The 58,447-nt window shown below is 49.5% G+C and overlaps 3 protein-coding genes across 4 annotated transcripts in view; 1 reads left to right on the top strand and 2 right to left on the bottom strand.

Moving 5' to 3' along the window:
• Window positions 1-24,348: 24,348 nt before the first annotated feature.
• On the bottom strand, window positions 24,349-43,590 carry LOC133354950 (deubiquitinase OTUD6B-like). Of its 2 annotated transcripts, none has more exons than XM_061572173.1 (7): window positions 43,033-43,590; window positions 41,464-41,624; window positions 40,990-41,097; window positions 36,710-37,028; window positions 30,689-30,750; window positions 30,108-30,214; window positions 24,349-29,801 (listed from the first exon to the last, which is right to left on the bottom strand). In XM_061572173.1, exons 1-7 carry the CDS (start codon window positions 43,157-43,159, stop codon window positions 29,693-29,695), a joined length of 993 nt encoding a protein of 330 aa, XP_061428157.1. In that variant the 5' UTR covers window positions 43,160-43,590; the 3' UTR covers window positions 24,349-29,692. The 2 variants fall into 2 exon arrangements, with proteins under 2 accessions (XP_061428157.1, XP_061428158.1); XM_061572174.1 differs by lacking the exon at window positions 43,033-43,590 and adding an exon at window positions 41,950-42,991.
• A 4,178-nt stretch (window positions 43,591-47,768) lies between these two features.
• CCNDBP1 (cyclin D1 binding protein 1) lies at window positions 47,769-56,829 on the top strand. The gene is given in 12 exon segments (XM_061572175.1): window positions 47,769-47,784; window positions 47,787-47,833; window positions 47,835-47,913; window positions 49,136-49,198; window positions 49,615-49,694; window positions 50,582-50,663; window positions 51,236-51,332; window positions 54,011-54,062; window positions 54,064-54,085; window positions 54,282-54,358; window positions 55,454-55,558; window positions 56,110-56,829. Coding segments are annotated over 12 exon segments (900 nt in total). The 3' UTR covers window positions 56,290-56,829.
• The window catches only part of LOC133354856 (sodium-dependent neutral amino acid transporter B(0)AT1-like), a 20,338-nt gene continuing 18,459 nt past the window's right edge, over window positions 56,569-58,447 (bottom strand). Inside the window, exon 9 of the mRNA XM_061572009.1 lies at window positions 56,569-56,609. Coding sequence (XP_061427993.1) covers window positions 56,569-56,609 — 41 coding nt within the window. The remainder of the gene's footprint in view (window positions 56,610-58,447) is intronic.

Here is a 58,447-nt window from a genome sequence, read left to right as displayed (position 1 = left end):
AAGTAAGTGTCGTTCTTTTACACTGTTGTTGAAAACAAATCTCATGGTGGTTGTCAAGGGGACTTCAACTCGTAGCTTTGGCCGCGGGGGGAGGGGCATGCCCCCCCCCCCCCCCCGTGCTCCACTGAAGCCCCATGGGGTCACTGCGACCTGGACAGAAGCGCCCGCCAGATTCGCGATCTCCTCCTGCCCGCCAGGTTCGCGATCTCCTCCTGTCCGCCAGGTTCGCGATCTCCTCCTGCCCGCCAGGTTCGCGATCTCCTCCTGTCCGCCAGGTTCGCGATCTCCTCCTGCCCGCCAGGTTCGCGATCTCCTCCTGTCCGCCAGGTTCGCTATCTCCTACTGCCCGCCAGGTTCGCGATCTCCTCCTGCCCGCCAGGTTCGCGATCTCCTCCTGTCCGCCAGGTTCGCGATCTCCTCCTGCCCGCCAGGTTCGCGATCTCCTCCTGCCCGCCAGGTTCGCGATCTCCTCCTGTCCGCCAGGTTCGCTATCTCCTCCTGCCCGCCAGGTTCGCTATCTCCTCCTGCCCGCCAGGTTCGCGATCTCCTCCTGTCGGCCAGGTTCGCTATCTCCTCCTGCCCGCCAGGTTCGCGATCTCTTCCTGCCCGCCAGGTTCGCTATCTCCTCCTGCCCGCCAGGTTCGCGATCTCCTCCTGCCCGCCAGGTTCGCGATCTCCTCCTGCCCGCCAGGTTCGCGATCTCCTCCTGCCCGCCAGGTTCGCGATCTCCTCCTGTCCGCCAGGTTCGTTATCTCCTCCTGCCCGCCAGGTTCGCTATCTCCTCCTGCCCGCCAGGTTCGCGATCTCCTCCTGTCCGCCAGGTTCGCTATCTCCTCCTGCCCGCCAGGTTCGCGATCTCCTCCTGCCCGCCAGGTTCGCGATCTCTTCCTGCCCGCCAGGTTCGCTATCTCCTCCTGTCCGCCAGGTTCGCGATCTCCTCCTGCCCGCCAGGTTCGCGATCTCCTCCTGCCCGCCAGGTTCGCGATCTCCTCCTGTCCGCCAGGTTCGCGATCTCCTCCTGTCCGCCAGGTTCGCGATCTCCTCCTGCCCGCCAGGTTCGCGATCTCCTCCTGCCCGCCAGGTTCGCGATCTCCTCCTGCCCGCCAGGTTCGCGATCTCTTCCTGCCCGCCAGGTTCGCTATCTCCTCCTGTCCGCCAGGTTCGCGATCTCCTCCTGCCCGCCAGGTTCGCGATCTCCTCCTGCCCGCCAGGTTCGCGATCTCCTCCTGCCCGCCAGGTTCGCGATCTCTTCCTGCCCGCCAGGTTCGCTATCTCCTCCTGTCCGCCAGGTTCGCGATCTCCTCCTGCCCGCCAGGTTCGCGATCCCCTCCTGCCCGTGGCTCCTGAGCCGAGGTCCCACGTGATGGCGGGGAATTTCAATTCCCTTCCTACACCCACATACACACACACACACAGATACACACACACACACAGCTACACACACACACACACAGTTACACACATACAGCTACACACACAGCTACACACACACACAGCTACACACACACAGCTACACACACAGCTACACACACACACACAGCTACACACACACACAGCTACACACACAGCTACACACACAGCTACACACACAGCTACACACACACACAGATACACACACAGCTACACACACACACAGATACACACACACAGCTACACACGCACACACACACAGATACACACATACACACAGATACACACACAGCTACACACATACACACAGCTACACACACGCACAGCTACACACACGCACAGCTACACACACGCACAGATACACACAGCTACACACACACACAGCTACACACACACACACAGCTACACACACACAGCTACACACACAGCTACACACACACAGATACACACACAGATACACACACAGCTACACACACAGCTACACACACACACAGAAACACACACACAGCTACACACACACAGCTACATACACACAGCTACACACACGTGTGTGTGTGTGTACGCGACAGACGGAACACGCATGCCGTAGATGCAGCTGCCCATTGCACGCCAAGAGGGTGTACAGTGAGAGAAATAAGTGTTTGACCCCCTCTCAATCGGAAAAATATCTGGCTCCCAGGTGTCTTTTATACAGGTAACGAGCTGAGATTAGGAGCACACTCTTAAAGGGAGTGCTCCTAATCTCAGCTTGTTACCTGTATAAAAGACACCTGTTCACAGAAGCAATCAATCAATCAGATTCCAAACTCTCCACCATGACCAAGACCAAAGATCTCTCCAAGGATGTCAGGGACAAGATTGTAGACCTACACAAGGCTGGAATGGGCTACAAGACCATCGCCAAGCAGCTTGGTGAGAAGGTGACAACAGTTGGTGCGATTATTCGCAAATGGAAAAAACACAAAAGAGCTGTCAATCTCCCTCGGCCTGGGGCTCCATGCAAGATCTCTCCTCGTGGAGTTGCAATGATCATGAGAACGGTGAGGAATCAGCCCAGAACTACACGGGAGGATCTTGTCAATGATCTCAAGGCAGCTGGGACCATAGTCACCAAGAAAACAGTTGGTAACACACTATGCCGTGAAGGACTGAAATCCTGCAGCGCCCGCAAGGTCCCCCTGCTCAAGAAAGCACATATACATGCGCGTCTGAAGTTTGCCAATGAACATCTGAATGATTCAAAGGACAACTGGGTGAAAGTGTTGTGGTTAGATGAGACCAAAATGGAGCTCTTTGGCATCAACTCAACTCGCCGTGTTTGGAGGAGGAGGAGGAATGCTGCCTGTGACCCCAAGAACACCATCCCCACCGTCAAACATGGAGGTGGAAACATTATTCTTTGGGGGTGTTTTTCTGCTAAGGGGACAGGACAACTTCACCGCATCAAAGGGACGATGGACGGGGCCATGTACCGTCAAATCTTGGGTGAGAACCTCCTTCCCTCAGCCAGGGCATTGAAAATGGGTCGTGGATGGGTATTCCAGCATGACAATGACCCAAAACACACGGCCAAGGCAACAAAGGAGTGGCTCAAGAAGAAGCACATTAAGGTCCTGGAGTGGCCTAGCCAGTCTCCAGACCTTAATCCCATAGAAAATCTATGGAGGGAGCTGAAGGTTCGAATTGCCAAACGTCAGCCTCGGAACCTTAATGACTTGGAGAAGATCTGCAAAGAGGAGTGGGACAAAATCCCTCCTGAGATGTGATTGCCAACAAGGGTTTTGCCACCAAGTACTAAGTCATGTTTTGCAGAGGGGTCAAATACATATTTCCCTCATTAAAATGCAAATCAATTTATAACATTTTTGACATGCGTTTTTCTGGATTTTGTTGTTGTTATTCTGTCTCTCACTGTTCAAATAAACCTACCATTAAAATTATAGACTGATCGTTTCTTTGTCAGTGGGCAAACGTACAAAGTCAGCAGGGGATCAAATACTTTTTTCCCTCACTGTATATGCACGTCGTGGTGTGTGCGCCGCACGTGCTGTGCACGACGGTCCCCAAGGGCCGTGCGGCCAGTCGGGTGTCAGGGCCGCTAGCGAGGCGCCAGCGAGGCCGGGCCGCTTTGGCCAACACCTCGCATCTCTTCGACGCCGAGGGACGGCACGAGTGGGAATGTTGCACCGCGCACTCTACTTGCTTCACTGCCGTCATTGACTTTGTCTGCCCCCTGCCCTCCTCGAGGTCTCACCCTGGTCACACAAAACAAACTCGAGACTTGAAAAACGTGAAACGTCGTCTCCCACAGCAGCAGGGATTCGTTTCACGCTCAGTCTACTTACACAGAGGCCGCGTCAGGTCGCCTCTGATGCCACAACGACGCTGCAGGATCGCAGTGCAGTGCGCGCCAACCGCTGCTGCTACCCGCACGCACGCACGCACATTACATCACTTGACTCATGAACTCTAAGGGATTCCATATTCACCGTCAACATTTAGCTTCTCGTTATTGAATCTTAGCACACGCAGAATATTGTCCCCCCCCCTCCCCCAGCACGTCCGATTAGCACGGTTGGCTACGAACGGTGCGAAAGAAATGTTCAACGCACATTCATATGAGGGATGTCATGGCAGAACAACGTGGCAAGAAAGCATCGTGGACGTTGCAATTGGCGATGCGTGTGTGCGGGACGGAGGGGGGCATTGACCCAGAGCGCGCAGTATGTGTGTGTGTATGTTGAACTTCTTTCGCACCGTACGTAGCCAAGCGTGCTAATCGGAGGTGCGAAAGTGTGTCATACGGAGAGCAGCTCCCAAGGGGAAGGCGCACTGCCAGATGGTGAAACATTGCCGAGGTTGGGTATGAAGCCAGGGATGAGGCAGAGTACTGTATACCTGCATGGGCAAAGACAAGTCCCCCGTATAGCCTGCGCAGACTCATGGGGCAAGTGCTGTTTGCGAGCACCTATGAAGGCTGGAATGGCACACGAGGGGCAAATTGGCCAGCGCCCAATGCTGATTTTACACACCGCACCCTAGGTTCCATTTAGGGCTGAGTCGACCTGGGGGAGGCCCCACTTCTGTTAACACTTGCCACTGGTATTTGCCGTGGCTGAGAATCAAATGTCAGCGCACTGCGCTCACCGCTACGCCACCGCTCTCAACATCACTTAGAATAGATAAACAGATGTGTCACATGTATATCACACAACACACAAACACACAAACAGACACGTCACGTGTCTACCACACAGACACATAAACAGATGCGTCACATGACTTGATAAATAGTCACATTCAGAGGTTCATCTTCTTGGTTCTTTCGTAAAGTCACGTAGAAGGGAAATAATACAATAAAAGAAGTACAACATAATGTGAGAATTTCTTTTTATATTATGTTTTATTTTTATCATTTTATTATTTCCCTTCTACGTGACTTTACCGAAAGAACCAAGAAGACGAATCCCTGCAGTCACGAAAGCTTTAAATCGAAAGATTCAGAGGTTAATATTCGATTAGGTTTTTTTTGCGCTACCTTTGTGCTATCTTGTTCATGTTGTCTGTTTCGGTGGAGTCATCGTGTGTGTGGTGTTCTCTGTGTGTGTGTGTGTGGCGTTCTCTGTGTGTGTCTCTGTGTGTGTGTGGGAGTCTCTGTGTGTGTGTCTCTCTGCGTGTGTGTGGTGTTCTCTCTGTGTATGTGGTGTTCTCTGTGTGTGTGTGTGTCTCTGTGTGTGTGAGTGTCTCTGTGTGTGTGGTGTTCTCTCTGTGTGTGTGTGGTGTTCTCTCTGTGTGTGTGTGTGCTGTTCTGTGTGTGTGTGGTGTTCTGTGTGTGTCTGTGGTGTTTTCTGTGTGTGTGGTGTTCTCTGTGTGTGTGTGGTGTTATCTGTGTGTGTGAGTGTCTCTGTGTGTGGGGGGGGGGGTCTCTGTGTGTGTGTGTGTCTCTGTGTGTGTGTGTGGTGTTCTCTCTGTGTATGTGGTGTTCTCTGTGTGTGTGTGTGGTGTTCTGTGTGTGTGGTGTTCTCTGTGTGTGTGTGTCTCTGTGTGTGTGTGGTGTTCTCTGTGTGTGTGTGAGTGTCGCTCTGTGTGTGGTGTTCTGTGTGTGTGGTGTTCCCTGTGTCTGTGTGTGGTGGTCTCTCTGTGTGTGAGTGTCTCTGTGTGTGTGTGTCTCTCTGTGTGTGAGTGTCTCTGTGTGTGTGTGGGGGGGGGGTCTCTCTGTGTGTGTGAGTGACTCTGTGTGTGTGAGTGTCTCTGTGTGTGTGGTATTCTCTCTGTGTGTGTGAGTGACTCTGTGTGTGGGTGTCTCTGTGTGTGTGTCTCTGTGTGTGTGTCTCTGTGTGTGTGTTGTAATTACCAACACGCTCTTCCGGCATCGGCGCATCCACACAACATCATGGATGCATGCCGGGTCCAAGAAAGAACATCTGCTGGACTACATAGTGACGGACCAGCGGATGCGAGCCCATGTCCTTGACACCAGGACCTACCGTGGAGCTGATCTGCCCTCTGACCATCGACTAGTCATCTGTAAGATGCGCCTGCCATTCTTCCACTCCGGTTGTGGGTGTACACCCAGGACCCCATTCCAACCAAAAGTGGCCTGGTCTCAGTTAGCTGATGAAAGTTGCAAGCGAGAATTTCATCATCGCTTGCAGCTGGGGTTGGCATCGTCCCCCACTCCACCTGATGTCGAGGGTAAATGGGCGAGGTTTAAGACTGTGACTCATGCAGCTGCAATGGCTGCTTTGGGTACGCGGTCCAGACCTACCCAGAAACCCTGGCTGACAGAGGAGGTGTTCATGTTAATTGAGAAAAAGCGACAGGCCCACTCTCATCGGCTACAGCATCCCACGTCAGAGAATGAGGAGGTTAACCGCAGCCTTCGCTCGGAGGTTCGGAGAGCCGTAAGGCGCTGCAAGGATGGGTGGTGGTCGCGGGTTGCTGAGGAGATAGAGTCTGCCTCAGTGGCCCGCGATCACAAATCACTATTTAACTCCATCAAAAAAGTAACCTGCAGCGCCACACCTATTACCATCATTAGGGGAAAAAACGGTGATCCAATCTCCGACCCCCAGGAACAGGTTTGCAGATTTGCTGAGCATTTCTGTGAGGTCCTGGGGGAGGGAAAATCTCTCAGCCAGGAAAATATCATGGCACAAAGCGGGGATAACCCTGCTGAGGCTGCGGTGCCTCAAATATTGGAAGAGGTCACCCCCTGTGAGTGGCTGGCTGAGGTGCCATCTGTTGAGGAAGTACTGAAGGCGATCTGAGACCAGGAAAGGCACCGGGCAGAGATGATCTCCCAAGCGAAATGCTGAGGGAGGGTGGCGTTTGTGCACAGACTGCCCTATATGACATCATAACAACAGTCTGGACCGCTGTACGGGTACCGCAGGATTGGAAGGATGCCCTGGTGGTCCCCCTCTTTAAGAAGGGGGACCGCACAGACTGCAAACAACTACAGGGGTATCTCACTCCTCAGTGTGCCGGGAAAGGTCCTGGCAAGGATTATTCAACATCGCCTTGCTAGGCACGCTGAGGAAAGGCTTGCAGAACCCCAATGCGGTTTCAGGAAAGGACGGTCCTGCACAGATGCCATATTTTCTGTTCGTCTGCTACAGCAGAGGTGTAGGGAATTCCAACAAGACCTACATCTCTGCTTTATTGACCTGGTCAAGGCCTATGATACCATCAGTAGGCCTGGGCTCTGGGTTGTTCTTCGTGCTTTCGGAGTCTCTGACCCTCTGCTCACGATCATTAAGGACCTTCATGATGGTGAGCGGGCCCGGGTAAAACTACGTGGCCGGGAGTCGGAGCCTTTCCCTGTACACCTTGGGGTGCGACAGGGATGTCCTCTGGCTCCTACATTATTTAACATCTATTTCGACTGCGTAGTTCGTGAAGCCTTCAATAGCTGTACCGGGGGCATTTCCATTTGGTACAGATATAATGGGAGGCTGATCGACGCCCGGGTGCGATCAAGGGATGGCTCCCTATTGGTCAACCACGTTATGTATGCCGATGATTTGGTAATAGCTGCTCATTCAGAAGAGGAGTTGGAGACGCTGCTGTTGAGACTGGAGCGTGCCACTAGGAGGTGGGGCCTTACCATCAGCCCCACCAAAACTAAGCACCTGCCTGGGTATTTTGTACCATCGGACACTCCACCCCCACAACTCCCAATCGGTGATGGGGCAGTTGTGGAGAGAGTGGAGAGTTTCCCATACCTGGGCAGTGTGCTTATGACCGGCTCCAGTTTATCAGCAGAGGTCTCACTCTGAATCAGTCGAGCGGCAATATCTTTTCATCGGTTGCGTAACGCTGTGTGGAAGCTACCTGGTCTGTCGCTCCACACGAAGCTTCAGGTCTTCTCGGCCACGGTCATTCCCTCCCTTCTCTACGCTTGCGAAACGTGGACCCCCCCTAATGGAGCATCTTCGCCGGTTGGAAACATTTAGGCTGGCCTGCCTACGATCCATCCTGGGTTTAACCAGGCTGGATTGTGTGAGGAGCTCACAAATCCTTGAAAGATCTGGGCAAAGTCCCATCGGTGAGTTCCTCCGGTAGGCAAGGCTGCGTTGGCTGGGTCATGTAGCCTGCATGCCCAGCCACCGCATTCCTAAACAGCTTTGTTCTGCCGGATCGAGGTGGCTAAACGGGCGCGGCACGGGCTAGAGAAGAGATGGAGTGATGTGGTACAGGAGGACGTGGAGCTGAGTGGACTTGCCGATGACTGGTACCAGCGGTGTCAAGATCGGCCTCAGTGGAGGAGGCTCGTGAAGGACGCTACTGGGCAGTTGGAGTCAGTCGCCCTCCAACAACAACGGAGGGCGGAAGAGCGACGCTCACAACAACGAGCGGAGTGCCGGGTGGCTAAAGCACAGCAAGTTGGTACAGTAGGGGGCACAGGTGGTGCATCAGCCAGTCATCTTGGTCATCTCAGTCAGTCGACCCGTGGCACCTGCTGGGTCTGCCCCGTGATCTCCTGCCAGCGGGCGTTCGACACTTCACGTGGCCTCAAGGTGCACTTGGCCTGGCACAAGCGTCGTGGTGACGTCACCGCCACTTAGTGGCGAATGGCGGTAATTGTTGTTGTTGTGTGGTGGTCTCTGTGTGTGTGTGAGTGTCTCTGTGTGTGTGTCTCTGTGTGTGTGTCTCTGTGTGTGTGTATCTGTGTGTGTGTGTCTGTGTGTGTGGTATTCTCTGTGGGTGTGTGTGGTATTCTCTGTGTGTGTGTGTGCCGTCAGCGTTCGGCTCTCTCCACCGTCTCAACATCGGGGGGCCTCTCTCGTTTTGCGCCAACTCGTTGTCCGCCCGGTGTGGCTCCGGTTACTTCCAAGTCCCGTTCGCGAGATGCGTTTTGCAGCTTTGCGCAAATCGATCGATTCTCACGCGCGCACAATTCCACGCGTCCGTTGCGAGTTTTTAAAAATTGCGTTGTTTTAATCGGTGCATGAACAGAATGACGGCTACGTGCCGAATGACGATATTCTGCAGGAGCGTGCAGCGTGAGAAGTCAACCCTGTACATTGTTGCTCGTACAGTGTGTATGTTGAACTTATTTCGCACCGTACGAGCCCGAACCGCGCTAAACGGAGGTGCGGTTAACCACAAAATGGTCAACTGCATTTTGTGCTGTGATGTTGTGCTGTGATGTTGTGCTGTGATGTTGTGCTGTGATGTTGTGCTGTGATGTTGTGCTGTGATGTTGTCAGTGTAAGGAAGCTTCAGCTCGTGGTCGGACTCACATTTCGTGGACGCGACAGAGCCACGGGTCTGTCCAGGCCAGTGACCGGCAAAACACTGCCGCAGCCGGCACACCACATTCAGTATACATTCATTTTTACCAGCCACCTGCCCCACTGCAGTCTATTCGAAACCCCGAAAGTATCCGGTGAGGCATTCAGCGCTGGCCCACCTCGTGGACACGCAGGCCTCGAACGCGTGACCGTGGCGTCGGCAATACCCGGGACCATTGTCCCATCGGCAATAACCGCGACCATTGTCCCATCGGCAATACCCGGGACCATTGTCCCATCGGCAATACCCGGGACCATTGTCCCATCGGCAATACCCGGGACCATTGTCCCATCGGCGTCCACAAGGACCAGGCTCACCGGTGAGCTCGCTTGGGAGGCAACGTCCCGACAGGACTGGCCACGTGCAGTGAAGAGTGAGTGCCCTCGCTGTGCTGGTCTCTCTGTGTGCGTGTAACATCGGGAGTGGGGAGCGGTGGTGTAGTGGTTAGCACTACGCTGCGCTACAAACCCGACGACCCGAGTTAGATTCCCGCTCACGGCCACTGACGATTATCTGAACCGGTCATGGGCCTTTCCTAGGTCGACTCGGCCTCAAATGAGTACCTTGTGCGGTGTGTAAACGTCACCACTGGTGAGACAAAGGCGGCCGGGCGTGGTGCTGGCCACCCACCCCCTCGTGTACCATTCCGGCCTTCACAGATGCTTACTAACAACAATTACCCAACAGTCTGGAACTGCAGTCTTTTGGGTCACACGCTGCACTACGAGTCTACTGATCTGGGTGTGATTCCAGGTCACGCATCTTGTCAGCGCCAATAGATACCTGAACCAAGCAATGCATGTATGGTACGTCTGTTGAATTTCTTCCGCGCCGTACGGAGCCAACCGTGATCATCGGAGGCGCGAAAGTGAGCTCCCCCTGTGCTTACTCAGCCTAAAATGATCGCGAGTGTGACAGCGACCGGCGCGGGTCCCAGCGTGAATGATCGCGATGAAGGAGGCGGCACGTGGAGGTGCCGTCACAGAGAGTTGCGGAACAGAACAACGTTCGTGTCGTCATCCTATCCGACGACGAAATGGTTCACCGCATCCGCCCTGGACGTGTTAGCACGCAGCCAGATCGGCGCGGTATTATAAACACGCCGGCAGGGGATCTTGACAAGACATCGCCACGGCGACTGGGGCGTTCTTCTCCCCACGCGAGACCTTTCCGCTGCCTCTGGCTCCGCACCCCCCACCACCACCACCGCTGACGGAGGCGGCTCTTTGGGAGTCGTATTTCGACACCCGCGTTCATGCCCCTGATTCGTAACGGCGCAGTAACAAAACAACTTAACACGTGGAGCGCCCTGTTCATCTTTGCAGGATTGGACCGAGGTCGATTAAGGTGGCTTGCTTCGGCCGATGACTCTTCCCTCGGGCAGACCTGATGCGAGCCCGGATCATGCCCTTCCCCAGCCTGGTGCCCTTCCCCAGCCTCGAGCCCTTCCCCAGCCTGGTGCCCTTCCCCAGCCTGGTGCCCTTCCCCAGCCTCGCGCCCTTCCCCAGCCTCGCGCCCTTCCCCAGCCTGGTGCCCTTCCCCAGCCTGGTGCCCTTCCCCAGCCTGGTGCCCTTCCCCAGCCTCGCGCCCTTCCCCAGCCTGGTGCCCTTCCCCAGCCTTGCGCCCTTCCCCAGCCTGGTGCCCTTCCCCAGCCTGGTGCCCTTCCCCAGCCTCGAGCCCTTCCCCAGCCTCGCGCCCTTCCCCGCCCTTCCCCAGCCTCGCGCCCTTCCCAGGATCGTGATGCTCTCAGGCCCTTCCCGCGGCTGTGTCCCCACGGTCGTCGCGTCTGGCCCCGTGACGTTACAGGCCACCCGGGACCTGCAGGTCACCTGGGAGCTGCAGGCCACCCGGGAGCTGCAGGCCACCCGGGACCTGCAGGCCACCCGGGACCTGCAGGCCACCCGGGAGCTGCAGGCCACCCGGGAGCTGCAGGCCACCCGGGACCTGCAGGCCACCCGGGACCTGCAGGCCACCCGGGACCTGCAGGCCACCCGGGACCTGCAGGCCACGGGACCTGCAGGCCACCCGGGAGCTGCAGGCCACCCGGGAGCTGCAGGCCACCCGGGACCTGCAGGCCACCCGGGAGCTGCAGGCCACCCGGGAGCTGCAGGCCACCCGGGACCTGCAGGCCACCCGGGAGCTGCAGGCCACCCGGGACCTGCAGGCCACCCGGGACCTGCAGGCCACCCGGGAGCTGCAGGCCACCCGGGACCTGCAGGCCACCCGGGAGCTGCAGGCCACCCGGGAGCTGCAGGCCACGGGACCTGCAGGCCACCCGGGAGCTGCAGGTCAGCCGGGAGCTGCAGGCCACCCGGGAGCTGCAGGCCACGGGACCTGCAGGCCACCCGGGAGCTGCAGGTCAGCCGGGAGCTGCAGGCCACGGGACCTGCAGGCCACCCGGGACCTGCAGGCCACCCGGGAGCTGCAGGCCACGGGACCTGCAGGCCACCCGGGACCTGCAGGCCACCCGGGAGCTGCAGGCCACCCGGGAGCTGCAGGCCACGGGACCTGCAGGCCACTTCGGACCCGCAGGTCAGCCGGGAGCTGCAGGTCAGCCGGGACCTGTAGGCCACCCGGGACCTGCAGGCCAGCCGGGAGCTGCAGGTCAGCCGGGAGCTGCAGGTCAGCCGGGACCTGTAGGCCACCCGGGACCTGCAGGCCACCCGGGACCTGCAGGCCAGCCGGGAGCTGCAGGCCACGGGAGCTTCGCTCGCAGGCCGCGGTGGGGCTGGTTGAGTCACGGGGGGTCACCGTGGCATCGCGCGATGCCTCCGCTGTGATGTCACTCTCCTCGCTCATCCACCTGGGCCGTGGTCGTTTTTGAAACGGCACGGAGATAAGAATCGCGAAACAAGTCGCTGTAAACTAAACACAGCCAGGCCTCAGCTGTGGTCACTCGGAACTTCGCTTCGTCCTTTCTTGGCTATGGACATTCCACCGCTGGGCAAACGTCTTCTCGCTCTTCGTGTTCTCTTGCCTCATCCTCCTCCACCCATCCATTCCGCGCCTCCCAATCTTCTTGTCTCGTCTCGCCATCTCATTTTCTGTCCACCTCTGTTCCGACTTCCCTACCTTCGGCCCCCATTCCACTGTTAATCTCTCGCCCATCTGTCATCTGATGTGGCAGCGAGACGTCCTGCCCGAATCCATCTCACAATGTTAGTGTTGTTCACCTTGTAAATTACATCTGTTATCGCAGTTTTCATTCTGTTTTATGTCTACATTCATCCGACCTCCCTCCATTCAAAATCGCCCCCTTTCAAATCGCTCCTTCTGCAAGCGCCGCATTCCACTGGAGTCGTCAACCTTTAGCTCATCGCCAGCTTTGTGCCCTGGCTAGGAGACTGCTCCTCAGCGTGTCACAACAGTGCCGCTGACGACAACAACGTCTCGGTGCGGCCGAATGAAGACGAACGTCTTCACCTGCGTCCGCACGCTGCGCGTCTCGAGAGCGGCGCCGCGCTGCGGACCCCGCTCGCAGCGCGGCTTGGCCGGAGGCCGCGGCCGCGGCGGCGTTACAGCCGCAGCGGCGGCTGCTGCTGCTGCAGGGCTAGGTCAATGAGGCGCAAAGCGAAGCAGGCGGTGACACCCTGTAAACATCCCAGGGAGAAACCGTGAACGCGATTAGTGATCGCAGTTCACTCGCAGCATTGGCTGAACAATGCTGCGCTCGCCACGCCAGCCTCTATAATCTCCCACAATCTCAACACACTTATATTCAATGTTTCAACTCTCTCCCCTGCAAGACGTGGAGTCAACGCTTCGGCAATATTTAATCAGCTGTGGATGTGTATGAATGACTGGGTGTGTATGAATGAGTGGGTGTGTATCCATGAGTGGGTGTGTGTACATGAGTAGGTGTGTATGAATGAGTGGGTGTGTATCCATGAGTGGGTGTGTGTACATGAGTGGGTGTGTGTACATGAGTGGGGTCTGTATAAATGAGTGGGTGTGTATGAATGAGTGGGTGTGTATCCATGAGTGGGTGTGTGTACATGAGTGGGTGTGTGTATATGAGTGGGGTCTGTATAAATGAGTGGGTGTGTATGAATGAGTGGGTGTGTATGAATAAGTGGGTGTGTATGAATGAGTGGGTGTGTATACATGAGTGGGTGGGTGTGTATAATGCATCACGCCTCTATCGTACACGCATGGTATTTGTGTAAACAGTGATGAGTGACCAGGTTGGGGTCATTGAACACGCTACACGAGGTAATCTATTTTTTATTTCATTTCTTCCCCACCAGATAGGGCCCACTGAGCTATGTAGCTCTTCTTCAGAAGCGACCACAAATGATAGTTCAACGAAGTGGTTTATCGCGTGGAAATGTATAGCAACCAAATACTCTAAACGCGTGATGCTGATTCTAAATGTGACGGGGAAAACCGGAGGACCCGGAGAAAAATCCACGTGACCACGGGGAGACACCGCAAACTCCAGATATACAGCGGCAGGCGTAAGGGTCGGGATCGGACCCACGGACCTCCTGCATACCAGGCGAGGGAGTTAACATCTCCTTGCCACCGCAGCGCCTCGATCTGCTTTTCATCTCAAGGTGGGAGCCTAAATCCCGACGGTGGAACTGACTCACGGCGCTCCAACGTGGCCGCTGGGAGCCGAGGGGGCCGCTGGGAGCCGAGGGGGCTGCTGGGCCACCACCTCTTTCACGTTGCCCACCGAAGGTCGCGAGGCGGGTGGCACCGGCCACAAGCGGGTGCCAAATGTAACGGCACTGAATCCCCTCTTCGCACCCTCCGGGATCCTTTGCGATGTCTTCAAAATGTTTGTGTGAATTCTGGCGATTTCCTGCAAAGAGTCGGAGCAAATTTGCCGCGGTCCTAATGAGGTCAGTTTTTATTTTGAGCTGTGACACAGAGCGCCGCTTTGCACGAACAGCTTCTGCTGGCCGAGGTGTGGACCTTCCAGAAGTAATCTTCAACATTTTTGCAACGTCCCCCAGGAGAGAGACAGTGTGTAACAATAACTTTTTTTTTGTAAATCAACATACCTAAAAATACAAAACTCAAAATAAACAATCCTGCTTGAAGAGATGTCGCTTGTCGAAACCGGTCAAAAGAGTTTGCTTGTCTGGAAGCGATTCCTGCCGAGGTCGAGGCACTCGCAGGGACACCGCGTGGCTGCCGTGCTGCGTGAGAAATCATTTTTATCGTCGACGTGGAGAGACGGACACGTGCAGGAGACGCTGTCCATCATCATGGGACCGCCTTTGCCAGTACCAAAATATGATAATAGGGGTTTCCCCTTTTATCTGGCAACGAAACAGGTGTTAAGATGTTAAAACACCAAACTGAAACCTTTTACAAGGAATCGTGTCTGCATTAACCACAATACTTGTGGTCAGAATGCAAACAAAAAACACACTGATAATATATGCATTGTCCTTGAAACTGATTGGTCCACATCAGAGACAGCTTTCTTTTCAGCCTATTCTCAAACGGTGTTAGACCAGAGGACGCCAAAAGGCATAGACGTTGTCCGCTTATTTAATTCACGAAATGCAGCACTGCACAGCACACAGCACACACACGCGGTATGCGTTATGCCCTGGTCTGTACACATACACCACAACACACACTAATGTTTTCATTGAAACCGCGATAGCCCGGACCTTATTTCGAGAAATGACTTTGTGCGAGAGACGGCTGTGGCTTAGGGGCCAGGTCTTCATCCAGCAGTTGATTGATCATGCTCATCATTTCGCGAGTGCCGTTCCGGACCACCTCACCACCCCCTCGTGACGCGTGTGACGAACATTTCAGTGCATAGCCCTCAATATGATAACACGTTATGCCCCCTTAAAATTGTGTTCATATCTTTTAAGATTGCATAAAAACAAATTATGTACCCGATAGCATTTTTTCCCCCACGAGTCCGTAAGAGCGTGGGTGTGTATGTTTTGTCTGCACGAGCCTTGAGTCACGTAGGGTATTGTTAGTTCTACAGATGCACGATTACATCTAGCAGAGCGACTCTCAGTGGCAGCAAATAGTGACACGCGGATAACCTCGTGACTTGAGACGTATCCACTGTGCACAAGCACGCATTGTGGTGAACCTTTAGCGGTGAAAAAAAATAACCCATTGTATCTCGCTACTGTGCCGGTGGCACCTCCATCCATCGCATGAGCAATCACCTGTTAGTTACTAAACAAATATGAGGTCAATATGTCCTCTTCACAAATCTGTCCCTCCTCATAACAAAAAAATATAAAGGCGTTTTTGTGCACAGCCCAGCAGCCACACGACCTTCTGGAAGTAACACATTTCGCAGCCTTGGTCCAACACAGACGCAGCTCTGGGTCAGAGACTCGCAGCGTCTCGTCCGGCTTGCTGGAACCAACGCTGGTGGACTGCCACACGTGTGTTAGATAAGGGTCCTAGTTTGACCCAATACTACGTAAGCCATTGTATAACATAACTTGGTTACCTATACTCGCCACGACAAGCCCCCTCAGAGGGCCCATCACGGGCGGTGATGCGGCGACGCGGTGGGAGCGCGTTCTCCCATTCTTGCAGAGGTTCACGTTTCGATTCCAGCGGCCGCCCTGGTTAATACTGCGGATGTATTAACCGTAGGCGCGCCGTCTGTTTCAAAGTGGACGTTAGAAATTCCATGAGGTCGCGGTCCAGATTTGGCAAATGAAAAAATACCATAAATTTGCTCAATTGGGACTGTACGAAGCTGTCATCGCCCCCCTACTGCAAGAACTTGGCAGGGACATCCTGAAAAGAGTCTTGGGACCCAGTGAGGCTTTCCCTGGGTCAACAAGTGTAACAACGATAATAAAATCATCTTACCACAACCGCTGGGTTACACTCTACTCTCTCTCTTCAGCCATGCTGCTGAGTGAGACGCTTTGCTCTGTGCCTATCCGCTGAATTAGTCCTCAGGGCGAGGGTTGAGCATATTAAGTGAAACACACGTTTTATTTGTATTTGTGCAACCATCCGGAACTGGACTGTGACCATTACTCACTTTGACCTGACCATGACCACAACTTCTAGATTTGAAGCTTTCGTGACTGCAAGGATTCATACTCTTTGTTTTTTTTTCGGTAAAGTCACGCAGGTAAAACAATTAACAAAATAAAATAAATAAAAACTAAATTAAACCACGGCGTTTCGGAGGCAACACAAGCCTCCCTCATCAGGTGTAAAAGGGCACAGCAAAATTACTATAGCGAGTTAATTAGTTAATTTAGTTGTTTTCATTTTTTTTATTTTGTTGTTTTACCTATGTGACTTTACCGAAAAAACCCAAAGAGTATGACCACAACTGTTGCACATCCACTGCTGGAATAATCTAGATGAATGTCATGGTCAGAGACTGGGAGTCAAGCTCGGGATTTTTGCGGCAGCGCTGGCAAAACGTTCGTTGAAGTAATTTGTGAGTGATGCCTTGAGCCTCAGTCAGGGACTGAGTTCAGGAACCGGAGTGACTTCGTTCGCTCACGAGGCGACCAAGCAGGGGGGGGGGCTGCGTGCCCCCCCCCATCCAAATTCATTCCACCTCAGCGGCGAATCGCCGTTATGGTGGCCCCCCACTCAACAGCCCGACTGCCACCCCCCATACGAGAGGAGCTGGAGCCAGGCCCTGCGACCACATATCAAACACACTATCTGAGTCAGAGAATGTATTTATACTGCAGGAGGAATCCGATGAGCTATGACGCTCTTTTTCACAGATGTCCAGTAGTGGCGGGTAAGAACGCTACAACAACAAACACAAAAACAAAGTATAGGAAAGGAAAGCGAATCACAAAAAATATACAGATAAAACTAAACGTTTTATTTGACCAGGTAAAGCCCACTGAGGTATTATAGCTCTTGTTCAGAAGCGACCTGGCTATCACAAACGATAGCTCATCAACGTGGCTTATCACGTGGACATTTACAGCAGCCGTAACGTTATATAGCAGCGCCGACCTCCAGTTGCAAGTCAACACGGCCACGGCTGGAGAGCGAAGTGCTTCCTTCCGGGGTTCGTGTTGAGCAGCTGCAGCGTCGTCATTGTTGTTTACTGTGGACCCAGTTTGAAAAGTCAACATTTGATTTCCACAGCCGTCTGGCGTTTTACACAGGGAGTTACCAAAGCTTGCCTTCTTCTATAGCGCGAGCGTTATGGCGTCTTCCGTGACGAATGGCAAGTGCCGGCTGGGCTTGCGAGCTCGATCTGGACTCGGCGGGGTTGGCCACCTGACGTTGAGGGCTGCAGCACTGACACCGGACGCGCTTGTTGAAGGTGGCCCCACGGGATCACTCCCACGGGGGCAGCTGGGTGCCGGGCTCCTCTCGCACGATGCCGTCTGGTCAACATGCTAACAACGGAGTCCTTCGCTTCGTTCAACGTCAGGGTCATGTTTTCGTTTAATCCTGCGTGGTTTTGACGATTTTAAGTGATGGATAACCCAACATAAACCGAGCGTATATTAAACATCATCAACTGACGTTGACTCGGTGATCTCAAACAATAACTGGTGCATTTAAACACTTCTGTACACGGGTGGTGGAGGGTTAGTCAACACCACGTGGTCTAACGCAAAACAGCTATTAGGAACCTTTTGGGTTAGATCGCGTAAATGGATGCGTACATTTATACGATCGAACCCAATAAACTTCCATTATGGATAATATTGGTCGCCAAAGCCTACGTGTTTTTCTAACCTTTCGTGAATCTTTGCTCTGCTTGGTGTGGACGTCACCGAGAGGGAGACGTGGGGGGGGGGGGGCTCAGCACCCCGCCCCCCGCTGCTGGTGCCAGAACGGCCCCGCGCCGTCTCCGGGCCACCGAGCCCAGCAGGAGACTCCCGGAGCATCAGCGCCCCCCCCCCCCACCTGTCCCTATAACACCTGCAGAGTCAAAAATATTCAGGTAAGCTATATATATTTATACCAGGTAAGGCTCACTGAGCTAGACAGCTTATTTTCAGAAGCGACCTGGCCACACAAATGATAAACGAATTGGCTTATCGTGTGGACATTTATAGCAGCCAAATTGTCTAAAACGCATGTTTGTAAATGTGTAGGGGAAAACCGGAGGGTCCGGAGAAAAAAACCACGCGTCCACTGGGAGAGAGACACGCAAACTCCAAATATACAGCAGGCGTCAGCGTTGGGATCGAACCGACGACCTCCTGCATAGAAGGCGAGGTAGTTAACATCTCTCCACCGTGGCTCCCAAAAGACGTAATGGATCTCAATGTCTGTCACCTGGTGAAGGACACATGATTGTATGTTGTTCACCTGTCGACTCCAACATGTTGTTGCACAGTGACTGCGCACGCAGAAGAATACTAGTCATGCTGATGCAGCATCTTATTTGGTAGATTGTGGAACACGCCCTGTACAATCACCAAGTATTTAATACAAACAAATACACGTATTGATTCTCTCACCTTCAGGAAAATATTATCGTGGGCAATAGACTCACAGACCAGTCTCTGACAGGGCTTCGAGGCAACAGACTTCCAAACCAGTCTTTGACAGGGTCTTGACAAAAGACTCAGAGACTGATCTGTCCTCACCAACACATCAAAGCAAGACTTGACGTGGAAGGTGCACTACCTTTTAACGTGACTTCGAGTTCATAGGGCGCATTTGAATGCAGGCGCTGCCAAATAACCTTTCATCACCACGTTTATGTGACTGCGCGAAGGAGCGGTGAGCTCACGCAGTGACTCACCCCTTGCCCGCGGCAGGGCAAGGTTCCACGCGCATTTCCTGCAGGAGTTGCGTGGGTGCGTGCCAGCGCGCGTCACGTCTCTCTGTTGTGTCTCTGTGTGTCAGTGTGTGTGTGTCAGTGTGTGTGTCAGTGTGTGTGTGTCAGTGTGTGTGTGTCAGTGTGTGTCAGTGTGTGTGTGTCAGTGTGTGTGTGTCAGTGTGTGTCAGTGTGTGTGTGTCAGTGTGTGTGTCAGTGTGTGTGTGTCAGTGTGTGTCAGTGTGTGTGTGTCAGTGTGTGGGGAGTGGGGAGTGGTGGTGTGTGTCAGTGTGTGTGTGTCAGTGTGTGTGTCAGTGTGTGTGTCAGTGTGTGTGTGTCAGTGTGTGTGTGTCAGTGTGTGGGGAGTGGGGAGTGGTGGGTGTAGTGGTTAGCGCGCTGCGCTACGAACCCGGCCACACGAGTTCGATTCACGCTCAAGGCCAACACCAGTAACGATTATGTGAACCGGTCCTGGGCCTCCCCTAGGTCGACTTAGCCTCAAATGAGTACCTGGTGCGTTGTGTAAAGATCGCCACTAGGCAGACAAAGGCGGCTGGATGTGATGCTGGCCACCCACCCCCTCGTGTACCGTGCCGGCCTTCGTAGGTGCTCGCTAACAGCACTTGTTCCAACAGTCCGTTAAAGTTTAAACGGGGAATCTTTGCCTTTGTATGTATGTTGAACTTCTTTTGCACCGTACGTAGCCAACCATGCTAATCGGAGGTGTGTTTGCTTATGAATATTTGGGAGTGAGCACTGAGGAAGGAAAACGAATGGCCCGGGGAAGTTAATTCCAAACTCCTGGGTTTGAATCCCGGGCTCCCACCCGCATGATCACGTTGACGATGGCGCGTGTTTCCTAACCAACCCACTGCTGAATGAGGGCCTCACCATCTCGTGCGAAACTTGGGGGTTATTTTACTGCAAGTCACCACCACCCTGTTCAGTGTGCGTCGTGAAGGTTGGGTGCACGGCCGTGGCAGCAGAGCAGTGCAGTACAACTGACTTACCTGCAGTGCCCGCTATATAGCCCAGAAGCAGCCTATAGCACCTGGGTTTTCTGCACGGTGGTCGCACATCCAAGCACTATCCAGGCTTTACTCTGCGTAATTTCTGAGTGTTGACACATTCCGGGTAATGTGGTCACAGGCAAATGATTATAGATTATGGATTAATTCCAATGAAAGTCCAACTTAACACTCATTATCAGGAAGGTTCTACCTTGGGGTGGGGGGAGTGTTCTGCCAATGCTGCATTTAAATAATTCAGCATTTAGAAAAACTTATAGATAAATCCAAGGCATACATAGGTGGAGCTGCAAACGACACAAGCAAAGGTCACAGTGGCATCTGCTGGCCGAACTGTTGCTCACAGGTGAACTGGTGAGAGGAGGGAGCAAGTGGTTAGCACACTGCCCCGAGCAAGAGGTTAGCACACTGCCTCGAGCAAGTGGTTAGCACACTGCCCCGAGCAAGACGTTAGCACACTGCCCCGAGCAAGTGGTTAGCACACTGCCCCGAGCAAGTGGTTAGCACACTGCCCCGAGCAAGTGGTTAGCACACTGCCCCGAGCAAGACGTTAGCACACTGCCCCGAGCAAGACGTTAGCACACTGCCCCGAGCAAGTGGTTAGCACACTGCCCCGAGCAAGTGGTTAGCACACTGCCCCGAGCAAGTGGTTAGCACACTGCCCCGAGCAAGTGGTTAGCACACTGCCCCGAGCAAGTGGTTAGCACACTGCCCCGAGCAAGAGGTTAGCACACTGCCCCGAGCAAGAGGTTAGCACACTGCCCCGAGCAAGAGGTTAGCACACTGCCCCGAGCAAGTGGTTAGCACACTGCCCCGAGCAAGTGGTTAGCACACTGCCCCGAGCAAGAGGTTAGCACACTGCCCCGAGCAAGAGGTTAGCACACTGCCCCGAGCAAGAGGTTAGCACACTGCCCCGAGTTTGATTCCCACTCCACGGCTAACGCAACATCACTTGCGACTGACGTTAGCCGTGGATTGGAAATCAAAACCCGTCTTGAACCCCCTCTCCACTTCACCAGCCTGCGCTGACCGACGTGGTGAAGTATGGTTACACAACCCCCTCTCCACTTCACCAGCCTGCGCTGACCGACGTGGTGAAGTATGGTTACACAACCTCTCCACTTCACCAGCCTGCGCTGACCAACGTGGTGAAGTATGGTTATACAACCTCTCCACTTCACCATCCTGCGCTGACCGACGTGGCGAAGTATGGTTACACAACCCCCACGGAGCATGGGGGAGGCCTTCGTCTAGCAGGGGATTCACCGTAGGCTGGAAGGTGGGTAGAGGAAATGCAGTGACAAATTAAACACAGGCATCTCTTTTCTATTCATCAACAAATATAGAGCTGGAATTTAAGGCCTACAAATATTATGTTTTGTCTTTGGTCTAATCTGTTCCTGTTTGCCAAGTGCAAGCATCTACAACCCAAACACTCAAAAGGGATTAGAATTCACAATGTGTGCTCATTTTTCCATTGCACTCATTTCCTGGAAAAGAATGTTGTGGCGAGTCCGTTTGTACCAAATGCCTGTTTGTTATTCACATTTGAGCAGACTATACATGACGGGTCACACAGCACCGTGCTATACTAACCAACGACTACGCAAGCATAGTTTAGAGACAAGTGAATATTTCATACAAAAATAGAGCCCCCTCATGGTACAGGACAAGCCAGAGTCTCCTTGCTTCAAAGGCCAAAACTGCAGTGCTCAACTCTCTTGATAGTTCAGTGCCAGTGACAGAAATTCCCTATCACACTGGCCTACAATGTTTTAGACGTCGTCTGCTTCAGAGATGAAATGTGCTGTTTATTATTGATTTTGATGTGCTGAATTCAAATATGACAATTAAAACAATTGATTGGCTACTGTTCCCAAGATATTAAAGGTTTTTAAAAAAAATATTTTATGTCTATGTATATTGTGTAGATAGTAGAGTTTAACTAATAAATTGTAAACCTAAGTACATAGTTTAGTCCTTATTCAGTGTCTACTCGGCGCTTCTTGGCTTGTCTCTTGTATTCATTAAATGGAGCATCTCTTGTCACTGTCCAGCAATAGTCTGCCCTGATAGAGTTTCTCCATCGTCGCAATGTCCTGGTGAAATCACTCGCCATGCTCGTCGCTCACTGCTCGGCAGTTCGGTGGGAGACAATCTCGATGAAAGTGCAAAAAATGTATCTTTAGTGACATGTTGCAACCAATGCTTTTGAATGCTTTGAGGTTTTCCACCAATTCCCTGTAGTTGTCTGCCTTGTTTCCGAGAAAATTTCTTGCCACTAACTGGAAGGCTTTCCATGCCGTCTTTTCCTTGCCACGCAGTGCACTGTCAAATGCATCATCTCGAAGAAGTTCACGAATCTGAGTACCAACAAAGACACCTTCCTTTATCTTAGCTTCACTTAACCTTGGAAATTTTCCACGGAGGTACTTGAAAGCTGCTTGTGTTTTGTCCATGGCTTTGACAAAGTTCTTCATCAGACCCAGCTTGGTGTGTAAGGGTGGTAACAACATTTTCCTTGATTCAACAAGTAGTGGATGCTGAACACTTTTCCTCACAGGCTGCAATCACTGTCGGAGTGGCCAATCTATCTTGATGTAGTGGGAATCTCTCGCACGACTATCCCATTCGCAGAGAACACAGCAGTAATCTTAATTTTGGAGCTTTCTTGACTGCAGGAATTATTTTTATACGTGACTTTACCGAAAAAACCAAAGAATAACACAGCAGTACTTTGTGTGTCCAGTCTGTATACCAAGCAAGAGAGCAACAACCTTCAAATCGCCACAAAGCTGCCACTCATGTTGGTCATAGTTTATGCACCTCAAAAGTTGTTTCATGTTGTAATAGTTTTCCTTCATATGGACTGCATGACCAACTGGAATTGATGGCAAAACATTGCCATTATGCAGCAAAGCAGCTTTGACTCATCTTCGATGAATCAATGAACAGTCTCCACTCATCTGGATCATGAACGATGTTGAGGGCTGCCATTACACCATGGATGTTGTAGCAGGCTACAAGATTACCTTCCATAATAAAGAATGGGACAAGATCCTTTTGACGGTCACGCAACATGGAAACACTAACATCACCTACCAGGAGATTCCACTGCTACAGTCTGGAGTTTATGACCCTTGGGCAACACCCATCTCAAACCTTTATAACATCCTGCCTCAGCAGCTCTCTCGCTATTTTTTCACCTGATGACGATTGCTTATGTTGCGATCGAAACGTTGTGATATTTCTATTATTTTGTCTATCTACGTGGCTTACCGAAAGACCCAAAGAATATTAATTCCTGCAGTCACGAAAGCTTTAAGTCAAAACTCACTTAACCTCCGCCATTCCCAAGTCAAGGGCCGTATATACTGGCCCAGTAGCATATCTTAAAAACTAGAGCCAATCGACAATTTTAAGCATCATTTTCATTCTCAGTGACCCAGAATTAGTAAAGTTGGACTACATTTATTTCGGAAGCATTTTGGCTGTAGACCAGTTTCATATTGGCAGGGAGCAGTCCATAAGACGACCCTTCTTGACTTATTGCAAACTGGCACCGTTGCCTCGCGTGTTACGCAACGCGACTTTGCAATAGCGCGCTCAACTAACTTGCACTCATTTTTGTTGAAGTAAAGCGCTCCAGCGAGTCGGTCACGGTGTGCGGAACGCGCTGCGAGCTCATCGTTAGTCAGGGCAGCAACGTTCAGTAGCGATGTTCCCTGAGGTGCAGCAGTACTGACAACCACCACAAGCACGGGCAGCAGTAGCAGCAGTAGCAGCAGCAGTAGCAGCAGCAGTAGCAGCAGCAGCAGTAGCAGCAGTAGCAGCAGCAGCAGTAGCAGCAGTAGCAGCAGTAGCAGCAGCAGTAGCAGCAGTAGCAGCAGCAGCAGTAGCAGCAGCAGTAGCAGCAGCAGCAGTAGCAGCAGTAGCAGCAGTAGCAGCAGCAGTAGTAGCAGCAGTAGCAGTAGCAGCAGTAGCAGTAGCAGCAGCAGCAGTAGCAGCAGTAGCAGCAGCAGTAGCAGCAGTAGCAGCAGTAGCAGCAGCAGTAGCAGCAGCAGCAGTAGCAGCAGCAGTAGCAGCAGCAGTAGCAGCAGTAGCAGCAGAAGCAGCAGCAGCAGTAGCAGCAGCAGCAGCAGCATTTCCTTCTTGTGCCACTCTCTCCTCCTCCCTTTCCATCAGCCCGAGTGTGCCACACTCAAGCATCTCACAACCCGTTAAAAATCTGTTTAACTTTTTTTCTTTAAATAGGCTGTTACTACCTTTCATATATGTACGGTAGTATTGTAAATACAATGTATCGTAACCAGTGAAAGATGTGGACGTAAAAATGAAGTTCGACAACATACTCTCACTAACACCAACCATTTCCTTGATTTCTTACAGGAATTTTTTTTATTTACACAATTTTGAGGTACGCGCCGTTTTTCAAGAACACAAACCGAGAGGTAGCTGTACTGATTTTATCAACCCTGGAGAATTTAAAATTGTATCCTTGCAGGTTGCGAGCTGGGCTGAGCGCGGTGAAACCCGACGACTGTGTGGTAGGGAAGTGGGGGTGGGAGGGGAGCTGTTTTGGAAATTCTTACCCAAAACAACTAAAAAGTGATTTGGATTGTAAGAGCCGGATCTCGTATTGTAGTCAACATGGGGAACGTGGCTTGCGGAGAGAGAAAAGTCGGCAGCGTCAGAATACGCGTAGAGCAAATTTCCATTATGTATAAATAAACACTTCACAGCCCTTGTTTATTAAATATTGCAAGAATAGTGTTTATTCAAGCTTCGAATATCATTCAGTTTCACAACTAGAAATCAATATTGGTTAGTTTTGGCATCTTACTCGCGGTGTATTTGCATTATTTAATGTAATCATTCATGCGGCTTAATAGCAGCGGCAGCATGGCAGGGCCCCGGCCAACCATCAAAAGCGCGCGCACCACATCCCAGGGGTTGACTAGATGTTTCCGATTCTGATGATTATTACTACTACTACGCTTGTTTATCCAGGAAAATATCACCGAGTCTCGTGACTTCTCCTTCAGGAGGGTTCTTTCGAGGTCTCGCAGTCGTGGGTGACGGCTGCTTTGTATTTTCTAATTTAGTAATTTGCAGGAAATTAAAAATAAAATTTGGACCGTGACACCAGGCACAGATCGGACTGCTCACTCGAAGGACATCACAGCACCTTTGACGTCCACTGTGAAGCTGACTGTGTGCGTTGGTCTGGCTACTAGACCCGCAGTATTAAAGCAGGGTGGCCGCTGGATTCGAACGGTGAACCTCTGTAAAGAAGCGGGAACACACTACCGCGAGGCTTTATCACCACCCCAAATTACATAATTACCTGTGTTTGGGAAATAATCACGAGTCATCCCAAGGAGAGAGTGGCCGATTCGGACGTTGGCTACGTACGGTGCGAAAGAAGTTCAAAATACAGGGTGTTTCAAATATAGGGACACAATTTCAAAGCAGTATATTTCACGATGGCAACATGTTACAATTACACAAAAAGTTACAAACGGTTTAATGAGTTATCAAGTTTTACTAACCATTTTATAAATGCTCTATGTGCCCTCCACCTGCTGTATGGACAACATCGAGATAATAGTTGAATTCGTCCCAAACGCCTCTCTTACCTTTTCCTCTGAGGTGCATAGTCGCCCTGTGCTCACATACACAGCCTGTTTCCTCAAATTGTCGGTACCAACGATGAATGCTCTTTGACATTGGCGGATCAATGCCAAAACGTCATTGAAACGCACGCTTCACCGCAATTACGGATTGTCTTGCTGAACTGCAGAACGCAAAACGTCCCTTGTGTTGCGGGGCCATCGTCTTGCGAATTACTGAGGCTAGGGGCTGTTTGTGCGCTGGGAGAGGCATCTCGCGGTCATCATTTGAAAGTCTATGCCCCGCGCTCTCTATGCCCCGCCCTTTCAAGTGGTAGGGAGTTTCATTCATGGGCGGTTCGTGGTTGCAGAAATATAGCGATTTCAAATCGGGTCCATCTTTTTAAAACAACCTGTACATACATGAAAAATTGTCAACTCAGTCTCTGATGGGTGCTCCCTTTTGGGTCAACTAACTTCTACGGCAGTTCCTTACTTCAAGAGACTAAACCCTCCACGATCACACACAGTACTCCACTCTGTTGTGTCTATAGTCTCAAGATGTGCGTGTGTGTATAGAATCAGAGGGGTATACATAGACACAAGAGGTGGACGAGACAAAATAAAGTACAAACCAAACAAGTTTGATTCCTGTTTCAGCAAACCACATTTCATACAGAAACACAGGGCAACATCTACATTCAAGAGAGATCAAGATAACTTTTTGACACAGACCATAAACGCCAACATCCAGGGACTTGGATGAGAGATGAGTGTTCTATGTTGAGCAGCAGTCATCTGATTTCATGATTGCCAAAGTTGCCAGTGTCCTGTTTAACACGTAGTAGGCTTTCTCAACCAATATAATCCATAAGAGATTTTTTGGGTTGCGTGAAGAGAAATGTGTTGTTGAACCTGCCACCACCCGACACAGCTAATTAGTAAGATTTGTCACGTAAACAAAACATGCCAGTTCATTAATAGTTCGGCACATCGGTGTGTTGGAGAGTAAACCCAGAACATTTGCAATTCGAGTACCGTGACATTTTGCCGGTAACTACCTTACCAATTGCCTGTGTCGGGTGGTGGTGGGTTTCACGACACATTTATTATGGAGTGTCCTGTTGTAAAGAAGTAGACGCCAATCATGGGGCACGGATATAAAAAAAAACATCCACAGGTGACGGAACCAAGACTACCAAACGTGAGTAGTAGTTTACGCTTTCTATTGGGCGTCGGGGTTTGAACCCAGGTTCTGAGCAATGCTCACCGAGGGATCTTACATGGGCAGCAGCGCCCTGGGACACAGATAGATCGCCTTGATCTCAGTGCAGTCAGTTGGACATGCCCCAGCACACCCACGTGAGCGCTGTATTTCTTTGCAGGACAAAAGAACAAAGAGGCCGTCACATACCAGTCAAGTGCAGCTACACAGAGATCAAGCCGATAAAGGATGCGGGTTTTCAAAGGCTGCATGGGATGCGTGCGTATGCTTGGAATACACACGGCGCGCTATCTTTCGACTTACCACATGAAAAAACATCTATTTGGGTAAAAACTATCAAAAGTTGGTTTGTGACGGGATATCTTTCAGTTCCGATGTGTCGCGAGTTGAGAGCTATGCGTGGAGATATCGGCCGATAGGACACCTTTGTTTGGTTGTGTCCATTCACTTTCTGATGTTCAGAGATTATTTTTTAAACGTTATTATTATGCTTGAAGATCCAAGAAGGCCCCCGAGTCTTGTGACTCTTTCGAATCAAGATCCTGCCAAGTTGTCGCAGTAAGGGATAATGATTGCTATGTAGATTCCAATTGAGTAATTAGAAACATGTGCCAATATCAACGGTTTCAACAGATAAATATACTCTCACAAGATAGTGCCAGTACAGTAAGAGCACTGGGCCACTGAGGAAGTGCATGTTAAGTGTTAGTCATGGCAGCGGTCCCCAACCTTTTCGGCACCAGGGACCAGTTTCGTGGAAGACAATTTTTTCATGGACCCGGGGGGGGGGGGGGGGTTCATCACGGGGTCTTTCCCCCTTTTCAAAGAAGTTCTCCAGCGACGTTTGTTTATTACTCATTGTGGCTACTAGGGGTTAGAGCTTGCGGGCGAACCAAAACTGTGACTGAGACGAGTACGCAGTGCGGGAAAGAGGCGCGGATGGAAGTGGTAAATAATAAAATAATGGGGGCGGGCCCCGCGCGGACTCACCGCTCTCACCTCCTGCTGTGCGGCCCGGTTCCTAACAGGGCACGGAGCGGTTCCTAACAGGTCACGGAGCGGTACCGGTCCGCGGCCCGGGGGTTGGGGACCCCTGAATTATGGCATTCGGCAAATAAATTGCTTAAAATATAGAGATTCCTCCAGTCTAAAAAAAGATTCTGATTCTGAGCTGCGCCTGTCACTGGAATGGCAGGTGTGATGTTGTGACATACCGATGCATGTACAGCAGATGTTTCCATGTGACAGTTTAAATTCCACGTTGGTGTCACGTTTACATTTTACATATAAACGAGTAAGCCGTTTGCATCGGACCCACATATACATATATAGCAGGAGACACAGCACACGAAGAGTCAGACCAAGTCCCCTTCAGGACTTAAAGGGTTCAGTTTTAAAGCCAGAGGCTTGGAGAGCCAGAAGTATGGCAGCCTTGGGATTCTTGGGAGTCACTTTAATGCCGAGACGATTTTAAAAATGGAAATGCCACGGGAACCACCTGGTAGTTAAGAAAGTCGCAATTAAATCCTGACTTTAAGCTTTCGTGACTGCAGGAATTCATATTAATTGGGTCTTTCGGTAAAGTCACGATCGCAACACAAGCCATCGTCATCACCTGATGACGATGGCTTGTGTTGCGATCGAAACGTCGTGATATTTTTGAAAATTTTTCGATCTACGTGGCTTTACCGAAAGACCCAATGAATACATAACGATTGTAAACACAAAATTCTAAGAAATTGCAAAATATTTAATTTTAACTTATGGGGACGTGACAAAGTGCAGATTGTAAACAACGAATTGTACTAAAAATAGTGAAGGGAGAAGTTCAGCGGTTAAATTGAGGAAGGCTCTACGATGATTAGCGCAGGCTTTACGATGCCCCTACCACCCACGATGGGCGCTCTTCCCCATGCAAGCAACGTTATCAACCGAGAACAGCAATGGCTGCATCCACCAACTACATTTGGACATCTGTGACTATTGGACATCTGTGAAAAATAGTTGCATAGCTCATTGGATTGCTCCAGTATAAATAAAGATTCTGATACATCAGTGGTCCTCATTACAAGGCCTGCGGGCCACTGGTGGCCCCTGGTGGCCCCTGGTGGCCTTAAGTGCGGCCCCTGACGTGCGACCCCCGACAATACACAATTGTGAAAACACCCCCCATCAATCATAGTGCTGTCAAACCCCCAATAGTTGGAAATGTGTGACGGTCGGTGCTCACACTGATGTCAAAATTTCCCCCCCCCCCTCTGAAAATTAGTGAAGAACACTGGACTACATTATCAGCAGCACAGGTAGTTTCTGCAGGAATGCCACCATGTAATACTGAAGCCGTTTGCCTCCCATGAACTGCTCAACTCCTGATTTTTGCTACCCTTAACAATGCTGCTCAACCCAGAATGCACTGTGCAAATTTACCGCAATATTTTTCGCGAGAGCGATCCAGTGCAATTTTACAAGAATACATCCTGGTATCGCATTTATTTTACATTTTCAATCTTGCCTTTTGCCAACTAGGCAAAGCAAAGCATGTTATCCCCACAACTGTTAAGAGTCACACATTACAATCTGAACAACTCAATTGACAACATTCCGGTTGAAATTCTCCAATAGTCTATTTTCCACAACCACCACACCTCTGTCTTTAGCTGTGCAAATGCGTGGGTGTTTCATGCCATGCCCATTTGACACATACGCCTTTTGGAGTAAACGCGTCTGAATTCCATGCCAAAGCAAGTTTTTACAACGCCCGTTCTCGTGCATTCACTGGTGACCGAGCTAAGCAGACCACGAACATCACGACACACTTGCAGGATGTAAATCGTAGTGGCCGCTTGGAATTCCAAACGAGGAGTTTGACGGCGCTGGCTCTCTCCTGCCGGGGAGGTTCTCAGCGACCGCTCTCTCCGTCCTCTCCTCCTCCCTCTGCGCCGCCCCCCTCGGGGATGGGTTCCACAGAGTCGTAGTGCTCCCCCAGGCCGTAGGCGTGGCGCATGTAGCTGTGGAGTGGGGGGGTGACAGCGGCAGCATCGGCTCATGTTGGCAAGGGTCATTGCTTCATTTGGAAATATGCAAATGATGAGAAAACCGATTGCAACAGAAACATCAATGCAGCTTGGAGTAAAGGAATTTAACAACACACAAAGGTGTGCTGTGTATGTACAAAAGCTCTCAGCGCTGCTGCCTGTTGGGATGGCCACATCTTCTCAACTCTTTGAGTTAGTGGTCTAAATGACATGTCCACATTATTCAGTTCTATTGTGTGGGTAGCGCTGGCCACGTGGGTGCTGTCGGTGTGAGCCTACATGAGTGTGATGGGCGGAACGTGGTACTCGTCCCCGATGGTGATGGGAGGAGCGCTCGCCTGCACCACCTCCAGGGGCGTCTCCAATGCATGAGACAGGGCCCTTAGCTGGTTGCGCAGCACCACATACACACAAGTGGAACATCATCACTCCTGCACCCGCATATAATGGCTCAATCGTTGAAGGAACCGCACTTTATGGTCCCATAAATACAAAACTCCCCTCTTAGTCGCTTGTATTGTCAGACCAAGGAGCTATTAGTGAGCTATTAGTGAGCAGCCATGCAGGCTTGCCCAAAAATGTTTGGTTTAGCGCAGTAAAACCAAACACACATACCATCACATACCCACACACTCAGATATGTCCATATAAACAAAGACAAAGTTCCCCCTGAAAGTCTGTAACAGACTATTGGGGAAAGTGCTGTTAGCGAGCACCTATGAAGGCCAGCACAGCACACGAGAGGGCGGGTGGCCAGCACCACGCCCGGCCGCCTTTGTCCATACATACCCCAGCACACACACACACGCACGTTGGTGTGTGTGTCACACACACACGTGGTGTGTGTCGCGGCCTCTTACCTCCAGTTGGCCTCCCCATGCTGCAGTCTTCTCCACCTCATCGCAGTATTTGTCAAACTCCTCTGCGACAAATGCAATGACAGCGAGATTGCCGAGGGTGTTATGCACAGTAGTCATTGTGTTTAAGCCTTGCAGTTCAGCGCAGCCATGCTAAACTACAGAATGCATTCAAGAATGGCGAATATGGTAATCGTCTATGCTTGAATGCTAAAACACCCATGCAAATTATCTCGTCGTTACTTTACATATTTTCCCAGGAGAGAGGATATTCTATTAAATTCAGCTCTTATAAATAATGGTTGGGATTGTTTTTCACCAGACTTCCATCGTACAGCTGGAGACAGATCCCACTGGATAACAACGCCATATGTCCTGGTGAAACAAACGCATTACTATAAAATGTCTCACAGTTTGCACAACAAGACTACATCTTTTTTTTCTATTCCTGTTCAAATATAAGCCTCAGAGCTACACCACGATAAATTAAATGTTCCATCGGTATCTATGGGATTTTTTTTCAGTCATTGAATCTCAAAAGAATCCAGTTTAAACTGCAATAGTTTCTATCTATTAGAAGCCAGGACCGCAGTGACGATGGCTCATTGCTCAGACAAAAACATTCACCTTAAATCGCCTAGGCTAAATCAGCACATTTTAAACATTTTGCAAGTGAGATCTGACCATCATTAGATGTGTAGGAAATAATTTAATATCTAAAATTACATTTTTTATGCCCTTTACAACTACGGTTGAAAGCAGTCATACATTAGCTCCTGATTTCGGTCTATCTGCGTGCCTTTAACATGTAGCATTGGGTCACGATAACAACGTACATACCATCTGGTATAAATTAAACGTGAGTGTAAATCATATTTATTTATACTGGAGGAATCTGATGAGCTATAAAGCTCTTTTGCACAGATGTCCAGTAAAAGTTGTTGTTATAAGAAACTTACTGTTCGAAGGGTTACCAAGACTTGGTGACAAAACAACAATCAGCAATGGAAACCCTTCTGAGCCAATGCGATGAAATCAGATGCCATGTATGCCCCCAGAATAACATCATGATATGCGATGTCATCTCGCGACATCACACGTCATGCACTCGCCTCCACTCAGGATACACATAATTACACGCGACATCTCTATTATCACTCTTGCAAGATGGCGACAGCGCCGCAGCTGGCTGCAGTCCCGGATCGCTCTCACAGTTTATCAACGTAACCACACCTCGTACCTTACCCACGTCCTTCTTCACTCACCACCACTCTTCTTACTTTCATCTTCCATTACATTCTTCATATAATTTATTTTGTTTCATTATTTTCATTATTACTTTGGCGTCGCCCGAGTTTTGGGTGGCGGCAGATCCCTGCACCCAACCCTGCCAGCCTCCGTGTTCACTGCACACGCCTCGCGGCGCTACAACTGCCGACAAATGCCGTTTACTGCAGTGCCACACAACTCGCCTTAACTGCCGCATTGCACAGCTGTTGGGCAGTGCGAGTAAACGAGGCCTGTTGCTTCGATTCACGAAGCTGGAGGACGCTGGCTGTATTGTTCATGCGGCGCGGCTTAACATCCGCCCCGGGCACGGTTTCTACCAGCAACGTCCTCACAAGGCACCTCTTCCGGTACCATCAGCGACTGTGAGCTTGGCGTGCCCCAGCATCGCCAGCAAGTGGGGGATCTACGTGCTCCGTCCAACGTTCACCACCATCAGCGAGTGGGAACGCGAAGCAGCCTGTCATCTCCTCAACACGAGAGAGTTGGCTTGCCTACTGCCCAGCACCACCAGTGAACGGGAGCTCTGTGAGGTACGTCCATCCTGCTGCACCACCTGCGAGCTGGAGCACAGAGCGTGGTCAGCTAATCCACTGGACTTCGTGTTCTTCTGGCTGCTCCATTGTACGCCCCGCCTGCGTGGTTCTGTACGCCCGTGTACGCCCTCAACGAGTGTTTACACGGGCGTGTTTGCATCCGCTACGTACGAGGAAGTGCTTGCTGACAGCGTGGAGCTTGGACAACGACACCTCGACTTGCTGCTCAGGGCAGCAGAGCCGCTGATTGGAGTACACCCGAATCCGGGCCCCTTCATCCGCACCATCGTTGCAGCACGGGCTGATATAATAGGGCTACGACATGCACCATCTCTTCATCATCTGCACCTGCAACCCACGCTCCTGAGGACGCTCTCTGTCCTTGGGCTTCTCCGAGGCCAACGTCGGAGACTGCATCGGCACCGTGGTTGCAGAGGTGGTAGGGGCCGCCGTTCACAGGTCGTCCTCGAACCAGCCAACTCCTCTGTTCCCTTGACGCCTCACCTGCACGGATCTTCACATCTACCTTCACATATCCGCCTCGGCCTGCTCAACGCACGCTCCATCACCAATAAATCAGCCCTGATTCACGACACCATCTCGGACCACCACATCGACCTTTTGCTCATCACTGAGACTTGGTGCAGGCAAGACTCCCCGCCAGCTATCTCTCTGGAAGTTGCGCCCCCAGGATACAAGGTTCTACATAAACCTCGCGCAACTAACCAGCGGGGTGGTGGCTTAGCGGTCGTTTACAATGCTCACTTGAAAATTAAAGAGCTCCATCTACCAATGGCTCAGGCCACATCGAGGTCCAGTCTGTATCCCTTACTACTAACAACGAGTGCTTTTCCATCATTTCCATCTATCGCCCTCCAGATGGCAGCATCAACACCTTCGTAAACGAGCTTTCGGAATTCCTATATCTGATTCCTAACCCATCTCACAGGCTCGTGCTTACAGGTGACTTTAATTGCCCCGGCAATATCCCAGCCTCCATCGATAGTCACCTTGAGTCAACTTTGGCCTGCCATAACCTGGTCATCACAAACTCAGGCCCCACTAGAGCTTCATCAACAAACGTTGAGAGCATGCTCGACCTGGTTCTGGAACCTAACCAGCACCGACGCATCACTGCACTGGGAGTTTTCCAAACTGGTTACTCCGACCACCGCCTCATACTTTCTTCCCTCCAATTTCCCAAGCCAATCACCATCAAATTCACCCGCAACTTGCGTAATTTCAAGGGCATCGCATTTCCTGCTTTTCGTCACCTCCTTGCAAACTCGCTTTCAATGTTATCCCCATCATCGGATCCAACCGTCTGCGCTCTCCAACTAGAAGCTGACATGAGGGCGGCGCTGGACAAACTAGCTCCATTAAAATCACGAACCACTAGGCAGTCTTCTCACGACACTCACTGGCTCTCAAGAGATGCCATCATTGCTAAGCGAACCAGGAGGCGCCTTGAACGTATCGCATCCCGCAGTGGTCTACCTGCTGATCGACTTGCTTACAGAGTCGCCTGCAGGAAAACTAACAAACTGATCCTTGTCTCACGTTCCTCCCACATTGAGGAACGCATCAAAAAAGCAACCGGAAACCCGCGCATTCTATGGAAAACCCTCAAAGATCTTCTCCATCCTGGTAGCACTACGGTCCCTCACCTTAGCGATCCCCTTGCCTCACTGAAACTTGCCACCTCTTTTAATACTTACTTCAACAACAAGCTAATCGCCGTCGCAAACTCGTGCACGTCTACTGACACATTGCACCATTGTACCCCGCTCATGGTACCTAAAATTGTAAGCACTAACCCAGACACTCGTCTAACTATGCTAAAGCCTGTGTCTACAAAAGACGTTTTCGCTTTAATTGAATCACTTCATTTGAAGTCATCTCCACTCGACGTGCTCCCAGGTTCCTTGTTCAAGCAATGTGCTCCGGAACTCGCCATCATGATCAGGAACATCGCAAATGCCTCCTTCTCTTCGGGGTGTTTTCCGTCCAACCTCAAATCTGGCCTGGTTTCTCCCTTGTTAAAGAAACCAAATCTAGATCCGGATGACCTATCTAGTTATCGTCCCATCACTAACCTCTCGAACCTCTCTAAACTCCTTGAACGACTAGCCCTCGCCCAGCTACAACCACACGTCACCTTCTCCGCAAACTACTGCTACTTCCAGTCAGCTTACCGTCAAAACTATTCCACAGAAACAGCACTCACTAGAGTGCTTGATGACATTTTAACGATCATTGATTCCGGCTCAACTGTTGCACTTGTAAGTCTGGACATTTCGTCAGCCTTCGACACCATCAACCATTCGCTCCTTACTTCCCTCCTGAAATCCGACTTCGGCATATGCGGCTCAGCACTCAAGTGGTTAGCTTCGTACCTTTCTGACCGGCAATCCTCAGTCAGGGTGGGCATGTCCACATCGCCTGAAACAACAGCATTATGCAGGGTTCCCCAGGGCTCTGTTCTAGGTCCCCTGCTCTTCACAGCCTACACTTCCCCGATCGGCCGGCTCATTGCAAGCTTCGGTGTTCAGCATCACTCATACGCGGATGACACGATTCTATTCACCGCCATCGATTCTAGCAATGCATCTGGATTCGAGAGGCTTTCGGAATGTACCACCGCCGTGCAACAATGGTTCACTGCACACAACCGAGCCCTTAATCCGAAAAAGTCAGTGGCCATCATGTTAGGTACCAAGCAACGTCTCAATTCAGCAGCACTCCCCACACACATACACATCTTCGGTCACAGCATCAAGTTCACCGACCACTTCAGCTACCTCGGTGTCATCCTAGATTCAACTTTATCCTTCGACCATCAAACCAACCATATCATCAGCTCATGTAACTTTCACCTGAAGGCTCTTAGACACATACGTCCTCTCATCTCTACTGAAATTGCCAACACTTTGGCATGTTGCATAGTTGGGTCTCGCCTTGACTATTGTAACTCCGTCCTTGTCCGGACCTCCGCTGGCAACCTAAAGAAACTTCAAAGACTACAAAATAACCTAGCACGCGTCGTCATTGCCCACACTCATCCCCGCCTCGACTCACTAGCTCGTCTCCGCGCTCTCAACTGGCTCCCCATCACCAGTAGGGTCACATACAAGACCGCCTGCCTCTGCCACAATGCCTTCATATCCGCCTGCCCGCCGTATCTTTCTTCATTATTGACAACTTGCAGCTCAGCACACGGCAGATGCCTGCGCAGCGCGACTCACGACCTCCTCTCGATACCAAGATCCAGGATGGTCATGTCTACACGCCGCTTCTCGGTGGCAGCCCCAACAGTCTGGAACGATATCCCTCTGCACATTCGCAGCATCACCTCAATCGCCTCCTTCAAGAGACACTTAAAAACTCAACTCTACAATCATGCTTTTGAGCGACTCTGAGCTTGGCTCCGCGCCTCTGAGTTGCGGCCACTACGTCTGCAAATTTGCGCGCGTTACAAATTGTACTATTATTATTATTATTACTCATTAAATACGACCGTGGTGGTGATTTCACTACGGCGCTTGTGCCATGTTAGGTGCACTTTGAGGCCACATGAAGAGTTGAAGGCCCGCTGGCAGAAGGTCACGGAGCAGACCCAGGTGCCATGGGTTGAGTGAATGAGATGACTCGCAGATGCACCAACTGTGTTTCCCACTCTGTGAACTTTCTCCATTTTAGCCGCCTGGCGCTCTGCTCGTTGTTGTGAGCGTCGTTCTTCTGCCCTCCATTATTGCTGGAGGGTGACTGCCTCCAACTCCCCAGCAGTAACCTTTATGAATCTCCTTGACAGAAGCCGCTCTTGACACTGCTGATACCAGTCATCAGGAAGTCTAATCAGCTCCACATCCTTCTGTATCATATCAGTCCATCTCTTCTCGAGCCCGTGTCATGCCCGTTTAGCCCCATATATCCGGCCAAACAGAAGCTGTTTAGGCATGCGGTGGCTGGGCATGCGGGCTACATGACCCAGCCAGCGCAGCCTTGCTTGCCAGAGGAGCTCACGGATGGGATTGTGTCTAGATCTTTCAAGGAGTTGTGAGCTCCTCATACAATCCAGGGCAAAACTTTGGCCGAGAAGACCCGGAGCTTTGTGTGGAATGAAAGACCAGGTAGCTTCCGCAAAGCATGACGCACCTTATGAATATATAATGCCGCTCGACAGACACACGCACACACGTACCATCTGTGTACGCCTCGCCCGTGCCAGCCTGAGTGAGGAATGGTGCAAATTCGTCGCGGTGCTGCCGTATGTAGCTCGCGGCACACGCCCTCAACTCGGCGACGGACAGCGCGGGGCCCGCCCGTGCCTCCAGCTGGTGCCGCACGGCTGCGTACATGCAGTGGCCATCGGGCGGCACGGGCCGGGCGTGCAGGCCACGGGCGGCCAGCAAGTCGGCCACACGGCGGCCCTCGAGGTGACGCGCGCCGTGAGTCAGCTCGTTCAACTCGGCCGTCGCGATACGAGCCTCGCGCTCCCTCTCGCTCGCAGCCTTCTTGTCCTGAGCGGGGGGCGGCAGGGACACGAAAGAAGCGATGGCATCAGCCATAATAACCTACCCGCAGTGCTTTTGTAAAATACATGGACTCTTCGGGCCCTGATCAAGACTGATTTGCTGGGCATTTAACACTCTTTACAGGGCATGCGAGTGTGTCATCTCGTGTGGATAAGAGGCCTATTGAAGACATTTCAGAGGTGATTCTGTGGTGTTATCATCTCAGGCCATTCCCTAACACAGGGTGATGCACCGCTGCCTGCAAGAGTCCTGAATGCAAAATTATTTGCCTGATGACATTATGACCAAATCACCCAGCATGCGTCCAAACTCTTAAGCAGGGTTGAGCCAGGATACTGCTTGAATGAGTAACCACAGGCAGGTATTGTAGTCTGCTGTGGGACTTGGTTGTTACGAGAGGGCAGTGCAGTATCATCCATTGTTGTATTGTCCTGTGTTCCAAAGTGTTTGTGAACGCTGCCCACCTCTGCCAACCTACACTGACCAAGGAAGTATGGTCAAATAACCTACAGTGAGGGAAAAAAGTATTTGATCCCCTGCTGATTTTGTACGTTTGGCCACTGACAAAGAAATGATCAGTCTATAATATTAATGGTAGGTTTATTTGAACAGTGAGAGGCTGAATAACAACAACAAAATCCAGAAAAACGCATGTCAAAAATGTTATAAATTGATTCGCATTTTAATGAGGGAAATGTGTATTTGACCCCCTCTCAATCAGAAAGATTTCTGGCTCCCAGGTGTCTTTTATACAGGTAACGAGCTGAGATTAGGAGCACACTCTTAAAGGGAGTGCTCCTAATCTCAGCTTGTTACCTCTATAAAAGACACCTGTTCACAAAAGCAATCAATCAATCAGATTTCAAACTCTCCACCATAGCCAAGACCAAAGAGCTCTCCAAGGATGTCAGGGACAAGATTGTAGACCTACACAAGGCTGGAATGGGCTACAAGACCATCGCCAAGCAGCTTGGTGAGAAGGTGACAACAGTTGGTGCGATTATTCGCAAATGGAAGAACACAAAAGAGCTGTCAATCTCCCTCGGCCTGGGGCTCCATGGAAGATCTCACCTCGTGGAGTTGCAATGATCATGAGAACGGTGAGGAATCAGCCCAGAACTACACGGGAGGATCTTGTCAATGATCTCAAGGCAGCTGGGACCATAGTCACCAAGAAAACATTTGGTAACACACTACGCCATGAAGGACTGAAATCCTGCAGCGCCCGCAAGGTCCCCCTCCTCAAGAAAGCACATATACATGCCCGTCTGAAGTTTGCCAATAAACATCTGAATGATTCAGAGGACTGGGTGAAAGTGTTGTGGTCAGATGAGACCAAAATGGAGCTCTTTGGCATCAACTCAACTCGCCGTGTTTGGAGGAGGAGGAATGCTGCCTATGAACCCAAGAGCCCCACCCCTACCGTCAAACATGGAGGTGGAAACATTATGCTTTGGGGGTGTTTTTTTGCTAAGGGGACAGGACAACTTCACCGCATTAAAGGGACGATGGACGGGCCATGTACCGCCAAATCTTGGATGAGAACCTCCTTCCCTCAGCCAGGGCATTGAAAATGGGTCGTGGATGGGTATTCCAGCATGACAATGACCCAAAACACACGGCCAAGGCAACAAAAGGAGTGGCTCAAGAATAAGCACATTAAGGTCCTGGAGTGGCCTAGCCAGTCTCCAGACCTTAATCCCATAGAAAATCTGTGGAGGGAGCTGAAGGTTCGAGTTGCCAAACGTCAGCCTCGAAATCTTAATGACTTGGAGAAGTTCTGCAAAGAGGAGTGGGACAAAATCCCTCCTGAGACGTGTGCAAACCTGGTGGCCAACTACAAGAAACGTCTAACCTCTGTGATTGCCAACAAGGGTTTTGCCACCAAGTACTAAGTCATGTTTTTCAGAGGGGTAAAATACTTATTTCCCTCATTAAAATGCAAATCAATTTATAAATTTTTTGACATGCGTTTTTCTAGATTTTGTTGTTGTTATTCTGTCTCTCACTGTTCAAATAAACCTACCATTAGAATTATAGACTGATCATTTCTTTGTCAGTGGGCAAACGTACAAAATCAGCAGGGGATCAAATACTTTTTTCCCTCACTGTATATGATCCGTATGGTCATGGGGAGGCCCATATCCAGCAATGGATTGACAAACATAACCATATATCTTGACTTAAAGCTTTCGTGACTGCAGGAATTCATATTATTTGGATCATTCGGTAAAGTCACGTAGATAGAACAATAAAATAAAAAGGAAAAAAATAAAGTGAATAAAAAATAATAAAAATAACACAACGTTTCGATCGCAACACAAGCAATCGTCATCAGGAGAAAAAAGAGGGGGAAAGCTGCTGAGGCAGGCTGTTTTTAAAGGTTTGAAATAAGTGTAGCCCAAGGGTCATTAACGAAGTGGGCGGGGCTAGTGATGTCAAAGTGAGAGAGAACCTGTTAATGTAAAATCAGAGAGTCGAAAATAACTGCCAACAGCGGAAGGTAAGATGGAAACATCACAGCCAGTTATAACTTAAACTTGTTAATAACGTCCTTCCAATGATTGCTCAGTTTGTACTCATCTTCTCGCTTCAAATTGTGTCTGTCTATATATCTAAATGGCTTCATGAACGAATCTTTGTTGATAGCCAGTGGGTTTGCAGAGTACCTTCGTCTTGGAGAAATCAATTTCGTGTGAGCCCACCGTGTTTAAAATCTGCCTGATGTTCACGAACACGATCCGAGACATGTCGCTTTATTTCCCCAATGTAACTACTGCCGCAGGCACAGCTTAGTTTGTAGACACCGGAGTATTGCATGTCAGGGATCACATTCTTCACAGATGGGATCAGATCACAAATTTTATGTATTGTGTTAAATCGAACCTGGATCTTGTGTTTGCTCATGATTTTGGGAATCGTTTTGGTGACCCCTGCTATGTAGGTGATGGTTTTGATTGGGTCCTCAGATGGTTCTTTCCCAACGGTTGGCATGATAGCCTTACGGACTGTATAGTCTGAATATCCATTAATCTTAAGGGCTTGGTGTACATGCTCCAGTTCACTGGCTAGGTGGTGATGGTCGGAAATACGAGCTCTATGGTGCAGAGTTTTGATGAGGGAATTATTCTGGAATGGATGGTGGTGGGAGTCAGGTTTTAGTTAGGCATCCGTATGGGTGGCTTGCCTATAGACAGTGTCCTATTGAGCCATCTGGTCTCTTTTCGATTAAAACATCCAAGAATGGTAACTTGCCATCCTTTTCCACCGCCATGGTGAATTTGATGGCTGGGTGTTAGGAATTGATGTGGTTGAGGAATTGGTTCAGAGCTGGTAGGCCATGTGGCCAGATGATGAACGTGTCATCTACGTACCTCTTCCACAAGGACGGACGTAGAGTGGATGCCTGGATGGCATCTGTCTCAAATTTTTCCATGAAAACATTGGCTACAACTGGAGATAAGGGAGAACCCATTGGGGTACCTTCAACTTGTTTGTAGAATGTTCCATTCCAGGTGAAGTGTTGGTGAGGCAGTGTCTAACAAGGGCCGGTACATCAGCATTCAGTCCTTGTTGGACCAAATCTTCAATGATTGCAATGGTGTCATGCACAGGAACTTTGGTAAACAAAGATACTACATCGAAACTAACGAGCAAATCACCTGGAGATAATGAGATGTCCTTAAGAATGAAACCATATATGTACATGTACAATAACATGATTTGGATAGCTAAATTAAAACAGTTTGATGGAAATAAAATCCATGTCTAAGAATAATAATTTAAACAGGACTTGAATTAGAAGGGTGTGGTAGCGTAGAGTGATTATTTGGGCATGAAGTGCTTTGAGACCCGTGTGTAAACAATACATAACATACATTAACGGTGAGATTGAAACTTATCAGGTGAGTGTGGGAAGGCTATGATCGCAACACACTCGTCTCACCCGTCGCTTCTGGGCCTTGCTCACACGCAGCTGCGTCTCCGTCTTCCCTGCATCTTCTGCAACCGAAGTCAGTTCCACACTGGCCAGCGCATCCAACACGCTCCCCACCTGCTCCACACTCAGCACAGTCAGAAGATCAGGAGTGATAGGAATGCTAATTTGTTTCAGCCTGGGCATGGAGGCAAGGTAAGAGAACAAGGAGCCCTAAATGGGGAAACGCGTGCAGTGCACACCTGTAAATCAATGTGTGGGCTTTGCAGGTGTGCTGCATAGTTCTCCGATGTGTTTTCGGGGGGCTTATACCACGTGCTTTTACAACACGATTATTTTACATGTCACTCCACGTGCTGGGTCGCTTCTTTCGGTTCCTACAGAAACTCCCGGCATCGTGGAGCAAAAACATCGCGGCACCGTGCCTGCCCAGTAGAAAATAGTGGTGCGGTCACAGCTGCACTACTGGCCACGGTTAATTACCGTGGCTGCTTGGCTCTCGCTGCGCTCCCCAGCGAGCACGAGTCTCTCGCGTTCGTGGCGTGCCTCCAGCTCGGCCTCCGTCTGTGCGACCTCATCCGCAAGCTGCTTGCGCCTTTTCTTGTCGTTCTTCGGTACCGCATTCTTCATTGCCTGGACACGCCCTGTGGAAAAACAAATTACTCGACAGCCAGGAACGGTGCAACCAGATTTCCCCGAGCAATATATAACATACTATGTTCTCACATTTCCTTTCCTGCGACCAAATCACCCAGGATGCACTCCTCATATCCTGGAAACTGCTATATAGCATCCTATGACACCTGTTTTATACATTATGATCACTCATTAAACCTCCGCAGTTGGCTACGTACGGTGCGAAAGAAGTTCAACATACATTCAAGCACTATTGAAGCTCAACCCTGCGTAGCGATCAAGATCTGACAGGCTTGGGCACATTCCAGGCGATACTCCAGCAAAAATCCTCACCTGCATCATCTTGCATCCTCCAAAGTCTCTCCAGTGCAAATGATCTACGGAGATTGGTTTTAATACTGTTTTGTTATAGTCAATGGTTCCATTGGTACAGGGGTCAGGTCAAAGTGTCTCTCAAGCTCGTCTCTGTGGCCCTCAGCCAATGATACTAATTCCACATTCTTATGGCTGGTGGCAGTCTCTCCATATAATGAGAACTGCTGTGTTCCCACAAAGTAGAACGGTACTTATTTTAGCGACTCCGGAGAGATGATGAGATGAGCGGACGGCTCTGCTCCAGCGCCTGTAACGGGGCGTTAACTAGGGGAGCGTAAGCTTGGCATTTGAGCACAAATGTGTGAACAAGGAAATAAAAATGCTCAAATAAAAATTAAGTCATCGTAACAGAATTGAGTCAATATATATATATAACGTAAGTGATGTGCGGCTAAAATGTACTTAAACATACTGTATGTATAAAATACATGTACAGTAGCAAATAAATTACTCGTGTTGCTGCAGGCACATAAATGAAACTATTTTCGTCAATCCACTGCTAGAGGAGAGCCTCCCCATGCGGGTTCATCATCGTGCGTGTTGATGGCGGGGGAGCATAGACGTGGGAGTATAATAATAATGATGATCGATGTTGCTGCCCATGGAGAGACTGGTTATTAAAGGGACGTTTCCCCCAATTCCCCACACAACGACGGGACACTTCGTCTGTTGTCATTCCAGAATCGGCCCCGCGCCTCGCGTGCACCACGCGTCCTGCGTTCACTGCGAGCGTCAACGCGGCGCCGTGCTTGACAGTCTGCACGTGTCTCAAGGCTCTACTCCTCCTACACGGAGTAGCAACAACTCCAGTCACCTACAAAGAGCGACGACAACTCCAGTGTAGGTGCCTGCACACAAGTTGGCCAAGACCACCGCGGTGCCGCTCGAAGCCTTCAACGAGCCCCCCCCTCCCTCCCCCGGCTCCATTGAGCCTCGCGGGCACGGCGAGCAGGCAAGGCGCGGGGCTCACGCAGAGGCCTCGCGGGGAAAGTGCGGACGAAAGCTGCAGCACCACCACCACAACCACCGCCGCCTCGTTACCCTGCAGCTCTCTCTTCTCCCGCTTGTGCCTCTGCGAGAGCTCCTCCTGGGCGGGGAGGCACCCGCTGCCGACACCGCCACCACCACCGTCGGCTGCTGCCGCTGCGCGCTGCTGCTGCTGCTCCATCGTGGGCCGGGCGAGGGAGCCGAGGGAGCCGGGCGAGGGGCACGTGGAGCGGCTCCTGGCGACGCCTCTCGCCGTGGGCGCGATTCGTCGTCGTCGAGACGAGTCGCGCTCCTCTCCCCACCGCCGCCGCCAGGGAGAGCCCCGCTGCTGTGGACTAACATTCTGACCACGATTCCGCTTCCCCAGGTAAGACCCCACGGGGCTCCGTTATAGCGGAGCGCGTTCTCAGAAGCGACGTGAATGATGAGAGAACATCTCGACGCAGTGGATCGTCATCGCGTGGGAGATGAATCGCGGACAAACACTCGCGATGTTGATGATTCTTAATGGGGAGGGGAACAAATCCACACGACCACGGAGAGAGAGACACGCAGACTCCAAATATACAAGAGCAGGGTACGTCAGGGTTGGGTTCGAACCCGCGGCCTCCTGTACATCAGGCGAGGAGTTAACGTCTCAACACCGCCCAGCAGAGGTTCATTCCACTCCACACGTTTCTATAATCTACAGCATGTGAATGCACTATACACATGTTTCACATGTGAATGCACTATACACTTGATTTACATGTGAATGCACTGTACACTTGGTTTACATGTGAATGCACTGTACACTTGGTTTACATGTGAATGCACTGTACACTTGGTTTACATGTGAATGCACTGTACACTTGGTTTACATGTGAATGCACTGTACACTTGGTTTACATGTGAATGCACTGTACACTTGGTTTACATGTGAATGCACTGTACACTTGGTTTACATGTGAATGCACTATACACTTGGTTTACATGTGAATGCACTATACACTTGGTTTACATGTGAATGCACTGTACACATGGTTTACATGTGAATGCACTATACACTTGATTTACATGTGAATGCACTGTACACTTGGTTTACATGTGAATGCACTGTACACATGGTTTACATGTGAATGCACTATACACTTGATTTACATGTGAATGCACTATACACTTCATTTACATGTGAATGCACTATACACTTGGTTTACATGTGAATGCACTGTACACATGGTTTACATGTGAATGCACTATACACTTGATTTACATGTGAATGCACTGTACACTTGGTTTACATGTGAATGCACTGTACACTTGGTTTACATGTGAATGCACTGTACACTTGGTTTACATGTGAATGCACTATACACTTGATTTACATGTGAATGCACTGTACACTTGATTTACATGTAAATGCACTATACACGTGGTTTACATGTGAATGCACTATACACATGTTTCACATGTGAATGCACTATACACTTAATTTACATGTGAATGCACTGTACACTTGGTTTACATGTGAATGCACTGTACACTTGGTTTACATGTGAATGCACTATACACTTGATTTACATGTGAATGCACTATACACATGTTTTACATGTGAATGCACTATACACTTGATTTACATGTGAATGCACTATACACTTGATTTACACGTGAATGCACTGTACACTTGGTTCACATGTGAATGCACTGTACACTTGGTTTACATGTGAATGCACTATACACTTGGTTTACATGTGAATGCACTATACACATGTTTCACATGTGAATGCACTGTACACTTGGTTCACATGTGAATGCACTGTACACTTGGTTTACATGTGAATGCACTGTACACTTGGTTTACATGTGAATGCACTGTACACTTGGTTTACATGTGAATGCACTATACACTTGGTTTACATGTGAATGCACTATACACTTGATTTACATGTGTGAATGCACTGTACACTTTGTTCACATGTGAATGCACTGTACACTTGGTTTACATGTGAATGCACTATACACTTGGTTTACATGTGAATGCACTATACACATGTTTCACATGTGAATGCACTGTACACTTGGTTCACATGTGAATGCACTGTACACTTGGTTTACATGTGAATGCACTGTACACTTGGTTTACATGTGAATGCACTGTACACTCGGTTTACATGTGAATGCACTATACACTTGGTTTACATGTGAATGCACTGTACACATGGTTTACATCTGAATGCACTGTACACTTGGTTTACATGTGAATGCACTATACACTTGGTTTACATGTGAATGCACTGTACACATGGTTTACATGTGAATGCACTATACACTTGGTTTACATGTGAATGCACTGTACACATGGTTTACATGTGAATGCACTGTACACTTGGTTTACATGTGAATGCACTGTACACTTGGTTTGCATGTGAATGCACTGTACACTTGGTTTACATGTGAATGCACTGTACACGTGGTTTACATGTGAATGCACTGTACATTTGGTTTACATGTGAATGCACTGTACACTTGGTTCACATGTGAATGCACTGTACACGTGGTTCACATGTGAATGCACTGTACACGTGGTTTACATGTGAATGCACTGTACACTTGGTTCACATGTGAATGCACTATACACTTGGTTTACATGTGAATGCACTATACACTTGATTTACATGTGAATGTACCTGCCTACACGATATTGGCTTGTACAGTACGAATGCACTTGCACTATGTATGTTGAACTTCTTTCGCACCGTACGTAGCCAACCGTGCGAATTGGAGGTGCGGCTTGTATTGGATTACACTCCACTACACTGGCTTGTATTAGTGCACTACACTGCTTGTATTAGTGAACTACACTGCACTGCTTGTATTAGTGCACTACACTGCACTGGCTTGTATTAGTGCACTACACTGGCTTGTATTAGTGCACTACACTGCTTGTATTAGTGAACTACACTGCACTGCTTGTATTAGTGCACTACACTGCACTGGCTTGTATTAGTGCACTACACTGCACTGGCTTGTATTAGTGCACTACACTGCACTGTTTGTATTAGTGCACTCCACTGCACTGCTTGTATTAGTGCACTCCACTGCACTGCTTGTATTAGTGCACTACACTGCACTACTTGTATTAGTGCACTCCACTGCACTGCTTGTATTAGTGCACTACACTGCACTGCTTGTATTAGTGCACTACACTACACTGCTTGTATTAGTGCACTACACTGCACTGCTTGTATTAGTGCACTACACTACACTGGCTTGTATTAGTGCACTACACTACACTGGCTTGTATTAGTGCACTACACTGCACTGTTTGTATTAGTGCACTCCACTGCACTGCTTGTATTAGTGCACTCCACTGCACTGCTTGTATTAGTGCACTACACTACACTGGCTTGTATTAGTGCACTGCACTGCACTGGCTTGTATTAGTGCACTACACTGCACTACTTGTATTAGTGCACTCCACTGCACTGCTTGTATTAGTGCACTACACTGCACTGCTTGTATTAGTGCACTACACTACACTGCTTGTATTAGTGCACTACACTGCACTGCTTGTATTAGTGCACTACACTACACTGGCTTGTATTAGTGCACTACACTGCACTGCTTGTATTAGTGCACTGCACTGCTTGTATTAGTGCACTGCACTGCTTGTATTAGTGCACTGCACTGCTTGTATTAGTGCACTGCACTGCTTGAATTAGTGCACTGCACTGCTTGTATTAGTGCACTGCACTGCTTGTATTAGTGCACTGCACTGCTTGTATTAGTGCACTGCACTGCTTGTATTAGTGCACTGCACTGCTTGTATTAGTGCACTGCACTGCTTGTATTAGTGCACTGCACTGCTTGTATTAGTGCACTGCACTGCTTGTATTAGTGCACTGCACTGCTTGTATTAGTGCACTGCACTGCTCGTATTAGTGCACTGCACTGCTCGTATTAGTGCACTGCACTGCTCGTATTAGTGCACTGCACTGCTCGTATTAGTGCACTGCACTGCTCGTATTAGTGCACTGCACTGCTCGTATTAGTGCACTGCACTGCTCGTATTAGTGCACTGCACTGCTCGTATTAGTGCACTGCACTGCTCGTATTAGTGCACTGCACTGCTCGTATTAGTGCACTGCACTGCTCGTATTAGTGCACTGCACTGCTCGTATTAGTGCACTGCACTGCTCGTATTAGTGCACTGCACTGCTCGTATTAGTGCACTGCACTGCTCGTATTAGTGCACTGCACTGCTCGTATTAGTGCACTGCACTGCTTGTATTAGTGCACTGCACTGCTTGTATTAGTGCACTGCACTGCTTGTATTAGTGCACTGCACTGCTTGTATTAGTGCACTGCTTGTATTAGTGCACTGCTTGTATTAGTGCACTGCTTGTATTAGTGCACTGCTTGTATTAGTGCACTGCTTGTATTAGTGCACTGCTTGTATTAGTGCACTGCTTGTATTAGTGCACTGCTTGTATTAGTGCACTGCTTGTATTAGTGCACTGCTTGTATTAGTGCACTGCTTGTATTAGTGCACTGCTTGTATTAGTGCACTGCTTGTATTAGTGCACTGCTTGTATTAGTGCACTGCTTGTATTAGTGCACTGCTTGTATTAGTGCACTGCTTGTATTAGTGCACTGCTTGTATTAGTGCACTGCTTGTATTAGTGCACTGCTTGTATTAGTGCACTGCACTGCACTGGATCTGACTGTACGCGCCTCTTCCGGTGCAGGGGCGTCTCTCGTGAGCCCCGCCCACTCGCGTGACGTCACATCCCGTGGCGCGCGTCTCGCCGATGGTGGCGGAGCGAGGCGCTTCGCGGATTCGTCGGCGCCGGTGAACGGCCATCAGAGGCGGCTTCGCCATGGCCGAGCAGGACGTGAGCGTGGCGCTGGAGAACCTCAAGCACAGCGTCACCCTCGTGCTGGAGCAGCTGAAAGGTTGAGGCGCCCACCCCTCACCCCACTCGCCTCCTGTTCGCAACGGGCCATCGTCGGAGGCCTGCTCTGTCGACACGGATCGATTCCTTAGTAGCAACGTGCGGATCGATTCGTTACGGTGAATGCGTGGATCGATTTCTGATGCGGTGTATGCGGATCGATTGCCGTTGAGCGACTTTCTCGCGCAAGTTGTCACGATAAATAGAAATCCTCTCTTTTTGTGCCCAAAGAGGGACTTAGCAGATGTACGTGGGCATGCCTCGTCGGTGAGTTTGGGAGCTTTGCCTTGAACCTGGCGAGATGTTAACTCCCTCGCCTGGCATGCAGGGCGCGGTGGTTCGATCCCGAGCCCTGTTGATTAGATCACGTAAATATAAATGTGTCGTTAAACCGGCCACCAACTGATACAACCAATTAGTAAGGTTTGTCACGTGAACAAAAAATGCCACCTCGTTACTAGTTCAGCACACCGGTGTGTTGGAGAGTAAACCAAAACACTCACAATGCGAGTACAATCAGCTTCATCAGGCGACAGCCAGATTATATTTACGCAACCGAACCCAAAGAAGATCTATGGATAATATTGGTTGCGAAAGCCTACATGTTAAAGATTATATTTGGAATTCAAACTTTTTTTCTCCTGGGCTTCCTTTTCCCCCACATTTAGAGTCAACACCACGTTTAAGAGTATTTGTGTCTGCTATACATTTCCACATGATGATAAGCCGCCACTTCGTTATCGTTGGTGGCCAGGTCGCTTCTGAAAAGGAGCTATGGGGCCGTACATAAATGACGTCACGCAAATTTGGACGATTTTTGACCCCCCCCCCTTCGTCACACGACGTCACAAAAAGTCAGACCCCCCCCCCTCAAATATGACATCACAAAGCTCTGCCCCCCCCCTCCCAAAAAAAATAAAACATTTTGATTTGACGTCACATTTCTCAAACTGCCCCTCCCCCTTCGTCACACATCGTCACAAATGTCTGACCCCTCCCCAGGTGCGTGACGTCATTTATGGACGGCCCCGATGTAGCAGAGTGGGTCTTACCTGGTAAAGTAAAAATACAGTAGTTTAGTGTATAGCCAATTGCGCCTCAGTGCTCAATAAATTGAACACGGGGAGCAGCGTTTGCAGTACTCGCCTCGTTACATTGATGCCCTGTTGCCTTTTCCAGTGCTTGTTGATTGTGATGCTGTTCTTTGTGTTCCGATTATGCAGATGGAGAGTCTTCTGTCGCACCTCGTGAAGACTTTGACATGCCAGAGTTCTGGAAAAAGTTAGGTGCGTCATTTTGTGGAGTGTTAATGGCTTAAACGGTATACGACAATGCAAGTCACATTGTCCCCTTGCTCAACATCGAAGGGTGACGTACGGTCATTGACAGTCCCGAACCACTCGTGTTAATTACACATACCCATGCGGGGATAACCACTGCTGATTTCCCACAAAGCGTTTCTCAATTTATTGACCCCCAAGGCATTATGGGTTGAGTTAATGTGCAACTGTTATTTTAACTCACAATCTCCGGATTGTCATTATAGGGTTACCCAGTTGCATTGTTTTGTTTAACAGACCACATCTGCTGAAGAAACTCGGTAAATTTAAACTAGTCCAGAGTTTTCTCAGGATTTAACACATGCTACTGGGATACATTGGCTGGCCCACTCTCTTATAAGGTTATGTGTCTGTCCACACAGAGCACTGCTACAAGGCAGTTTCCCAAGAGTCCACCAAGCTCAGCCTGGCCTTCTCCAGACCTCCCTTGCCTTCAGCACAGGTGAGGCACTGGGGAATATTCAACAACTTTACACTGGCACACCCGAGCCGCACCAGCACAGGGCCTTCATAGGACAGGTGGTTTTCCACTGACTATTTTCCAAGCCAAAACTTAAACTGTCAATCTCTCGCCTCGAGACATCTCAATCTGGCTTGGCACCAGCAAGACCAAGGGCAGGCCCCTCATCATTGTTGTTAGACATTGCGTAATTTTTTTAATTTGTTACATCGGCCGGTACATCAGCGCCACACTTTCATTCTGTGTGACGTTAGTGGCGCGGCTCGGATCTGCGGTGGAAAAACATCCTGGTGCTTCCTGAGCTGTGCCAGGCTGGCTTGGCAATCCTGGTGTGGCTTGGTTGTAAATTTGGAAAAATGTACGAAGGTCACTTTGAAGGGGCATTGATTCACCTGAATTGTTCAAGAGGTTTATTATTTCCTTTCAAATGGAAATGATTTGCCGATAGGGATGCAAGGACTGTTTATTTTATTCCATGACCATGGAGTCAAAAGAACGGCCTTCTCGAGTAATAAATGCCAAAGGGTCTTTTTACACGTGCTTTATAAAATAATTCCAACCTATCAATAATATTTGGTCATTGTCTATGGTACCAGTCTCCCTTTGTATGTATGTTGAACTTTTTTCACAATGTACATAGCCAACCGTGCTAATCGGAGGTCCATTCTGTCTGCCCACCAATAATGCCTACCTACCGACTAATTTATCTACCAGTTAATCTCCATATATTTGGCTACTTATATACATCTTCAAAGGGTAATAAAGAAGGCTAATGGTATCGGATTGAAGCCATAAAATGGTGTTTCATCTCTTGCAAGATGCTAGCCCAAGTGGCAAAGAAGATCCTGAGTGAGTGCATGTCTGGCCAGGATTGCAGGAAGTTGGGTGAGGGGATGGAGAACGCGGTGCTGGCCACTGTGACGGTCTTCTACACGCTGCCCAAGACTTACGGTGTGACTGCTGAGTGTGTCCAACTACACTCACCCACATGGCATCACAATACAGAGCCCAGTAAGGCTGTTTGCCATGTTTCCACAACAACTGGGAAGGGTGCTGACTCTGTTTGGGCAATCAGTGAAGTGGTGGCGCAATTTTTGGGCCAACCTGACACAACTTTATCCGGACTATTCTCTAACCAAATTGTGGCATTTCTGGGTCAAAAAAAGTGAGATGCCCAGTCTGTAACATTTCACTTGGTTCTTCCCAGCTGTGTTTAAAAAAAAAAGTCTGACACTCCTCGATGAAGGCCTCGATATGTCGTCTTGGTCGTGGGAGTTGTTAGACTTTGTGCCACCACGCTGCTCAGTGCAGGTTGGTGCTCTGGAATCCCATGCCCATTTCAGATATCAATTTCCAGTGATCGCCATGGCCAAGAGTAAAATTCAGATCACCGGCTTCAGGGTGCAATGCGATAATCACTGTACCACCACTAAACCTCTATCTTAAGGAACTTGATTTAATATCTGGGAGATCCCAGCTTTAAATGATAGGAACTCAGCAGCGCTCGTTATTTTCCCACGCAGGACTGGTGCTGAGGAAAAGCACAAAGGAGGCAACTATGACAGTCCTGGGCGGAGTCCTGCATCTGGTAGAATCCATAAAGTGCTCGCCGGTCCAGAGGTAGGTCACCATGCTCCTATAAGGCCACTGTGTGGGCACCACACCCCTTTATATAATTTTTGGCAATTATCATTCACCCTTTCCTGTTTTGATGATGTACGTGTACGTCATAAGCTTTTCTCCTGATTCCATTCTGATGACATACATGTGTAGTGGTGTTATTTCACACGGACAAATTATTTTTTTTCCTCCTGTGTCACTTTATTCGTACAGAACTCCTCGCGTTCAACACCACGCATCTCTGTCGCAACTCCTCCTCTTGTACTGCTTGTCCGCCATGCTCCGCTCGCGCTCTCTCGCTCCGCTAGCCTGCTATGTTGCACTCTGCTAGCTCCTCCACTGCTAGCCTCTCACTATACACTCTGCTAGCTCCTCCACTGCTAGCCTCTCACTATACACTTTGCTAGCTTATCTACTGCTAGCCTCTCACTATACACTCTGCTAGCTCCTCCACTGCTAGCCTCTCACTATACACTCTGATAGCTTCTCTACTGCTAGCCTCTTACTATACACTCTGCTAGCTTCTCTACTGCTAGGCTCTTACTATACACTCTGCTAGCTTCTCTACTGCTAGTCTCTCACTATATACTCTGCTAGCTCCTCTACTGCTAGCCTCTCACTATACACTTTGCTAGCTTCTCTACTGCTAGCCTCTCACTATACACTCTGCTAGCTTCTCTACTGCTAGTCTCTCACTATATACTCTGCTAGCTCCTCTACTGCTAGCCTCTCACTATACACTTTGCTAGCTTCTCTACTGCTAGCCTCTCACTATACACTTTGCTAGCTCCTCCACTGCTAGCCTCTCACTATACACTCTGCTAGCTTCTCTACTGCTAGTCTCTCACTATATACTCTGCTAGCTCCTCCACTGCTAGCCTCTCACTATACACTCTGCTAGCTTCTCTACTGCTAGTCTCTCACTATATACTCTGCTAGCTCCTCCACTGCTAGCCTCTCACTATACACTCTGCTAGCTTCTCTACTGCTAGTCTCTCACTATATACTCTGCTAGCTCCTCTACTGCTAGCCTCTCACTATACACTTTGCTAGCTTCTCTACTGCTAGCCTCTCACTATACACTCTGCTAGCTCCTCCACTGCTAGCCTCTCACTATACACTCTGATAGCTTCTCTACTGCTAGCCTCTTACTATACACTCTGCTAGCTTCTCTACTGCTAGGCTCTTACTATACACTCTGCTAGCTTCTCTACTGCTAGCCTCTTACTATATACTCTGCTAGCTTCCCTACTGCTAGCTTCTCTACTGCTAGCCTCTCACTATACACTCTGATAGCTTCTCTACTGCTAGCCTCTCACTATACACTCTGCTAGCTTCTCTACTGCTAGCCTCTCACTATACACTCTGCTAGCTTCTCTACTGCTAGCCTCTCACTATACACTCTGCTAGCTTCTCTACTGCTAGCCTTCTCATACTCACAACTAGGATTCCGCTAGCCTCTCTACTGCTAGCCTGTTTACCCTCCTACAACCTTGCCCTTGCATCCAGCGGGGGATCAGCCAACACCACTGGACAGGACGAGGTGTGGAGAGTGGGGTCCCGAACTGCTCTTGATTTCTCCCTTTTCTTCACTCCAACCAACTCAGCTTCCGTTTCCCCGCACATTCTGCTTCAGCGTCATCCCGACGCCTCCCCCACGTGTTCTCCCCCTTATCGCCGCTATCACTCGCCTCCGTGGCGCCTACTCCGCCTCTGCATTTGCAGCCAGCCAATCACCGCTATGCATCCTAATTGGTCACCCCTTTGTGGTTGCTCTCCTCTCTGCACCTGTTCGCCCTGGTGTGACCTCACTGTCCGCAGCTCACACACGCCGTGCACACTGTTTTCAAACCCCCACGCGCGTTACTCCACTACACATGTACGTCATCAAAACGATACCAGAAGAAAAACTAAAATAAAATTACTTTATCGGTACCGAGGCTCACACAAGGCCATGCGGGTGGGGGCTGTGGCACAGTTTGGCGCCAGCTAGTACAGAGTGCGGTCGTGTCACTACAGTTCTCTGCAGTGAGTACAATGTCTTTAAAAACAGTGGCGCTATGCCTCACTCAATAAAATTAACGCGCTTTCTGAGATTCAGAAGTGAACGTGAACCACCCTGTCACTTGCAGAAGTCTCGGATTGGGAAAGGGTTTTAATATAGCACCAGTTACCTTCCAGTAAGGCTACTTAAGTCGATGGTCCAGGTGAAAAAAGTCCTTTTCAGTCGCATAATAACTTTAGACAGCACTAGAAATTATTGCGAGGCACTGCCACAAACATGACAAAATGTTCAACTGCAAAGTGGGCATTAAATACCATGACATCACGATCCAAACAGTATGCAAATGTGCTGATCTCATAGCTCATGTGCATTATGTTTAATGCATTTTAAGTACATTGCAAAAACATACCTATGTAAATAACCATATTCGGTGGTATTTTTTGAAAAGGTAATAGGATTTGAACCGATTTTACTCGGTGAATGACGGAAATATTTATATTTGTAGACTATATTTAACATGGTAATCAATGGTTGTAGTAATGGCATGTATAATGCTATTTGATGTGTTTTTTCTTTATAACAAACCTGGTCATCTGGTTATGTAAATTCAAGTGGATTTTTAGTTCAAACTCCGTGACCTTTGTGAGTGTTATGTGTTCTTGTGTTCCTCTAGTTTATCCCAGGGCCAGCTCACAAGCACAGCGGGCGTCTGGGAGGCTTGCGACCTACATCTCTCGTCTGCCAAGGGGTACGGGGCTTGTGGCATGGACAATGATCCCTTGTTTTATTCTAAAAATACCGATGACTTTAAATGCAATATAAATAACATTTAAATACACTGCCCATGGCATGACAACATCTGAATTGTATAAGATGTAAACATTTCATTCGTTTCTCATTTGGAAAAAGCTCAAGTGACCTGACTTGATATTCGCTGTTGACAGATAATGTGGTGGCAGTGCTGGCTGTGATGCAGGCAGCTTTGGGGATTGTGCGCGATGCGCTAGAGGAGATTGAGCAGGTAGGTCCCACTTGGGCCAAGGCGGTCCCAGTCACTTCCATTGTTGCCTGTCTTCAGGTGAACATGATGAGGTTCTCACATGCTTATGATGCCATTACAACACCTCTCCATTGCTGCCTTCCCCCAAATACAGTCTCTCAGTGAACGTTTTTAATCGCTACCACGAAAACTACTGTTCACTGGAATAACTGTTTTTCGAATTCACTTATAAGTTGAAAATTAAGTAAAAATCACTGAGTGTGCAAGAGAGTTGCTTACACTGCCAAAACAGAAACATACTGTAGACAAAGCCAGTCGAGGTGTAAACGCTTATAGATGGGCGTCGCTGATTGGCTGAGGCATGCTCAGCCCACTTACGAGCACTCGGATTGGTCTAAATTGGTGCCCGCGTGCATAACATAAACATACCGCTAATCTAAATGTTAACAGTCAAAACCATGAGGTCCTATGGCAGGCGAAACGTTAACCGAGAAACCATTAACTGATGTCATTTAACGGAAGGACTACTGTATCACAACTGTTGCCACCCAACTTCCAGGGGTTCCCTTCTTATAATCTGAACCAACCACATAACCTGGTTTTAAGTCCCCCCCCCCCGGTCACCACTCCACAGCTTGTTAAAGGAGACTTAATTTTTCATCTTCTGTTTTTCTTTACCCAAGTATTGTGCATCCTATGTCACCAGTGTGTACGCACAAAGCAGAAGACTATGGAAAACATATGCCTTTTGTCAACAAAAACATTTGTGGGATTTTCAGCTGCAAGGAAAGCTGAGTCTTCTAATTATGACAATGCCCTTTAGGAAAGCCTTATTGAGACTGGAGGCACTTTTTGAGACAGTGAAACGTTGTGCTGTTTGTACTAACGCTGTTTAATGAGCGTGGAAGGGATCCAGAGTATCTGAAGAATAACGAGCATTTTGGAATCATACTAAAAAAACTGTCCATTTCATAGCCCCCTTCACAACCCAGTGGACTAGTATCTGCCTATGATTAAATCTTTGTGATCCACCGTCCGGGCTTCCAAAGCAGTGGTTTAGAGGTGGGCCACCACCACTGTGACTGGTGGATGTGAGCAGGCTTTGGTGTTTTTCAGGCTCAAGACGCAGGCAACAGTGACCCTTTTGGGGACGTGCTCGCAGATGACATCGTGGGGTTCCGGGAGAACCAGGACACCTATTGGTCCGAGCGCGACCGCCAGGTACTTTGGGCCATATCCTGGGGACAGGGGTCAGAGGGAATATTGTCAACAACAGTTTGGTTATGCATGTGCCATTACTGTGCTGGTGGTGAACCTTTAAAGCCAGCACTGCTGAGATCCTGGGTTTAAATTCCAGGAAGCTACTTGAGCTTAAAATCGTTTTTCAAGTGTAACATGTTTGGTGATCTCGGCCCGTGATTATTGAAGGTACAAATAAAGAGTAAAAACTTAACTTGCGAGTATTTTGGTTAAGTTGCATTTACTGCTAATTTGCATTCCGAGTGTCCAACAAGTAGACACGTTTGCCCAAAATGTTTCTCAGTCAGTCCCCGCACTAAAATGAGTGATGGATTATTGTCAAACTCCATTGTTGGCCAAGTCAATGTTGTCAATTCGTTCTTCCCGTGGCAGTTACTCATTGTCTTATCTCTCACTTGCTTACGATGAGTACTGACTGATGGGTGTCCTGAGGATCTCACCGCAGCACCTCTGTGTGCTCCATGACGACGCTGGGGCACTGTTTGCTTTGCGCTGCCATTTGTGGTGGGCAGCTGCTGGCCCCCTGCCTGGGCCTCATAAAGGCGTCCAAAGCGTGCCTGCATAAAGTTGCGCGAACGGTAAAGACCCACGGCTCGGCGGGGGCTGCGGCTCGGCAGGAGGAGCGAGCGTCACAGCTGGACGACCTGGCGGACCTCGCCCGCCTCATCTCGCCCAGGTTCGCTCCGGATTGACACAGACAACACCCTGTTGGGATGTGATCACAGGAGAAGGCCATTACAGGTTTCTATATTTTAACTGGCAAATCCCTTGAGATGGAAAATATAATTGCAAGGGTGTCCTGGATGTCAATTGACACATATGTAGTGCAGTGACTTCGGAGACGATATTTGTAGAGGCACCTGTTATTACCACACACGATCTCGCCTGCACGCACTCTGTACTCGCTAGCCTATGACACAACACTAGCCGTGTAGCATCGGCAGCGCTGACTGAGACAGTTGACAGGCTGTCTAGCAGCACATGGAGAGCCCCGTTTGGGAAACCGAACCCACTAGCAGGTTCCAGGGGCTCCCAAATGGGCCCCTCATGACTCTTGTCCCAGTTCCTCCGCCCTGCCGACATACACACCGTGTATATGCTCACCGGCGTGTGTACTGTTTGTACACTGCAGTTGCCGCTGCTGGTCACCAGCCGGCGATATTACACTACACATACAGTGAGGGAAAAAAGTATTTGATCCCCTGCTGATTTTGTACGTTTGCCCACTGACAAAGAAATGATCAGTCTATAATTTTAATGGTAGGTTTATTTTAACAGTGAGAGACAGAATAACAACAACAAAATCCAGATAAACGCATGTCAAAAATGTTATAAATTGATTTGCATTTTAATGAGGGAAATAAGTATTTGACCGCCTCTCAATCAAAAAGATTTCTGGCTCCCAAGTGGCTTTTATACAGGTAACGAGCTGAGATTAGGAGCACACTCTTAAAGGGAGTGCTCCTAATCTCAGCTTGTTACCTGTATAAAAGACACCTGTTCACAGAAGCAATCAATCAAACAGATTCCAAACTCTCCACCATGGCCAAGGGACAAGATTGTAGACCTGCACAAGGCTGGAATGGGCTACTAGACCATAGCCAAGCAGCTTGGTGAGAAGGTGACAACAGTTGGTGCGAATTTTCGCAAATGGAAGAAACATTAAAGAACTGTCAATCTCCCTCAGCCTGGGGCTCCATGCAAGATCTCACCTCGTGGAGTTGCAATGATCATGAGAACGGTGAGGAATCAGCCCAGAACTACACGGGAGGATCTTGTCAATGATCTCAAGGCAGCTGGGACCATAGTCACCAAGAAAACAGTTGGTAACACACTACGCCGTGAAGGACTGAAATCCTGCAGCGCCCGCAAGGTCCCCCTGCTCAAGAAAGCACATATACATGCCCGTCTGAAGTTTGCCAATGAACATCTGAATGATTCAGAGGACAACTGGGTGAAAGTGTTGTGGTCAGATGAGACCAAAATGGAGCTCTTTGGCATCAACTCAACTCGCCGTGTTTGGAGGAGGAGGAATGCTGCCTATGACCCCAAGAACACCATCCCCACCGTCAAACATGGAGGTGGAAACATTATGCTTTGGGGTGTTTTTCTGCTAAGGGGACAGGACAGCTTCACCGCATCAAAGGGACGATGGACTGGGCCATGTACCGTCAAATCTTGGGTGAGAACCTCCTTCCCTCAGCCAGGGCATTGAAAATGGGTCGTGGATGGGTATTCCAGCATGACAATGACCCAAAAAACCGGCCAAGGCAACAAAGGAGTGGCTCAGGAAGAAGGACATTAAGGTCCTGGAGTGGCCTAGCCAGTCTCCAGTCCTTGATCCCATAGAAAATCTGTGGAGGGAGCTGAAGGTTCGAGTTGCCAAACATCAGCCTCGAAACCTTAGTGACTTGGAGAAGATCTGCAAAGAGGAGTGGGACAAAATCCCTCCTGAGATGTGTGGAAACCTGATGGCCAACTACAAGAAACGTCTGATCTCTGTGATTGCCAACAAGGGTTTTGCCACCAAGTACTAAGTCATGTTTTGCAGAGGGGTCAAATACTTGTTTCCCTCATTAAAATGCAAATCAATTTATAACATTTTTGACATGCGTTTTTCTGGATTTTTTTTTTGTTATTCTGTCTCTCACTTCAAATAAACCTACCATTAATATTATAGACTGATCATTTCTTTGTCAGTGGGCAAACGTACAAAATCAGCAGGGGATCAAATACTTTTTTTCCTCACTGTACATACAAAGACACAGATCACCCCCTATAGCCTTAACATATTGTTAGGGCAAGTACTGTTCACGAGCACCTATGAAGGCCGGCACTGCATACGAGAGG

The sequence above is a fragment of the Lethenteron reissneri genome, chromosome 49 (genome assembly GCF_015708825.2).
Source record: "Lethenteron reissneri isolate LAM-NWPU_2019-01 chromosome 49, ASM1570882v1, whole genome shotgun sequence".
Lineage (NCBI taxonomy): Eukaryota > Metazoa > Chordata > Hyperoartia > Petromyzontiformes > Petromyzontidae > Lethenteron > Lethenteron reissneri.
The sequence above is the reverse complement of the archived record's forward strand: the minus strand, read 5'-3'. Positions and strand labels throughout refer to the sequence as shown.

Bases quoted from the DNA above. Each gene is read 5' to 3' on its own strand.
- LOC133354950 (XM_061572173.1), bottom strand. From the start codon at position 43,159: ATGGAGCAGCAGCAGCAGCGCGCAGCGGCAGCAGCCGACGGTGGTGGT. The intron at 41,625-43,032 runs GTAACGAGGCGG...GTTTTTCCACAG, and splicing joins GGAGAAGAGAGAGCTGCAGG to GGCGTGTCCAGGCAATGAAG. The intron at 29,802-30,107 runs GTAGGCTCACAC...CCCACTCCACAG, and splicing joins GTTCCGCCCATCACACTCAT to CTACATGCGCCACGCCTACG.